The sequence below is a fragment of the Mus musculus genome, chromosome 11 (genome assembly GCF_000001635.26).
Source record: "Mus musculus strain C57BL/6J chromosome 11, GRCm38.p6 C57BL/6J".
Classification (NCBI taxonomy): Eukaryota; Metazoa; Chordata; class Mammalia; order Rodentia; family Muridae; genus Mus; species Mus musculus.
The window spans coordinates 48,575,707-48,647,795 of record NC_000077.6 but is presented as its reverse complement, the minus strand read 5'-3'; the positions used below and the strand labels follow the sequence as shown (position 1 = coordinate 48,647,795).

The 72,089-nt window shown below is 41.6% G+C and overlaps 1 pseudogene; it reads right to left on the bottom strand.

The window, feature by feature from the left end:
- Window positions 1-51,768: 51,768 nt before the first annotated feature.
- Gm12181 (predicted gene 12181) lies at window positions 51,769-52,632 on the bottom strand (annotated as a pseudogene).

The following is a 72,089-nucleotide window of genomic DNA, read 5'->3' as shown; positions in this document are numbered from 1 at the left end:
ATATTTATCTGACACTTATTTACACTAGGGTTCTATTACTTGAGGTTTTGCTTCTAAGCTGGGCACGTTGATCTGAAAAGAGTTCCCCCTTCATTTGATACACAGTGTCAATCAAGGATGCCTGGTCCCAAGGATGCCTGGTCCGGTGTTCTACACTCAGAATACGAGGGGAAGAGAGAAAGACTAAGAAAGACATTTGTCTTTTTTCTAACTGTTGAGAATAGAGTAGTAGCAAATATGCATGAGCAAGTATCCTGATGGTAAGAAGTGGAGTCCTTTTCAGAGAAGTGCAACCATCACCTTGGGAGTTGTGTTCACCAGAAACAACATCCTAAAACCAGACTGTCTGATCTCTTTATGCTATATTTCATAGATTTTTTTTTCTTTTTGGTTTTTTGAGACAGGCTTTCTCTGTATAGCCCTGGCTGTCCTGGAACTCACTTTGTAGACCAGGCTGGCCTTGATCTCAGAAATCCACCTACCTCTGCCTCCCGAGTGCTGGGATTAAAGGTGTGCGCCACCACACCCGACTTATATTTCATAGATTTAACACTAAGCAATAATCACCAACTAGATGTAGTAATATATGTAGATCTAGAAAGAGAGTTGAGTAAAGAATAAGTGCAGTGAGATCTAGATAAATTGCATTCTGTTTTGCAAATTAAAATGGCATGCAAAATTATGCATTCCACAAGCTCTCACACATATTTTGTAAAGATCTACACAAACCATCTTATACTGGTTACCTACTGGAAGAAAGTGAATAAGATCCATCTGTGCATGGAAAAAAACAAAAACCAAGAACAAAGAAGCAGATCTGAAGAAAAAGGGTCTAACTCACCTGGTAGTGAGTGTGTGCCATGAATTGACATACCGAAATGTTCACTGTTCTGCATTCAAAGAATTTTAAAAGAAGACTCTATGGTACAAAGTGAATGATATAGAAAATGTGCCACATGTGTATGTTATGGTTTAGTCTCCATAGACTTGTGCTTTAAACACTTAGTCCCCAGCCTTTGGTATTTTTTTTTTAAAAGAAAGATTTATTTTATTTTAAAGTATGTGTGTGTTCACATGATTGCATGTGCCCTTGAAGGCCAGAAGAGGGAGGTGGGTACCTGGAACTGGATTTACAAGTGGTTGTGAATCACCTGATGTGGGTGCTGGGACTGAACTCAAGTCCCGTGGAAGAGCAGTAACACTGAGCCATCCATCCCTCCAGTCTGTTTTGAAGGTGTTGTCCTTCTGCATTCTGCCTGTCTTGACTTTGCTTTGCATCTACTGGATGTGAGCAAGCTTCTACTCCACATTCCTGCTGCCATGTGCTCCGCCATGCCTTCCCAGCTATGATAGACTGAAACCTCTGTATTCAAGCCATGAAAATCAAAACCAAAACCAAACACAAACAAACAAAGCCCCACAAACAAAAAACAAAAACCTTTCTTCCCTTAAGTAGCTTCTGTCATGTGTTTTGGTCACAAGACAAGTTACTCATATAATATATAATGGTATCATCAAGCTATAAATGGAGCTCAAGTCTAACGTGATAACACATAGGGGATTCTTTTTGTTTGTTTTCTTTTTTGAGACAGGGTTTCTCTGTGTAGCCATGGCTATCTTGGAACTCGCTCTGTAGACCTGGCTGGCCTCAAACTAACAGAGATCCACCTGCCTCTGCCTCCCAAGTGCTTGGATTAAAGGCGTGCGCCACCACTGCCTGTCTTCACAGAGAAGTATTAAAGGAAGTATGTTAAGGGAAGCAACCTAGATACAAAAGAGCAACTTCTATATGATGCTATTCATGTGAGACATAGTCATTTGTTCCCTCCTTATCTTCAAGGGACACATTTCAGGAAGCCTCACTGGTGACTGGGGTGGGAGACAGTACTAAGCCCTATAAATAGTGTTTTACTTCCTGTAAATGCCTATAATAAAGTCCAATTTATAAATTAAACACAGTGAGAGATTAATAATTTCTAGCAATCAAACAAAACAATAATAATAATAATAATAATAATAATAATAATCTATAATACAAATTATAGGGAGGCAGCTGACTCTGATTTTCCAGACTAGCATGATTCCTTTTTGTACAGAGTCTGGTTGACTGTAGGTAAAAGAAACTACACAGGCAGTTAACCTGTGATGAGGACACTGGTGTCATGGGGATAGGAACATGCATAGGCATGGAAAGTTAGCCAGGGACCCAGGGGCTGAGAGGGCTGTGGGGCATTGACAACTGATGCTGAGAGGAATGTCTATTTATGGTAATAAAAAACATTTGGGAAATAGATGCTGGTGAGAGTTGTAAAGCATTTTAAATATAATTAATGCTACTTAATTGTTATGGGAAGCGGGTGTGGCCGCATGGGCCAAGATGGTGCCCTGGCCCATTGCCAGGCCCCGTGAAACCCACATGTTTACTGCCTTGCCCGAACATGCGCAGTGAAACTGCATGAGCAAGCTGCCTGCCAAGTTAGATCTGTCAGCCTATCTGTGACCGACCTGAGCTCGAGCCTGGAGCGTGTGTGATTCTGATTGGATGAGGTGGTGTGGAGCGAGATGAGGTCAGTTGCCGCTGTTGTATAAATATAGCCCTTGCCCTATGTGAAAAAAGCCCCAAGTAAAAAGAAGCTGCGAGTAAAGCAGAAGCTGCGGAATTGTCTCCGCTGGTTGGAGACTGCGGCAAATTGTGTACTTAAAATGGTTAAAAAGCCAAAATTTATGAGATTTATTTTTCAAAATTAGTATTATTTTAACATTCAAATTTTACACTAAAAATGATTTATTATTTATCTCATGTATACGAGTACACTGTAGCTGTCTTCAGACATACTAGAAGAGGGCATCAGATCCCATTTCAGGTGATTGTGAGCCACCATGTGGTTGCTGGGAATTAAACTCAGGACCTCTGGAAGAGCAGTCAGTGCTCCTAACCAGTGAGCCATCTTTCCAGCCCTCAACATTAATATTATTAATATACCAAGCTCCGTTTGGTTTTATATCTTCAATGGGGTGCTCTGCATGGTGTACCACATCGCAATCACAGTTTTAAAATTGTGCAAACACAGCAGGGTGTAGTGGTACATGCCTTCAATCTCAGCATCTGGGAGGCAGATCAGTTGGATCGCCATATGTTGAGGGCAGCCTGGTCTACTTAGTGAGTTCTAGTATAGCCAGGGCTACATAATAGAAAGACCCTGTCTCAGAATCTAAGGCAAAAAGAAAGAAAGAAAAAAAGAAAAGAAAAAGCACAAATATCCCTTTTTCCCTTTGCCTTTAAGTTTTTCTGGAGAAAAATCGACTTGAGAGGCAGGAAATATGACAGATGTCACTACTGCATCTCTGTCTAAAGCACTGTGGGTATTCAGGGTAAGGGTCTGTTCTGTGTTGGGCGCTTTGGGAATCTTGACATTTTTCTGCTAACACAGTGGTTCTCAACCTTCCTAAAGCCATGACCCTTTAGTATAGTTCTTCATGATGTAGTGATCCCCAACCATAAAGTTATTTTCATTGCTACTTCATAACTGTAATTTTGCTATTTTTTTAGTTGTAATGTAACTATCTGATATACAAGATATTTGATAGGTAGCCCCCCCCCCAAGGAGGGGCCATGGCCCACAGGTTGAGAACTATTGTGCTGATGTAATGCTCTGACAAGTTTTGGGAACTAGGAATTTGTCATAAAATTATAACTGTTTTAAAGTGATTGAAGTCGGTATCTACTTGACACAGGATGCCACCGATCATGTTGTTAGATGGAAGTGTGAGCAGGTCTGTTTGCCTTCAAGGTATGAAGATGATGCTGATATATGCAATGTTTGGGTTTCATATGCACTAGGGGCATTTAAAGATGCAATAGAAAAGGCATGGGTACTCCCTTTCCCCTCCACTTCCTAGGGACAATCCTGAAAGAAAGTCGAGAAGGTAAACACTGTTACTTTGTGTCAGACTCCTACTCTCCAGAGATAGGAAGGGAAGCTGGTAACTTAAAGAAACGTCCAAGTGAGTTCTTTCAGCCCTGAAAAGTAACTTTGTTTGTGTAGATTAAACTCTTTCATCCAGTACTCACAGATCTCACAGAGACTCATCTAGTGTGCAGTGTGAATTTGAGAACTGCCACTCCTCGTGATTGACAGAAGAAAGAACATTTGTCCTTTCGCCTGTCTCGGTGATGAACAAGTGGCCCAGCTACTACCGGTCATTTGCATGCATAGTGAACCATTTCATTAAGAATTTCATTAAGATGGTAATGTTTAATGTTTCCTGGGAAAAATGAGTTTTTGGCTTGTTCAATTATATAATTAAGGTTGGAGAATTAGGGGAGATTGCAAACTGCTTGCATAATGTAGGCAAGTGTAATGATAAAACTTGTAAATAAGTTCCATAGAGTACCATTCAGGCTAGATCTTGGTGCTGGATCAGATGGGGAGGATGGCGACATGGAAAATGTGGGCTAAGACCCGTGAAGTTGAACTCTGGGGTTTGAACTCATTGCTTGTAGTGTCTTCAAAAGAAGATGGGCAGCAGAACAGAGAATGCTGTGGACTGGCTGGCTGGTCAGGTTCTAGAAAGTTTCTGGAGCCCACTTAACTACTTAGTTTTCTGTATTATGTATGTATTCATATGTGTGCACACATGTATATATGTGCACACATGTATATGTGTACATATGTGTGTGCACACACGTGGGTCTCTCTTCTCACTGAGGCTGTAGCTCCTTATTTTGGTGAGGCTAGCTGGCTAGTGAGCTCCTGGGATCTGCTGTCTCTGCCCTCCTGGGTTTGGGGTTACAGGTGCATATTCCTGCTAGTCTCAGTTTTTGCAAGTGTCCTGGGGATGCAAACTCAGGTGCATTTGCATGTACAGCAAACGGTTTATCCAGAGCCACGACCTCAGCCTCCTTCTCACTTTCAGTATAAGCTGAGACTTTCCATATAGGAGTGAAAAACAATGGCCATAAGATTTCTTAACTGGTAGCCTTAGGCCTCACCTCAAAGAGTTTTGTCTTCCTTGCCTTTGAGGTGAGGCCATTCTTATATTTTTCTTGTCTTCCCCCCCCCCCCCCCCACACTACTCTATGGTTCAGGAAGTTCCACCATTTTGAAAGTATCAAGGAAACTGATCCTGCTTCCTCCCCATCTCACATCCCTACCACTTTATGTAAGCCTAATTTATATAAGAACTAGTTTGTCGCAAAATCCATTGCCCTGCTGTGCACTTTACATAGGTGTGTTACCCTCTTCCCAGGGCTCCATGACAACACAGGAAGGAACTGAGATTCACTAGGATGGAGCTCGTTTTCCTAAAGGATTAGGGAAGTAGACATGTTTAATATTACAGTGATGTTTGTGATTTATATCTTAATATTATACATCCCCATTCTTCAAAAGTATTCTTTAAGCCATGTAGCCACAGAGGCTCCAGACCTCCTGTTTACTTTCCCTCCATTAGTTTTCCAATGATATAAAGAATCTGTTTCACTTTATCCTGCATAACAATTAGGTCTTCTATACCTCATATTTCCTAGCTTGCTTCTAAAAAGAGTTCTATTTAAATGTAACCAAAGACTCAGTATCTTGTTTTTTGTTTTTTGTTTTTTGTTTGATTTAACAAAGCACCTGAGACTTAATAAACAGCAGAAGTTTATTTTTTTTTTTATAGTTCTGAAGGTTGCCAAGTCTAAAACAAGATGTCAGCAGTTTGATATCTGGTGAAGGCTGGCTTCTGCTTTTAAGATGGTGCCTTTTGGCTTTGTCCTTCAAAAGAGAGGAACACTGTGTCTTCCTGTGGTAGAAGGAATAGTAAAGTGTAGGTACCAAAGTTGTTCCCTAAAGTCGTTTTATAATGATGTTAATCACATCTGCAAAGACACTGACATCTTAGCCTAAGAAGCTCTTAAAGAGCCCATCTTTTAATTCTGTTTCATTGGATTCAGTTCTGACATGCACTCAACAGTTCTAGGACTAATATTTTACTAATTATAAAACCTCAAGGTACTGCAAGAACAAGCATTTCTTCATCTTGAAACTTTATTGACACATAGGAAGTACCATGGGGGCCAAAATGATGAGACACCAAAGCCTAGTTTAAAGAATTGTACATGTCATTACTTATTTAGGCTTCTTTGGTTCTTAGCTGAGCTTCATTTGAGTTCCTTCATGTGTTGTTATGGAGATAATCAACTGTTCCCACCTCCAAAGGCTCCTAGAAGGATGAAGTGGAAGAGTATCTGTTGTAAAGTTCATAGCAGAGCAACTGATGTAAGAACAAACTAGTTCTTACATAAACAAGACTTTCCCAAAGAGCTAAGACCATCTCGTCCCACTACAGCCTTTCCCCATGCTTTCTTGAACTCAACCTCCACTGACTAGAACATGAGGAGCATCTGACCATACCCTGGGACCCAAGGCTCCTGCAGAGGTTTTCATCTTGGATTTTTTTTTTTTTGAGCTATTGACCTTTATTTTGGTCTTGGCACTAAAGAACCTATTTATGTGAGCAGGAGTCTATATATTAAAGGATCAGACACATACAAAGTTGTGTAGATTTTATATAAGTTACAGGGAAAAAAGATGAGTGATAGCCTAAGACAAGGAGCAGAGATCTCTAGGAACATTAAAAAAGATGAGATATGAGAGAGTCTATGACTGTCCACTTGAAGTGCCTGACTCATCCAATGCTCCTTTAGGACATGCTTACAGAGTCCAGATGAGGGTGACATGGCAGACTCTCTGAAGCTGGCATTACAGGTGGTTTTAACTCAAGAGTATTGGTACCTGAACTCCTTTGAACCATCTCTCTAAGCTTCAATAGTTTGCATTCCAAAGTAAATATTTTATTAGGGGAAGTCATCAAGTCATTCCTAGCAGAGAAAAATCCTCACTGGGATTCTGCAGGCAACTGTACTTATAGGTGCACATAACCGCATATACAAAAATAAACAATAGAAGAAAATAAATCTTTAAATGCAAAATGTAATGTTCTAAGCACTAAACTAGTCTTAAAAATTTATTTTCTCAGTTGAGTCCCTATTCAAGTTCCATGTTCTGATTCTGTACTCTGATCCATGGGTTGTATCCCAAAACCCTAAGCAAACTTCTGAGAAAGCCAGTACTTTACAATACGACCTCCTTTCTTTCTCCTTATTTTCTTCCCTTCCTACCTTAAATCAGGTTAAAGCAGGGATTCTGATGTGTAATGTACCATTTTGTGAGACAAAGAAGGCCACCAGAGTGACTCTAAAATTATAGTGCCATCTTTGGCTCTTTGTGCTGCTAATGTAGTAAAATTGTGCAGTTAATGTTTGTAAAGAGTGCTGGGGAAGAAAAGCAGTATCCGAGCATTGGGTATGATTACCAGGGAAGGGAGAAGAAGAAGCATCCTTTCTGCACATGTCCTTAGCTGCCTATCCTCTGCCAGATATGGCATGGGATTTTTAGGATCCCTTTAATAACCCACAGTCAAATATGAAATTAAGAAAATGAGCCCACTGACTGCTCTTGCCTCTGCCATGCTGATGGTTTAGTTAGAATACAGGTAACATTCCTGTTCCCATGACAGAGACTTAAGCGTGTGGTGTGAGAATTTATTCAGTTCTGGTTATTCCATAGATATGTGTGGGTTCTGCTAATGAAGAGGACCAATGAATAAAATAGGTGTTAGTGAGCAACAAGAAATTTGGCAATGGTAAAAGGTTTACAAATGCGCAGCAGCAACAGCAGCAACAGCAGCAGCAGCAGCAGCAGCAGCAACAACAACAACAACAACAACAACAAAGTCCATTAAAACCCAAACACATGATGAACCCACAGTGTTGCAGGTGGCGCTTGCCCGTCTTGCCTCATGAGTCTTCACTGCAGCCTTGGTTCAGAGCACACACACATGCACACACAGCACAGCACATGGTGCCATACCACACCATGTGACACCAAAAGATGTTACCCCAAACACCTGGGCTTACATTCTAGACAATTGCAGATCATGAAATTTTCTTCTGTGTGTAGTTTCCTGCTCTTATATAGACATAATGGCTTAATTATTGAAGACAGATTTTGAGTATTTCCTACTATTAGTACTTAGCACATATCAAATCAGTCACTTTTGGATCATATTGCTAGAATGTTTGATTTTTCAACTTTTTTTATTTGAGAAGAGTCCAGATGAGAGAATGATCATAACTGAAGCCTCATCATGCCGCTTTGTAGGAGATCAGAAGACTCCAAGCAGGAAGAAAGGCTAACATTTGAAGCAAGCAAGGACAAAATAGGAGAAAATTTGGGAGGGGGGAAGTTTGAGATATCCAGGGCTTGAGACTGAATTTTTTTTGGTGTGTGTGTGTGGGGGGGGGCGAAGGGGGGGAGGCTACTGAATCAGGACTTCTATTTTGTTTTTTCTTCTACCACTGAGATTCTCTTCCATTTCTTGTATTCTGTTGGTGATGCTTGTATGTGTGACTACTGTTCTTTTTCCTAGGTTTTCCATCTTCAGGGCTCTCTCCATATGTGTTTTCTTTAGTGCTTTTATTTCCACTTTAGATCCTGGATGACTTTGTTCAATTCCTTCACCTGTTTGATTGTGTTCTACTGTATTTCTTTAAGGGGTTTATGTGTTTTCTCTCTAAAGGTTTCTACTTGTTTACTTGTGTTCTCCTGTATTTCTTTGAGGAAGTTTTTATGTCCTTAAAGTCCTCTATCATCTTCATGAAATTAGAATTTGGATCTGAATCTTGCTTTATGGGTATGTTGGGGTATCCAGGACTTGCTATGGTGGGAGAACTGGGTTCTGATGTTGCCAAGTCAAACAAATTGGTTTCTGTTGCTTAAGTTCTTGCCCTTGCCTCTTGCTATCTCACTATCTCTGGTGTTATCTGGCCTCCCTGTCTTTGACTGGAACCTGTCCTTCCTGTGAGCCTGTGATCTTGGATGTGTCAGAATACCTGGGGAGTCAAGCTGTAACTGGGGTGTAGGCTGTATGGGTTTGGATCCAGAGCCCAGGCTCTGCTCCTGGCACAGGTGGAAACCTGAAGGCACACGGGTCTCTAACTGGGCCCAGAATATATCTTTCCATATAGTTTTCAAGACTCCTTGTAACATAAATACACATATGGAAAAAGAGGTTAGCTAGTGTATTGTTTATTAAATTGAAAACACTCTTCTATATGTACACAAGGGAAATCAGAGGACAAGTTAAAAGGGTTGGTTCTTTCTTCCTATCATGTGGTTTCCAGGGACCAAATTTAGACGTAGGCTCCTTTATCCACTGAGCTTGGAAATTTGCTTTCCTCCTTCTATTGAAAGAGAAAAAAATACTTTATAAAAAACACTTTATAAAAAATGTTCTGAGATGATCGATATGCATCTAACTTATTCAGCTCTTCATAATAACTTTACAATCTATTATGATGTGTATGGGATTTACGATTTATGTAAGCAGTTTTCTATTAGCTGGTATTGTGGTTTTTCAAGGGTTAGTTTTATTGTTGTTTATTTTGCTTTTTTTTGCCCTACAGCGAATCAGCAAAGATGTTTTTATAATACACTTGTGCATATTCTGATGGTTTGATACCTATAGGGTATGTTCTGAAATATATCGCTCTTGGGTCTTAAATGCTGCAGTTACCTAGAACTATGCAATAAACCAAACTCAGTGGCTTAAAAAAATTACTGTTTGAGTTCCTGAGTTGAGTTTCTTTAAAAATAATATTCAGTGAATTCTGGCTTAGGATTAGTACAGAATTTCCAGCCATTTCTGAAATCATCCCCAAACATGTGTCAGCCCAATGCTGCTACATGTTGAGCAACATTCTTAGCAATGATGATTATAAAAACAAGGTATCAATAAAATATGAAAAATGTTGAAAATGCTTTGTATCCTGCAGTATCAAATATTCAACCAGTATCAAATATTCAATGAAATAAATTTAAAAATTTAATTCTTTATGTAAAAGTAAATACATACTTCTCATTAAAAGGAAAATTTTCTTTCTTCTTTAATCAATGGTAAAATGCCCATTCTTTCCCTCCTTTCTTCCTTTTTTCTCTCTTTTCCTTCATTCTTCTTTTGCTTCCATCTTCCTCTTCTGCTTATGTTGTGTGTCTGTCTATATTTCTCCCTCTCTCTCTCCCCTTCTCTTATTTTTTTGAAACAGAGCATGTTTCTGCAGTCCTGGCTAGAACTCAGGCTTACACTCCTCTACCTCAGTCTCCTGACTGCTGGGACTTTGAACATGTGCCACCACATTCAGACTCTGTAAGTAGTTTTGGGCCTGATACCTCCTACAACTTACGAAAGACAAGGGCAACAGTCAACTGTATTTTTTTAAAACTAGGGTTTAGAAATGATCAAGTTATTTCAAGCTCAAATTTTTATACCTTGGTAAACCAGACTGCTCATACCTTGATGTATAATCATAGAGGTATTTTGTCAACTGATCCCACAATCATTTTAATCACGTACAACACATTTGAATTCTGCCTTAAGAATTGTAATTACAACTGTGACTGTATTCTTTTATTGTCTTTATAAGCTTGGCTTTAAAGAATTTCCCATGGTCATCCCTGCAGGTGCTGGACTGTGCCAGGAAATGTTATAGGAGTTGGAAACATGGGATGAAACGTTTGAAGATATCTTACAAGACAGGTAGAGACAATTGAGAAAAGAGAAAAGAAACTGAAGTTCAGATTCTGGTCTTGTCACCTACGACCCAGGACTGGTATTTCTTTGATAACAACCAGAAATTATTGATGTATGGTGATGATATTTGAGACAGCAGGAATTCATTAGACAAAAAGTTTTTGGTTGCTGTCTGTGTGCAAAACTATATGATATAGTAGATATGATGACTACAACATATATGACCCAAACAGGCAGGGATAATATTTCCCAGTGAGGAAGTGTTGAGGTAGGAGGACCAGGGATGAGAAATTAAGAAGACAAAAGCAGCTGGGTGGTGGTGGTGCACACCTTTAATCCCAGCACTTGGGAGGCAGAGGCAGGTGGATTTCTGAGTTGGAGGCCAGCCTGGTCTACAAAGTGAGTTCCAGGACAGCCAGGGCTACACAGAGAAACCCTGTCTCGAAAAACCAAACCAAAAAAAAAAAAAAAAAAAAAAAAAAAAGACAAAAGCAATGGCTGGGAACAGGAGGTCTTACACAAGCTAATGACCTATGTCAAGCATGTTTAGTAAGGAATACTGCAGCATATATACTATTTGCAAGAAGAAAAATGGCCAACATCATCATAGCGTTAAGTCACATAATGTTGGCAAAAGAACACAGGGTACCTTGACACTTAGGACTGATAATCACAGCCAAGAGGAAGAATCAGTTCCCAGGAATTACAACCTTACCTTCTCTAAGATACTGGCTCCATCCCTAGACAGACCTTTAGAAAGAACTAAAGTTCTCTTTTCTCTATCCTTAGGACCTCTGAGGATAGTCTTGGGTTGGTCTGACTCCCCACAGAGATATAAAACAGTAATGTAAGTAGAACAAGATGGCATTTGAGTAAGACACTATGATAAACATCTCTGCATAGAAACACAAATTTGGACAGTTAGTCTTGCACAAAGTACTTTCTTAACAACTAAGGGAACCAAATTAGAGACTATACTACCTGGGTTTAGCATAAGAAGAAGAGATTTTGATGAGTTCATGAAGGAAACTGTTTCCAGCTATCTTCCTCCTCTAACTCCAATCAGTGTAAAGGAAAGAGATGTCTCTCATGTGGGGAGGAGAGAAACACATTCAGGCTGACATTACTCTGCTTTTCATTTTTTGTGACAAAATGCTTGAGGTATAAACTTGCAGGGAGGAAAGTCTTACCCAGGAAGCTCGTTTAGTTCACCTTACAGCAGACTTCACAGCAGAAAGCCAGATGATTTGGGATTGAATATTCAATGTGTATTGGCATAAATGCAAATATAATTTTTTTGCCTGCACATTTATTTTATAAAAATGACTTTATTATAATGAGCTCACAAAACAAAACAAAACAAAACAAAACAAAACAAAACAAAACAGTTTAGGTAGCTTGAAACTCTAAGCACCTTGCTGAATTTCCATACAGTTAGAAAGGTCATTCTGAAATCATGTAGCTTTGTTTCTGGTTTAATATTTGACTGTCTCTTATATTTCTATTCACTCATTGAACACTAACAACAACAAATATTATGACAATTGAAACTAGAAAAACAGCGTTATGTCCCTTTTGGGAACTCCTGTTCTTTTACCTACATTCCATTCCTCCTCATTTCCTGATATTACCCTTTCTTGATTTCTTTTCTAAATGTTATGCTATATGCCAAACAACATCTGTTTACACATATACATGTGTGCATTATAAGCTAGGATATACATATGAGGGAGAACATGCAATTTTTCTCCTGTTTTGTGATCACATTATAATTTATTGGGGTTTCAAGTTTTAAGTTTCTCTCTCTCTGTTTTATTTTTATTATTAATTTTTAAAGATTTATTTATTTTATATGAGTACTTTGTTGATGTCTTCAGACATACCAGAAGAGGGCATCAGACCCCATTACAGATGGTTGTGACCCACCATGTGGTTGTTGGGGATTAAACTCAGGACCTCTGGTAGAGCAGTGATTGCTCTTGACCACTAAACCATCTCTCCAGCCCCATGTGTGTGTTTCAAAGAGAAATAATTATTTATAAGTTTATATGGAAGGTGAGCATCTAGGTTTGCTACCAAAAGCTGTAGTTTTGGGTTGGAGAGATAGCTCAATTTTTAGAGGCTAGGTTCACAACCAGAAGCCAAAATAGTAATAGATTTAGCCTTCTTTGTCTGGACAGTTCCATGGAAATTGCATAGGTTTTTTTTTTTTCTTTCCTTTCTTTCTTTTCTTTTCTTTTTTTTTTAAAATAATTATTTACACCCCAAATGCTGCCTTCCCTCCTGGTTCCCCCTTTGCGAGTACCCTCCCTCATATCCTCCGCCCTTCTCTTCTGAGAGGATGGAACCCCCTATATATTCCCTACCCTGGCCCATCAAGTTTCTGTCAGATTAGGCATATCCTTTTCCACTGAGGCTGACAAGGCAGCCCTGTTGAGGACCAGGCACCACGGGCAGTCTACAGTTTTAGGGAGACCATCTGCTCCAGTTGTTGGGGAGACCACAGAGATACTGAGCTGCACATCTACTACATATGTGCTAGGGGCCTCATTCTAGCCCATGTAGGTTCTTTAGTTGTGGCTCAGTCTCTGAGAGCTCCCAGAGGTTCAGGTTAGTTGATTCTGTTGATCCTCCTGTGGGGTTTTCATCCCCTTCAGGGCCTTCAGTCCTTCCCCCAGCTTTTGCATAAAAGTCCTGGTCTTCCGTCCAATGTTTGGCTGTGGTTATCTGCATCAGTCAGTTGTTGGGTAGAGCCTCTCAAAGGACAGTTATGCTAGCCTTCTGTCTGTAAGCATTTTGAGTATCATTAATAATGTCAGGAATTGGTGCTTGCTCATGGGATGGGTTTCAAGTTGGGCCATTTATTGGGTAGTCATTTTTTCAGTCCCTGCTCCATCTTTATCCCTGTATTTCTTTTAGACAGGACAAATTTTGGGTTGAAAGTTTTGTGGGTAAGTTGGTGTCCTTATCCCTCCCCTAGTCTGCCTGGCTACAGGAAGTAGCCTGTTCAGGTTCCATGACCCCACAGTTAGGCATCTTGGCTAAGGTCATCTACATTGACTCCTGGGAGCCTTCCCCATCTCAGGTCTCTGGGACTTACTAAAGATTTTCCACAATCCCCACCCCCAGCAGCTTCAGATTTCCATTCACTCTCCTGGCCTTCTGCGACCCTCTCCTGTCTCTCTGCACACCTGTTTATGCCTCCCATTCCCCTCCTAATTCCCTTTCCCACCTACTTCCTTCCCTTTCTCTGCCTCTTATGACTATTTTGTTTCCCCTTCTGGGTGTGGTTCAAGCCTCCTCACTTGGGTCTGCCTTTTTGCTTAACTTCTTTGGGTCTATGGGGATGTATTATGGGTATTCTGTATTTTATGGCTAATATTCACTTATCAGTGAGTACATACCATGCATCTATTTTTGGATCTGACTTACCTCACTCAGGATGATATTTTCTAGTTCCATCCATTTGCCTGCAAAATTCAGGATGTCCTTGTTTTTCACAACTGAATTGTATTATATTGTGTAAATGAATCACATTCTTTAAATCCATTCTTTGGTTGAAGGGCATCTAGGTTGTTTCCAGTTTCTGGCTATTACAAATAAAGGTGGTATTGAACATAGTGGAGCTGTGTCCTTGTGGTATTTTATCGAAAGGACCCAGATGTAGCTGTCTCTTGTGAGACTATGCCGGGGCCTAGCAAACACAGAAGTGGATGCTCACAGTCAGCTAATGGATGGATCACAGGGCTTCCAATGGAGGAGCTAGAGAAAGTACCCAAGGAGCTAAAGGGATCTGCAACCCTATAGGTGGAACAACATTATGAACTAACCAGTACCCCGGAGCTCTTGACTCTAGCTGCATATGTATCAAAAGATGGCCTAGTCAGCCATCACTGTAAAGAGAGGCCCATTGGACACGCAAACTTTATATGCCCCAGTACAGGGGAACGCCAGGGCCAAAAAGTGGGAGTGGGTGGGTAGGGGAGTGGGGGTGGGTGGGTATGGGGGACTTTTGGTATAGCATTGGAAATGTAAATGAGCTAAATACCTAATAAAAATGGAAAAAAAAGAAAATATCTAGCAAAAAGAAAAAGGAAAGAAAAAGGAAAGGAAAGGGAAAGGAAAAAGGGAAAGGAAAAAGGAAAAGGAAAGGAAAAGGAAAAAGGAAAAAGGAAAACGGAAAAAGGAAAAAGGAAAAAGGAAAAGGAAAATGGAAAGGAAGAGGAGAGGAGAGGAGAGGAGAGGAGAGGAGAGGAGAGAAGAGGAGAGGAGAGGAGAGGAGAAGAGAAGAGAAGAGAAGAGAAGAGAAGAGAAGCCTCAAACAGACCAGCACTTTTTACTGTTATTGTATTAGGTGTAATAAGGGGTATTTCCCTACATAAAAAGATGGAGGGTCCCAAATTCAAAAATAACTGGAGGGGTTACTCTCCTAAGTAACATTGCAAGTCCATCTGTCTCTAGCCCACTGTGAATCTCTCTTTTCTACTCTAGGATTCCATACTCCCTTTGACCTATGTACCCTGTACTTAAAAAAATGAAGCGATAAACACCTTAAAGTAAGTTTTGTTTATACAAGTCTGTAAACTACCCAGTTAGCCTTCATCTTGGAAAATGTTGCCATAGCACTGTACTGCCCATAGATCTATGCTTTCAAATCTTGTGAATCTTTGCAACAGCCTTATGGCTTTTTTATTTACAAAACTATTTTTCTCCTCCCCAAATTAACATTGAAAAAAGCAAAATACAAAAAAGATAACAAACCAGAATATTAAAGTTTGTCCAATGTCACAAAACAAGTTCTAGCTAAACCAAGGCAAGACCCCAGTCCTAACCCTTTGTCCTTTGTATTGTTGAGCCCGGAATGATCACTATTCCTCCCTTTCCAACTGCAGGAGACATTATTTATCAATCACCAGCCTCCTTCCCAATGTACCTAGAGGCAACTTTATTTAGAAGCCCTTTCATCACTGTTCCAGGCAGTCAGAACCAATTGATCTCAGGTTTCAAGCTGAGAGCTGAAACCTATCTGCCTTGCTGCACTAACCAAGTTGCTTCTGTGAGTCAGGAGGCCTGGGTGCACTGCTTGCAGCAGAAGATGCACAGTAAAGAAACTCCAGGGGACTGGGCATTGACCACTGAGCAGTTCTGACCCTTCTCATTGATGCACCTCATTCTCCACTCATTCCACAACCATGTCAGACAAATACAATAAAGGCTGAGATGGAGAAATCCAATAAGTCGAAATTGAGGAAGGCAGAAACACAAGAGAAAAACACTCTGCCTTCAAAAGGAATGATTGGACAGGAGACACACGCTGGTGAATCGTAATGAGGCGGACACTGCCAATGTGCACTGTGCAGTCCACAAGCAATGCCTACTTCTTTACCTTTTTTTTTAACTGTTTAGCTTTGTAAGATACAGAGGTTGGATCAAGTTCAAGTGACTGTGCCGCCCCTTTCATGGCAAAGAATCAGAACTACAGAGCACAGAGGCCTCCCAGGACTCTCCTGCTCATCTGCTGGTCTGTCTAGTGGGGGAAGGAAAATAACTTGCCTGTTGGTGAAGGATAAAGCTGAGTAAGAGGAAATGAAATATAGAGTAAGACTCTAGATAGGCCAAGGCATCCTCCGGGCTGTAAATGCAGTTTAGTCACAGTGCCAGTTTGTTGTTCGAATGATTTTAATTATTGGAATGCACAAATTTTAAATAGCAAATTAAAAGTTTTTAATCAGAAGGAAGGATGGAATAAATGACAGAATGAATAACAGAAAGAGGGCAGATAAAGTGTCTATCAAGATAAAAAATGATTGCTGCCAAATCTGATGATCTTTGATGGATCCCTTGGACTTACATAGTGAAAGAAATGAACCAATTCCCCAAAGTTGTTATCACACTACAAATACACACACACACACACACACACACACACACAATCAATCAATCAGTCATTCAATATAATTAAATTTTAGGGGGGTGATTAAAACACAGAAAGTCATCTATTAGGACAATCCACTGGAATAATTTTGAATTTCCCATTTTACAGCTGCCCAAAAGTCACAGGCCTCAGTTAAATTGTATTGTAGTTGTAACAGGGGTAGGGATGAGTCATTGTCACAGTAATATTCCACTGTTACATGCAAAAAAAATGTTAATTACATCCTCTGCCTCCATTAAAGAGCTAAGTGATGGTTTGAACCTCCCCTGGGTGACCAGTGAGTGCACATCCCACCGTGAAAACACTTAAATGGTGCTATCTGCAATCAACCCAGCTTGAAGCAACAGCGCCAGAGTTCAGTACAAACTCTAACACCTTACATAAACTCAAATGGTCCTCAGTTGTAGAAAGCAAATGAGAGTGTGTCTTTTAGAATATTTCTGTCTTGCATATTTCATTCTCCAATTTAATTGGGTCAGGGGGGCTAAATGATAATAAAACTGATATCACACCTGAAACACTAGCAAATCATTTCCTCATAGAAAATTGTATCTTCCATACTCTACCCTCCCCCTTCAATAAACAGACATAAAGTAGATGCTTCTTCAATTGACACTTTAACAGGAATTGGCATCTAGTTAAAATCTTCTTGTTAACTTGTTACACAAATTTGAGTGTGTATGAGAATCAATGACCTTCCCAGGACTCCAACCCAAACAGAGGTTGTTGACAAAATATGTCTGAGAATTAGCCCCTTCTGACTCTGTAAAGAGATTCTGCTTAAAAAAAAAAATCACCTCTAAAACAGAGATGAACACTCTGCACTGTCTAATTGCTGTGCCTAAACTGAGCATATGGGGCTCTGGGGTGGGTCTGCCCCTTGAGATCTCCAAGCATTTGTCTGTTTAATTGTACTTTTAAAACAGATTGTTCTGCTCAGGCATCTGTGACCAGCAGCATTTGGGAATTTGCCCATGATGTTTGATGGAGGTTATCCAATCTGCAGGTCACCTGCTTCATATTTCATTGTGACCTCCTTACTCCAGGTTATCCTTGAAGATGGATATCTGGCACATCCTGGATATCAGCAGACCTTGAGCTTTGGTCCTTCTGGCCAAACCCTGATCTCATCTTCCTCTGGCTCAGCCATAATGGCTGATTTAGCCCTAGAAGACACTAGGCGGTCTCCTCGGAACTTTGTGGAGATTATCACCTAAGTACACTAAGCAAAAGGAGGATTCTAGGTTCATAACTCTTTCACCAATGAGGAAACTGAGGCATCAGGATTCAGTGATGCTTCTGCGTCACTCTTCTAGTAAAGAACAGAGCCCAGACTGCATGTAAAAATGTTCATGGTCAGCATCATTTCATGCCAACCCCAAGAGATGACAGTGACCCTGGTAGATTTTCCAGGTTCTCCATCCACCCATGTTGCTGTGTTAAACTAACAAAGCATTTTATAATCAGGGCCTAGAACACCAAGAAGATAATTCTCTTATCAGTATCAACCATGGCTTAAAATGTTTAAGTTGTGGTCTGTTTTTCTTTCAGCTACTCAGCATATGAAATCCTTCTCTATATATATTAAACAGTCTCCTCCCTAGGGAGTTCACAAAACTCCCTTTCCTGCTTTAGTGGCCTTGTTAGAAGCCAGGGCCTGAAAATGCAATGTTTGCTCTCCTTTCCAAATACTATTGGAAGTAGATCATGGGGACATGGCCTGGGGACATGGCCTAGAAAGAGCAGCTGGAAACCCAGGAAACAACAGGGGGTAGAATCTACTCTAGGACAGGTCTGAGAAAGTATAACCAGTGGTGAGCAGTAGCCAGTTGCTTGTGATTCCCGTAGCACAGCTCTGTGGTCAGAGTCTGGCCCCTATCCTAGCACTGGTCCTTCTTGTTTGCCCCCCCCCCCAGTCCTTGTGCTGAGACATCCAGCCTTCCTCCAACCCACAACCCCGTTGTGGGCTGCCCCATGGCCTTTCAACACATTTCTTCCCAGATTATAGTAGTCAGGTTTTAATGCTTCCCCTAAAGGGAATTAGAAGTCAGGATCACAAAAGCCTCCATTCTCCTTGATTCCCCTGATAATGACTTCACTAAAAGAAAGGCAGAGGGATGCTGTTTTATAATAAAAACCCAGAATCTCGAATTTCTGCATCCTAAGATAACACTATCTATCTAGGAGTAAAGGTCAATGCTAAAAAAATTTTCCATTTTTATCTACATGGCTATAACAGCTAAATTTACCAGGCTTGGAAATACCACTAACAGAAACATAGCTGATCTCATCAAGGTGGAAGAGGTTTGAGGAAATACAAAATATCCTGGGGAGGCAGATATCATGTCTTTAGATTGAAGAAAAATGTTTACTTAATACCAAAAAAAGGCAAGGAGATTTTTTTATTACATATTTTCCTCAATTACATTTCCAATGCTATCCCCAAAAGTCCCCCACACCCTCCCCCCCCCCCACTCCCCTACCCACCCATTCCCATTTTTTGGCTCTGGCATTTCCCTGTACTGGGGCATATAAACTTTGCCTGTCCAATGGGCCTCTCTTTCCAGTGATGGCCGACTAGGCCATCTTTTGATACATATGCAGCTAGAGTCAAGAGCTCCGGGGTACTGGTTAGTTCATAATGTTGCACCTACAGGGTTGCAGATCTCTTTAGCTCCTTGGATACTTTCTCCAGCTCCTCCATTGGGGGCCCTGTGTTCCATCCAATAGTTGACTAGATTTCTTTAGTGAATAAGGCTTTATGAAAGTAAACACTCTTTTCAAATTAAGTGAATATAAGCTTTGGTGCACAGGATGCATAGGCTCTGTGTTTTACTTCTTTTTTTCGAGACAGGGTTTCTCTGTGTAGCCCTGACTGTCCTGGAACTCACTCTGTAGACCAGGCTGGCCTCGAACTCAGAGATCCACCTGCCTCTGCCTCCCAAGTGCTGGGATTAAAGGCGTGCACCACCACACCCAGCTTGTTTTACTTCTAATTTGACATTCTTCAAGTATGCATGTCTTTGTGAACATGTTATAAAAGAATGTTTAAATGTTTCCTTTCCAGGATGATGTCCCAGATACCTATATTTGAATTTCTGGTAAAATACTTTCTCTAACCATCCAATGGCTTCTATGTGTTAAGTATTTCTACAACCCCTATAAACAGATGGATATTGACTAGATGTTGTAGTACCGGGAGGTGCTATATAGACTGATAAAGGGAAAGATCATCAAAATATTGCTTAACTGTGAACCTTAGGAGCTAAGAATGCTAGCCTGCCAATATATACCCATAGGATATATATATATACATATATATACATATATGATCATAAATATATATTTGATCATATATTATCAAAATACATTGTATATGAGCTATGCAAAATTTTCAAAAAAAATAATAAAATGCCTATTTTTTTTTACATTGGTAACACTGGCAAATACTGTAGATCTAAAAACTCCAGGCTATTGGGGAAGTGAGTTCCTGAGCATGCTCACAGTACAGTGTGGCAAGAGCTGGGGGAAGAGGAAAGAGCAGTGAGAACAATTAGGTGGGGAGCTTGCTGCACAGACCCAGAAAGGCAAGCAACATTTAGCTGGACCTCAAAGGATGAATGTTAGAAAGCTGATTCTTAGCTACTATGTCACCACCTTGTTTTACAAGCTAAAGATGCCTGTATCTATGTCTTCTGTCCCCCAGGACACTCTCCCATCTGTTTCTTCTGGAAAACTTAACCACCACACACATAATCAGAGGGGCTTAATGCCAGGTGCCATTAGAGTCTTGCTGTCCACACTCACAACAAATAGGCCTATACACAGCCATCCAGGCCTCCTTGTACTAGAGTCTCAAGCCTGGAACCAATGCTTCAGGGAAAGAAAGAACATCAGTTGCATATAGCAGATATCTAACCAATGTCTCACAGCCTTGAGGTTTTCCACAGTTCCTGCTTCCTAGTACCCTAACTTCCACTTGTTTGCTGCCTTTCCCAAAACCTAGTCCTGTGGGGAGCGGGTGTGGCGGCAGTCCCAAAGGCGCCAGGGACTGCAGCTAAGTCATATGACTTGCACCTGACTTCCTCATATAAGACACAAACATCTTGAGTGCTGCGCAGGTGTACCAGGATACAGGTGAATCCAGTTTGATGGAGATATGCCCCTGCTGCCCTGATTAGCTGAAGCTGTGTGCCTGGTGAGGTGGCGTGGCCTGCTGTGCGTGGATGGGAACTGAGAGTATATAAGAGTGAGAGGCCCGGGTTAGAGGGAGGATTATTATTCGAGAGAGGATTACTATTAGGGGGGAGATATAAAAACAAGGGAGATATAAACAGGGGAGATATAAACAAGAGATATATAAACAAGAGAGATATAAACAAGAAGAAACAGGACTGAATAAACGTGTGCAGAAGGATCCTGTAGCAGCGTCGTTCTTCCTGGCCTGTTGAGTGCGCGTAACAATTGGTGCCGAAACCCGGGACAAGAAACATCTTCAGGCATGAGCGAAGACCCCCTACTACAGGGAGGATTCAGAACTGCATCACGGGGAACTGTGGTAATGAAGTGTTCCCGTAAAACAGACTGCTGAGAAGGATCCGGTGTGGATTCAGAACTCTTCAGCTGGGGAACGGTACTGGTAAGTCTCCCAGATTGATCCCCGGGTTAAAGGGGGATATTTTTAAGAGAAAGAAGAGAGATGAAGACTGAAGTTTGCTGAATAAACTGCTGTTAGAAGGACTGGTGGTCGCATCGTTCTTGCTGGTCGAGAGCAGACGCGACAATTGGTGGCCCGTACGGGGAACCGACTCCCCCACCGAGTTCAGAACTTTCAGCAGTCAGTGGTTGCCAGCAGGGTAAGTTCACGGTGAGTGAAACTTGCGACCCCAGGACTTTGGGAAGGACCTCGGATAAAATAGAGGTGAGCATAAAGTTGCCAGGAAGTAGGCACAAAGTAACCCAGGAGTTTGGGAAGGACCTCGGATAAAATAGAGGCGAATATAAAGTTGCCAGGAAGCAGGCTTTGGGACAAGTTAAGGTTCCTGGTTTTGGGACAAGTTAAGGTTCCCGGTTTGGGGACAAGTTAAGGAACTATGATAACCTCAGTGTAGTGATCAATAGATCCTCACTGTGTAGTTATGCTTTTTTCTTCCATTGACCCTTTGTGGGTAGGTCTGATAGTTTTGGTCTTGTTTGTTCTGATATATGGACTCTGTTACTGTTTGAAACTGTGTGTAGAGGCAGTCAAGACAGGTCAGAAAATCCTTACAGAGCAACAAGAAAGTATGTCGGAAGAGGAGAAGGGCTTAAAAAGAAAAAGGAAAAAGAAAGGAGACACAGTGTTATCAGGTGGACAGAAAGGACGAAATAAAAGAGCCGAGGTGGAGGAGGAAGGCGAATTAGCTTTTGCGCCGCCTCCCTATGCCTCCTCAGCAGCCACCTGTAGGTGGACCTTCTGTCTGGAGATTTGGAGAGGATCGACCAGATCTGGTGTTGACGTGGGCGAGAGGGTCTGTTTGTGTGTTTCCACAGGACCAGACGGAACCTCTTTGGGTGCTGGAGAGATTGGTGAGACGCTGCAAGAATGAGCGTCCTGATCCAGTTGCCCCTGTGGATGTGGTGGATATTCCCACAAGCACAAACAATGGAGCCAAGATGGGAGATCCTTTCGGTGTTCCAGAAGCCGATACCAGCTCCACATGACATTCAAATTTTTCCATGCTTTTTGATCCCTGAATTTCCCTTAAAGAAATAGCCCCTCTGGCTATCTATCCCTTGCTTCAGGGAAGATGAGCGGGGATGAGAGCCCTGGGATGTATGCTTGTTATAGTGTGTGTGTGTTTTGTGTTTGGCACATGTGTTAGGTGCAGAGTGTGCGACCCGCACTTTCGCCATGGTAGCGTAGGCTTTTGCTGCAGTGGAGGCGGGACAATCTCCTCAGATTCGGTTTGCCACTCTAAAAGAAATTATGCTGCATTATGCCGTGGGGTGCGAGGCTAAGCACTGCACAGAGGATAGCTGCTGTTGGCATCCTGTGGAAGGCATGTCTGATTGCATGAAGGTTCAGTGTCCTAGTTCCCTTCCCTCAGGAAAAACGACACGGGAGCTGGCCAAGACCTCTCTGGGTGATGAGCCTAAGGGATGGTTTTGTGTAGGGCCCCTATGCTTGCACACTGGGGATCAGACCTCTACCTTCACCCATGAGGCTTGCTTGCAGCAATTAAGATCTGGCCATAGGTTCATTAACATCCTGGCCTTTTGATGCACCTGCCGCAAGCAAAACACAATCTCCCCAGGAGTGGCTTGGCATGATTGAGAGGTAGTCAGTGATAAGACTCCCTGGGCATGTCACCAACCTAAGACAGGGATCAAACCAATGCTGTTTGTCTCCCAAAGACAGGTAAGGGGCATGGTTGCGAGGGGCTATCTACAGACATTCTCTCTGCCAAAAAAGAAAAAAGGGGGAATTGTGGGGAGCGGGTGTGGCGGCAGTCCCAAAGGCGCCAGGGACTGCAGCTAAGTCATATGACTTGCACCTGACTTCCTCATATAAGACACAAACATCTTGAGTGCTGCGCAGGTGTACCAGGATACAGGTGAATCCAGTTTGATGGAGATATGCCCCTGCTGCCCTGATTAGCTGAAGCTGTGTGCCTGGTGAGGTGGCGTGGCCTGCTGTGCGTGGATGGGAACTGAGAGTATATAAGAGTGAGAGGCCCGGGTTAGAGGGAGGATTATTATTCGAGAGAGGATTACTATTAGGGGGGAGATATAAAAACAAGGGAGATATAAACAGGGGAGATATAAACAAGAGATATATAAACAAGAGAGATATAAACAAGAAGAAACAGGACTGAATAAACGTGTGCAGAAGGATCCTGTAGCAGCGTCGTTCTTCCTGGCCTGTTGAGTGCGCGTAACATAGTCCTCCAAGGCATCTTGTGCTCTAGGAACCTCTCATATCTCCTAAAGCCTCCCAAACACTTCAGTAGCAAAACTCTTTCCAAATAAATCACCTTATTTGATTCATTGCAGCTGGACACTCAGTAAATGTTTTAGAACCCACAGGAGCTCTCATATCAAGGTCAAATCCTCCTTGCCAAAGACCACCAATTCTTTTCCCAGCCATTCCCTTCTCGGCTTTTATCTTTCCCTTCAAGAATTCACTCCCTCATTTGAAAACATACAGTCTCAAACCCAAGGTATTTTGCATAGGAATTGGGAGCCCTATGTAGGCACTAGTTAATGGTGAGCCACACATCCACCCATCTAAGCCTTTGAAAATCATTAAATGTAATGTTTTCAGGTTAGCCACATATAGATTACTGAGCTGGAAAATGATGTTAGACCTTGAGTATTCTTGATTCAGTTTTATGGGCAATTAAACTGAAAGTATTGCTGTGGCTTGAGGAATCAATTAAACTAAATGTATAGAATAGAGCGTCCATCTTCAAAAGCTTATACAGTGGGGTGTTAGGGAATGTACTTGCCAGAACAAGTAGCTTCTAGAATTTCATGCTCAGACTCCATGCACAACATGAATGAGACAATGGTGAAAAGCTGTAACTGAGAATAACTCAGCTACAGCAACAACTATATATCAACTTCTCCACAAGAGCAGGACCAAATCCACTTTGTTCATTGCCAAATCCCCAAAGTCTGACACGGTAGAGCAAGTGCTGTGTATATATTTTTTTAAATCAATGGATGTCAGACCCAGGCTAAGCACTTTATCTACATCATTTCATTTAATTCTCTCAACAGCATGGCAGATATTCTCATTTATAGCCAATGTGACAATGGAGGCACTGAGTGGTTAAGCCAACAGAAGATAGGAAGTTAGGGCAACCTAAATACAAGCTCAGACAACTCTGAGGATTAGATTCTTAAGCTCTGGGCTATAGCTCATCCTATGCCATTGCCTAAGCCCCATCACTTAGGTGTTTACTTCTAGTGATGGGGGCAGATACAGATTGAATTATTATTGATGGACATCGAATAAACAAGTGAGACAGAGCTAAGGAGGTTACAAATAATGCGTGTTCAATGGGTTGACAAGTCATGCATAGCTGTCTCCCACCACCACCTCCTCTCCCATTTCCACTTTCCAAGTTTGCTCACCAGTATCCACCTACTGCTCTCCTAACAGTGGTACCTTACTACCACATTATTGAGTCCTGTCTTTTTCCTGTCTAAGGCCCATCATTGATCACGAGCAACATCACCTGGAAGACAGTTAGAAGTGCAGTCTCTGGCCCTACCCCAATATCATCCCCTCACATCCAGCCTCTCTGAGCACCCGACTGTTCCTTGCCTGTGTCATTCTATCCCTGCAATGTTTCCACACCTTTGTCCTGCTTCTTATTGCCCTGGCAACACTTTCTTAATCCCTTAGGCATCAGCACTTTCCAGTAACATTTTTTGCCCTTTCTTTGAGCTCCTAGTCCCAGATACACTAGTTCTTCTGTCATGTTCAGAGGCCACAGCAGTTAGGTGTTAAATTCTGTCTCACTCCATCAAAACAAGTGAGAATAAAATGTTGTGTCTGCCTTGCTCCTATCTTATCCCATTGCTTAAAGTGTAGACTTTAAATAAAACATTCTGGAATGAAGTATTTCATACAATCAACTACTTTATTACAAAGTAATGTTCAACACTGGTTTTTTCCAGTCCCTTGAATTAGGAAAAACAGATGCTTGCAATATACTCACACAGTGTTTCTCTTCCTGTTTACTGATTGAAAGAATCAGTCATCTAAGTGCATTGTATCTGATACCAAAGCACAAGCTTGTCCATGGTCACAATATAAAGTGACACCAATTATCCATTCAGCTAAAAAGAGAAGGGATTTATATACTCAAGTCAGAAGGCTGCCTAAGGGAGCATTAGCAAAGAAAGTAAGGCCACTGAATAAATGCTGAGTCATTTATTCCCACAGTGAAACTGTGGGAAGACCTACAGAGCTCCAAGTAAGGGCAGAGAGTGCAGGAAAGCACCCAGCAGACAATGGCAAGGAACAGGTGCAAGGGGGCATCCCTGAGGCCTTCTCATTCTAGTTGTTAACAACACAGACTCTGAGAAAGAAGTAAAAATGTCTCCTCTAATTCTGACAAACCCCATTGAAAAGGGAAGTTCCTTCACATCCATAATGACAACCTAAATCATCTCTGTTCCCAGTTCTAGTAGGACTGCATCTTTGCATCATTTGACCGTAATGTGTATGTAAACTAACATAAGGTTGCTAATGTATTCCCAGAACAGAAGAAAAGTAGACACATGCACATACACATACACATACACATACACATACACACACACACACACACACACACACACACACACACACACTGAGAAAAGATCACCAAAGTAGTGTAAACAGAGACTCTAACTAGTCTCAAAACTTATGGAGATTTTAATTTGGCAATTTTTAAGACACCAGCCCATCTTTAGATTGGAGCTCTGGTGTACACACACGCATACACACACATACTCTCTCTATCTCCAGGAGGGGTGGTGAGCACGCCACTGAATGCCATAAGTGCCCCTTCCTGGCACTCACAGATGCTGCCCCTAGTGACCTTATCATTTTTTGCCAAGACATGGCTTCCAATAGCTCATCCTCATAGTATCCCAAGTAGCCATTAACTGAGCAGAGCTGGCATTCAGAACGAGCCTTGCTTTTGCTGATTCGGATCACAGGACTGATGTCCTCCCTTCCTCCCATAGCTTGCTTGGCTCAGACTCGATGACCTACCAAGCAAAGATTCTGATTTGAATCAAAGTCCCTTTTCCATGACTATTTTGAGCACACAGGTCTTTCTTGAATCAGGGCCAATGTTAATCCACTTAATGCCTTTCTTCTTATAGTGCTTTTGGCTTTTTCAAAAGCACTGTAAATTACATTACTATTGCACACTCAGAAAATTCCTGAGAGCTAGGTTAAGCAAGTTGTATTATCACTGAGAGAACTGAGGCCTAGAGGGTTGAAATGAATCACAGAAAATAACCTAGTGAGTGATAAGCAAAAGTGGTTAGTATATCTTGGGGCCCCAACTTCCATACCTCCATACCATACTCTCTCCCTGACATCACACTGTTCATTAATATGTTATAGAGGGAGCACCACTTCCCCTTGAACTAAATACACACACACACACACAAATACACATACACACTACATACACATACAGACAGGAACACACACATGCATACTGAGAAACCTACACACAGGAAAAAGGTACCCACCAGAAAGGTGCAGGCTAATATATTGAAACAGAAAATCAAACATATCCTCAGAAAAACAAGATGTAGAGGGGCATACACTCAGGAAAAAAACACCCAGAGCCAGACATATCTGTAATCATAGCACTTATGAGGGTGAGGCAGGAGGATTGAGAATTCAAGACCAGACTAGGCTATATAATGAGACTCTATCTGAAAAGAAAAAAATTATAAAAATACCCCAAAACCACAAATACACAGAGACAGATACAGTAGCTCCATACAGATATAGGTAAATACAAAAAACATACAAACACATACATACAAAAATTAAAGACACAGAAGAATACAGATATGTTAAAAAATTTTATTTTATCAGTCCAGTGTAGAAAATCCTATTTTCTTCTATGGGACTCTATCAGTGGGAGCTCTGAAGAGCATTCTAGCCCTGACTTTGTTCTAAGAAGAACAATCTTCCCTGGATGAGCCCAGTGCTAAGTGCATGCTCGATGGGAGATTTTGGCTTGTAGCAAAACTGGCATGTGGTGATCTGTTCAGCACTTAGTAATCAATCATTCATAACCCAGTTTGGGTTGAGATGTTCTCAGAGGTTGTCATGCTCATCATGAGAAATCAATGATGCATTGTAGCTGTCCAGTTGGGTTCTGATGACCCCATCTGGGGTCTGAATCCCTATTGAAACTGTCACATTTGCTTTAAGAACATGTTATTTGTGCCATTACCTGATTTCCCAAGAATGAAAGCATCTGCTCTTGGTACTAAAGATGGTAATGGATCTTTGAAAAGAGGCAAGAAGAGAGAAGAACAAAAATGATAGAGAGAAGGAAAGTGGCTTTCTAGGCTCTTTAGACAACAGACACAAAGAAAGCCAACCTCAGCCTCTTTCTTTTTTTTTTTTTTTTGATTTATCTTGATGATAATTTTCTTTTTTCTTTTTTTTCCATTTTTATTAGGTATTTAGCTCATTTACATTTCCAATGCTATACCAAAAGTCCCCCATACCCACCTACCCCCACTCCCCTACCCACCCACTCCCCCTTTTTGGCCCTGGCGTTCCCCTGTACTGGGGCATATAAAGTTTGCAAGTCCAATGGGCCTCTCTTTCCAGTGATGGCCGACTATCAGCCTCTTTCTTTAACACTTCCTGATTAATCCAAACTCTCCTTACAGAGAATTTAGCCAAGCACACTTGGTCACCTACAGAAATCCAATCTCTTGGGACTTAACTATAGTACAGCCCCCATGTAAGAAAAACATTTGCCTATGCCATGAGACCTACTATCAAGGAAAGATTTCAACCCTTGACTCTAAGTAGGTGAATAATAGGCTAAGAAAATCAATGTTGATTTACTCTTTTTGCCAATGACTGAATTTAGAGAAATGCATATGACAATTCTAGACAATGGCATTTGAAGAACAGCCTATGGGTGGAGCTTTCTGGGAACATTTTCTTTTCAACCTCCAGACTAAATACACAGAATAGCTGCAGTCTCCTTTCCAGATTTCAGAGGCTCTAGTTCCTATTATCAGCATGGAGGAGAAAGAGCAGAGAGTAGTAAGGCTCTGTTTAAAACACAAAGATACACACAGAAACAAACATACAAAGAGATGCACACCATGACCCACATACAGAGCCATGCAAATTCTTATATACACACCCTTCGTTGAGTCCAAGAGTGCACCTGATCAAGTCAGCCAATAAGCATGGCAGCAGAGACATGATGTCTCAAGAAGTCTTAAGAAGCTCTTAAACATTCACTTCTGGCTTTGTTGACTGGAAAAAAAGACATTTACTTTGAAAGTCATCTGATTACCCTTAGACCACCATGCTTCAAAAGTCAAGTGTAAGTGTCCCAGATACAAAGTCTGCAAACTCAGCCCAAGATTTCAGAAATAGATTTTAAAACAATAAAATAAAACAAAACATCATTTTGAAAGTAGATCTTTCAGCCCTGGCTGTCTCAGTGTTCTGATGAAGGATCTGACCCATAGAATACAAAATGATAGCAAGTAGATTTAATATCTCTGAGCTTTGGCTTGTTTGTATAGACAATAAAAATAACAGGGACAGAATCACAGGGGAAAAGGTAAGCTAACAGAAGACCTGTTGCAAGATTTTTCCTGTCCAATTACAGCAGGAAGCCTGTGATTGGATGGGGAAAAGTGAGGCGGAGTTAAGAGGTGCAGAGACAGCACCTCAGAGGAAAGAAGAAGGAAGGCCAAGTGGGAGGCAGACATGAACCAGCATGGTTTTAACCAGCCACAGGTAGTTATGATATCATAAGGTTAGAATAATTGGGATAAAGCTTTTATCATCATCAATTGATTCTGAAATTATTGTATTGACATCTTGTAAATTGATAATTTATTGATACATAAATCTGGTTAATTAATTATAAGCTTTAAGAGTTTTGAATCTACTGGGTAAATGGGTGCTGTGATGCTTACTGTGGGGTGGACAGTCATTGCGTGGGCCTGGCAGGAGTGATCTGCGAAGGGACTTGGGAGCTCTGGCCAAGAGAGAAAACTGATTTGAGATCACCCGGCTGGAGCCATGTGGTTCACCAGTTGCCAGCGGTAGCGCAGGAAGCCTGCCAGTCTTTTTTAATATTTCCCACCACAAAGACCCTCACCACTCTCTCCTCCCCTACAACCCCAATCCCCCATCTCATCGCTAGCACTAACAGAACACCAGCTGCAATCTTCTTTCCCTACTGCCCACATCTCCTGTGGATCACCTTCTAATTTCCATCCCCCAACTCAGTTGCTATATGCTAGCCCTCAATTCCAACAGGTACCCCTGCTAAACCATACGCTCTGCCTGCCACTTAAACTAGGTAGACTGCCTGCAGACCTTCTCTTCTCCCTTCGTTCTCCCAGATGCATCCCCCTTACCCCCCCAGTCTCATCCCTGGCTCTACAGCAGAATACAATGGCCCCTTCCCCTTGCTCCAATTCCTTATGGATTCCACAGACCCTTCCCTTCTAATCTCCCTCCGATAACTTGTTGCATTTTTCCAGTCCCCAAATCCAACATGCACCCCTTGCTAACCCACAGGCCACACCTGCCAGAAAACCAGATAAGTTGCCCATACACCTCCTCTCTCTCATTCGCTTTCTCTATTTTTTTCCCCTCCAGATCCAATTTCCCAGTTGCATCTGCAACTCTGCAGCAGAAAACACTTGGCAGCCTCCCCTGCTCACCTTTTATCATTTCCTGTGGATCCCACAGATCCCCTTCTCATGATCTTCCCCCAACTTGTTGCTTTATCTCAGACCCCTACCCTAACAGCAACCCCTATAAACCAAGAGCTGCTTCTCCCAGGGTAACAAATAAGCTAAAGGTGGACACACACCTCTCCTACTGCTCCTGAGATCCAGTCCCCCTAATCTCATGTCAATTATGTAGCAGGAAACATGTTATAATCTCCCTTTCCTATCTGACCTCATTCCCAAGGGACCACAAAGACCTTCTTCTTCAATTTTCCTTCCCCCAACCCACCCCAGTATTGTAGCCTCCAATACTAGTAGGCACTCCCTGTGAACACAACAGATGAGCAGAACAGATAAACAGGCAACATACAACAATCACACTCTGAAAATCCAGAGAGGAAACAGAAATCAAGGAACCAAATACCTACCCAACCTAACAAATCCAAAAATAAACACATAGATCACCCCAAACCCAGATGTCTAGACACCAGCATAAAAAACACAATCAATAGCATCCAAGACAATATGTCCCCACTAAAGCCTGGATAACTTACCATAGCAGGTCCCAAATATACCAACATAGCTGAAGCGCAGAAAAGACCTTACAAGAAACTATATGAAGATGACAGAGGTCCTCAATGAGGAAATCCCTTTAAAATATCCAGGAAAAAAAAACAAACAGAAAATTGGAAGAAATGAATAAATCTGCAAAAGAAATCCAAGAAAACACAAACAAACAGTTGAAGGAAACAAAGAAAAGTCTTCAAAACCTAAAGATGGAAATAGAATCAATAAGTGAAGCACAAACTAAGGGAATTCTGGAAATGAAAGATTCAGGAATCCAAACAGGAGGTACAGGGGCAAGCTTTACCAACAGAATATAAAAGATGATGAGATACATTGATCAAAGAAACTGCTAAATCAAAAAAGCTCCTGACACAAAACATCTAAGAAATGTGGGACACTGTGAAAAGTTCAAGCCTAAGAATAATAAGAATACAGGAAAGAGAAAATTCCCAGCTCAAAGGTCCAGAAAATATTTCCAACAAAATCGTAGAAGAAATTTTTCCTAACCTAAAGAAAGAGATGCCTATCAAGGTACAAGAAGCTTACAAAAATAGATTGTACCAGAAAAGAAAGATTCCTTGGCACATAATAATCAAAATACTAAATATACAGAACAAAGAAAGAGTATTAAGAGCTGTAGAAAAAAATGTAACACATGATGACAGACCTATTAGATTTACGCCTGACTTCTCAACAGGGATTCTAAAAGCCAAAAGGGCCAGGACAGATATATTGCAGACTTTTAAAGACCACAGATGCCAGCCCAGACTATACCCAGCAAAATTTTCAATCACCATAGAGAAAATAAGATATTCTATGGTAAAGTCAAATTTAAACAATATCTACAAATCCAGTCCTACAAAGGAACATGAAGAAAAACTCCAACCTATGGAGCTTAACTACACCCAGGAAATAAATAATCTCACACCAGCAAAATCACACACCACCAGCAGCAGCACCACCACCACCACCAACAACAAAATAACAGGAATTAACAATCATTTGTCATGGGTATCTTTCAATATCAATAGTCTCAATTTCCCAAAAAGACACACAGAATGTATGTGGAAACAGGATCCATCCTTCTGCTACATCCAAGAAACACACTACAACATCAAGGATAGACATTACCTCAAGGTAAAGGATTGGAAAAAAGATTTTCCAAGCAAATGGATCTAAGAAGCTAGCTGGTGTAACTATTCTAATATTTAACAAAATAGACTTCAAACCAAAACTAATCAAGAGAGTGGGTAGGATACTGCATACCCCTCCAAAGAAAAATCCACCAAGATGACATTTCAATTCTTAACATCTATCCCCCAAACACAAGGACACCAGGTTTGTAAAAGAAACACTACTGTAGCTTAAATCACATAATGACCCTGACACACTGATAATGGAAAACTTCAATACTCCACACTTAACAATAAACCAGTCATCCAGACAAATCTAAACAGAAATACTGAAGCTAACAAGCTTTATAAGCCAAATGAACCAAACAGATATTTACAGAGCATTTCACTAAAACACAAAGAATATACTTTCTACTCTGCACCTCATAGACCTTTCTCTAAAAATGACGATATACTCAGTGACAAAGCAAGTCTCAATAGATACTAGAAAATTGAAATAACCCCTTGTATTCTAACAGACAACCATGGATTAAAGCTGGATAGTAACAACAATAGAAACAGCAGGAAGTCTATAAATTCATGAAAATTTAACAATGCTCAATTAAATGAAAAGTGGGTCAAGGAAGAAATAAGAAAAAAAAATTAAAGACTTCCTAGAATTCAGTGAAAATGAACACACAGTATACCCAAACTTATGGGATACCATGAAAATGGTGCTAAGATGCCTACATTAAAAATAAAATGGAGCAATCTCATACTAACAACTTAACAGCACACCTGAAAACTCTATGAACATAAAAGAAATCTAAGAAGAATAGATGGCCATAAATAGTCAAGACTGAGGCCTGAAATCAACAAAACAGAAACAAAGAAAACAATACAAAGAATCGATGAAACAAAGAGTTGGTTCTTTGAGAAAGTCAACAAGATAGACAAACTCTTATCCAAACTGACTAAAAGGCTGAGAGAGAATGTCTAAATTGACAAAATCAGAAACGAAAAGGGGGACATATCAACAGATAGCAAGGAAATTCAGAGAATCATAAGGAAATACTTTAATAACCTGTATTTCACCAAATTAGAAAATCTAAAAAAAAGAACAATATTCTCAATAGATTTCACTTACAAAAGTTAAATCAAAATCAGATAAGTAATATAAATAGACCTATATACCTGGGAGAAAGAGAAGCAGTCACTAAGAATCTCCCAAGCAAAACAAAGCCCAGGACCAGAAGGTGTTAGTGCAGACTCCTACCAGACTTTCAAAGAAGAGTTTACATCAATACTCTCCAAACTATTCTACAAAATAGAAAGAGAAGAAACATTGCCCGATTCATTTTATGAGGCCACAGTTACCTTGATGCCTAAACCACATAAAAACAACAACAATAACAAGACCAATTTCCCTTATAAGCATAAAGCCAAAAAAAATCAATAAAATATTTGCAAACTGAATCCAAGAACACATGTAAAAGAACATCCACCATGATCAGGTAGGCTTCATTGCAGAGATACAGGGATGGCTCAATATACAAAAATCAGTAAATGTAGTTCATCATATAAAAAATAGAACAAAAATAACCACATGATCATCTCATTAAATGCAGAAAAGGCCTTTGGCAAAATCCAACACCCCTTCACGATAAAAGTTGTGGAAAAATTAGAGATACAAGACCCATACCTAAGCAAAATAAAAGTAATTTACAGCAAGTCTATAGCCAACATCAAATTAAATGGAGAGAAATTCAAAACAATTCCTCTAAAATCAGGAACAAGACAAGGAAGGATTTCAACTCTCTCTATATTTACTCAATACTGTATTTGAAGTTTAAGCTATTTAATAAGACAACTGAAGGAGATCAAAGGGATTCAAATTTGAAAGTACTGTTGCTTGTAAATGGTATGATCGTATACATAAGGGATCCTAAAAATTCTAACAGGGAACACCTACAGCTGATAAAAACTTTCGGCAAAGTAGCTCGATACAAGATTACCTCAAAAAAATTATTACTTCAAAATAAATGTAAATGACAAATAAACTCAGAAAGAAATTACTGAGAAACTACCTTCACAATAGCCTCAATAATATAAAATATAGTGGGGAAACACGAACCAAACATGTGAAATACTTATAGGGTAAAAGCTTCAAGTCTTTAAAAAAAAGAAATTGAAGAAGGTATCAGATGATAACATCTCCTTGAGCAATCATGGATCAGCACATCACTCCCCACCCCAGCTCCACCTAACCCTCTGGGAGGCCTGCTCTAACTTGAGACACTCAGGTGAGACAACCACACCCCAACACCCCCCCAACACACACACACACACACACCACACACTAGAACCCCAACAAGCAAAGCAGCCATGAACTCTTCCCTATCAGAGCTCTATCTTCCTTCCAGCCCACATCTCCACCTGCAATGGAGGATCTGAACTGTATAACCCAACCACCACAGCTCTGCCTGCCTTGTGGGAGGCCTGCAGCTCTCTAGAACAATCAGTCCTAGAGGCTTACTACTCCCAAAGACTACAAGACCAGCCAACAGCAGGGACAACCTGATGGTGAAAGAAAAGCACAAGAACATAACCAACAGAAGCCAATACAATATGGCTCTCCTACTACAGCAAGCCCGGGATATCCTAACACACCTGAAGAGCAAGATGGTGACCTTAAGTGCCATCTCATGATAATCATAGAGGCCTTTTTAAAAATATTTTTATTAGGTATTTTCCTCAATTACATTTCCAATGCTATCCCAAAAATTCCTCATTACCCCCCCACTCCCACTTTTTGGCCCTGGCATTCCCCTGTACTGCGGCATATAAAGTTTGCATGTCCAGTGGGCCTCTCTTTCCAGTGATGGCCGACTAGGCCATCTTTTGATACATATGCAGCTAGAGTTAAGAGCTCCGGGGTACTGGTTAGTTCATAATGTTGTTGCACCTATAGGGTTGCAGATCCCTTTAGCTCCTTGGCTACTTTCTCTAGCTCCTCCATTGGGAGCCCTGTGATCCATCCATTAGCTGACTGTGAGCATCCACTTCTGTGTTTGCTAGGCCCCGGCATAGTCTCACAAGAGACAGCTACATCTGGGTCCTTTCGATAAAATCTTGCTAGTGTATGCAATGGTGTCAGCGTTTGGATGCTGATTATGGGGTGGATCCCTGGATATGGCAGTCTCTACATGGTCCATCCTTTCGTCACAGCTCCAAACTTTGTCTCTGTAACTCCTTCCATGGGTGTTTTGTTTCCACTTCTAAGGAGGGGCATAGTGTCCACACTTCAGTCTTCATTTTTCTTGAGTTTCATGTGTTTAGCAAATTGTATCGTATATCTTGGGTATCCTAGGTTTTGGGATAATATCCACTTATCAGTGAGTACATATTGTTAGAGTTCCTTTGTGATTGGGTTACCTCACTCAGGATGATGCCCTCCAGGTCCATCCATTTGCCTAGGAATTTCATAAATTCATTCTTTTTAATAGCTGAGTAGTACTCCATTGTGTAGATGTACCACATTTTCTGTATCCATTCCTCTGTTGAGGGGCATCTGGGTTCTTTCCAGCTTCTGGCTATTATAAATAAGGCTGCTATGAACATAGTGGAGCATGTGTCCTTCTTACCAGTTGGGGCATCTTCTGGATATATGCCCAGGAGAGGTATTGCTGGATCCTCCAGTAGTACTATGTCCAATTTTCTGAGGAACCGCCAGACTGATTTCCAGAGTGGTTGTACAAGCCTGCAATCCCACCAACAATGGAGGAGTGTTCCTCTTTCTCCACATCCTCGCCAGCATCTGCTGTCACCTGAATTTTTGATCTTAGCCATTCTGACTGGTGTGAGGTGGAATCTCAGGGTTGTTTTGATTTGCATTTCCCTGATGATTAAGGATGTTGAACATTTTTTCAGGTGCTTCTCTGCCATTCGGTGATATTTTCTTTATTTCCATTTCAAATGTTATCCCCTTCCCTGGCTTCCCCTCTGAAAACCCCCTATTCATTCCCCCTCCCCCTGCTCACCAACCCATCCACTCCCACTTCCTGGCTCTGGCATTCCCCTATACTTGGGCATAGAGCCTTCATAGGACCAAGGGCCTCTCCTCCCATTGATGACCGACTAGGCCATCCTCTGCTACATATGTAGCTGGAGCCATGAGTCCCACCATTGGTTGGTGGTTAAGTCCCTAGGAGCTCTGGGGGTACTGGTTAGTTTATATTGTTGTTCCTCCTATGGGGCTGCAAACCCCTTCAGCTCCTTCAGTTCTTTCTCCAGTGCCTTCATTGGGGACCCTGTGCTCAGTCCAATGGTAGGTTTCAAGCATTCTCCTCTGTATTTGTAAGGCACTGGTGGAACCTCTCAGGAGACAGCTATAACAGGCTTCTGTCAGCAAGTACTTGTTGGCATCCACAAAAGTGTCTCAGTTTGGTGAGTGTATATAGGATGGATCCCCAGGTGGAGAAGTCTCTGGGTGGTCATTCCTTCAGTCTCTGCTCCACACTTCGTCTTTGTAACACCTTCCATGGGTATTTTGTTCCTTCTTCTAAGAAGGATTGAAGTATCCACACTTTGGTCTTCCTTCTTCTTGAGTTTCATGTGGTTTGTGAATTGTATCTTGGGTATCCACAGCTTTTGGGATGGCTACTTAATTCTTAACATGCTTCCCAGATTTTTGTATTAAACGAGTACCATTAATTCCAACTGAATTAAATCAACTGCCTTAGACATCACCAAGAAAAAGTGTTGAGATCTTCTTAGCCTGTTAACTTCCTCAGTTTTTACAGTGATCTCTTGGGCATCGCCCTCTAGTGCTTGCTGCCAAATTTCCCTCATAGTGGCTGAAAAGGAAAAGATTTGACTGAGATGCATGGATGTGTGTGCATGTGGGTGTGTGGGTGTGTGAATGTGTGTGTGTGTGTGCGCACACACTTGCATGTGCTTGTGTGTGCTTGTGTGTATGCGTATGGTTTACCTGTGTAAACATTAAGATAGGGGCATGAAACATGAGTAGATGCAGCTCTAAAACCCTTAAGTGGAGGGAATGTCTTTGGCTCACTGCTCTCATCATAAAGCACTGCATGCAACCAATATTGGTCTCACATCTCTTGGGAACAAGGCACTGTATTTAGCTCATATGACACGACACGGGGAAAACTGATGTTTTAAAAAAAGCTGTATATCTTTTTGGGAGAAAAGAATTGAACAAACATAAAAAATGACTTCAGACTGTAAATATGTGGAATGAAAGTAATTTGTTTGCATACAAGGGACCAGAGAGTGGAGCATTTATCAATAGTGTTCTGTTGACAGAACACTATTGTTCAATGAGTCAATGAAGGTCTATTATTGGCCTCCAGTGGTTCCATACCACACATTGCTGATAGATGTCTGTAGCAATGCAATGAGCCAAATTATATCTATAGAGTTCCCGTGGGGTAAAACAGAAATTCATTTGCCTGATTGAGTGGGAGTCTGGCTCAGAAAATTGTGGATAGAGCTTTTTATTTACTTATATTTCTGATGACATTTTTATACATGCAGCGATGTCATGAAAGAGACTTGCTGTTCATGGTTAGGGATCACAGAGGAGCAGTATGGGCGGGGGGGATTTGCAGTGACTTGAGAAGGGGCAGCAGAGTAGCCAACCTAAAACAAAATACCTTTCATAAATTTTGTTGACTAAAGGAAGGGAAAGCATTTTTACGAACCTGGGAAACAAAGTAGAAAAAGCAGGGCTCAGGGCTGGGGAAAATTTGCGGTAGATGACAAATATGGATTGAACCTAGAAAGAGAAAGTCTTAGGGAGACCTTGCAGAGCAGAAGTGAGGACTCAAAATTGGTGTCGTGTCTTCTGTGACTCTTCCTTCTTCCTTATCGGAATAAAAGTGAGTATAGAACACCACAATGTGAACTCTAACTAAAAAATTACATTTCCCAAAAAGAACCAATGATCTGTGATGGTTAATTTTTATGTGCGAACTTGACTGGGCCACATCAAGTATTGTCTGGATATGTTGGCCAAGGGTGTTTTTTTAGATAAGACTAGCATTTGAATTGGTGAATTCAGAGAATTAGACCACCCTTCCCAGCATGGATGGGAATCATTCATTCCACTAAGTGCTAAATATAATACAAAGTTGAAGGAAGGATTCACCTCTTCCTGCTTGACTGCTTTGGCCAGACATTGGTTTTGCTCTACCCTTGCACTGCGATTAGCATCATTGCTCCTGTAACCTTCAGACTTAAACTAAATAACATCTCTCCACTTCTTGGCTCTTTAGCTTGTGGCCAGCAGATCACTAGATTTCTGAACTTCTACGAGCCAATTTTCCATGATCATATATATATATGTTTATGATGAGGTTATGTGTTCAAAAACTTCATAAATTGAAAATACTGTAAATAAAAATGTTTATATACATGCAATCTATATGGACTACTTTTCTCATTGCTGTGCACCGACAGTTGACACAAAGCAACTTAAGGGAGGAAAGGTGTATTTTGGCTCCTGGTTCAGGTGTACAGGACAGCACAGTTAGGAAGTCATGGTAGGAGGACCAGCTCCCATCTGTGGTGGCCAGAGGCTGCTTGCTCATTTTATTAGATCAGAAGCCAGAGACAAAGGCACATTGGTGCTTTAATTGCTTTCCCTTTTTTGCCTTGTTTATTTGGTTTGAGACCTGGCTTGTTGGATGGTACCTTCCATATCCAGCATGTCTTTCCCATTAGTTAATTCTCTTTGGTATAGTCTTCACTTTTCTGCCCAAATATGTGCTTTTCTAATGCCATAGGCATTTCTTAATACAACCAAGCTAACAAAATTCACCATCACATAATGTATGATACAGCTTCTTTCAAACTGAGGTATAATTATTTCATCACGATTATTACTATTATTATACATGTGTGTGTTTGCATGGCTGTGAGTGCCATAGCATGTGTGTGTGTGTGCATATGTGTGCATGTCCTCATGAATAGGTCAGAGGACAGTGTTTGTGAGCCAGTTCTCTCCTTCCACTATGGGTTTCAGTGACCAACTCAGGTTTTCAGGCATGCATGAGAAGCACTTACCCCCTGAGTCATCTTTACATCTCCAATGCAACCTCTAAAAATGATTAAATTGTGGGTTATGACCCCATGTCAATCTTGTAAATGAATGTGGGGGTTGTAAAAAGTTTGGCATGAGTAAAAGGTTTCTGAATGTACAACCACCGAAAATTAAATAAAAAATCAAATGTGTAACTAATCTGGGCTGTTTCTGGGAGTGCTTGTCTATGCTGTATCCTGTGAGTTCACTACAGCCTCCATTCTGAATACAGCATGTACATTTTGCATTGCACATGGCATCATGCCACACAATGCCAAAAAGTGTTGCCCAAAATACCTCAGTACAGATTTGAGGCTACTGTATGTTACAAATCGTTTTTACTGTGCATACAGTGTTGCCTGCTGTACTATGGAAAGCAAAGTTTTAAACGATGGATTTTCCACTGTCATTTCTCAGCATATAAATATCAAAGTAATATATCTTTAGATTGTATTGTGTTAGAAGGTTTGACTTCAAAAAGTTATTTGAGTTGAGTTTTACAATATACACAAATCACTGCAGATGTGATGATTTTGAACTCTGGCTTGAGATTAGAACAGAAAATGTCTACAATTTCTGAAATGGTGATAAATATACCTCTATGATTTTGTACCATGTATTTATGGGAAATAGTGTTTTCAGCATTATTATAAAATTAAATTATTGAACAGACCTGAAAAATGCTGACAATGGTCTGTGTCTATTAACCAACTATTTAGCCAAGAGTTAAATTTTTGTGTAAAAATATACAAGCACCTTCATCCCATTGGTAAGAACATTTACTTTCATTATTAATAGATGATAAAGTTAATGTATGTTAAAGAATTGCTTTAAAATAAATTAATGCTTTGTTTAGTGTTTGATTTATAATATATATGGAAAATAATAGCAAGTGGGACATTTAAGTAGCCCTGATCCAAGGACTATGCTGTTTTATTAACAGAGAACATGGTAGAGTCGTGGTCCTTTATCCTCACTGTTTTGTGATTGACAGAGAGCAGCTCAATGCTGCCCACCATCCTGAGAGCATTGTAACAGTGCTTATTTCTAGTTTAGGCAAACACCAAAATTCAAGTATGCTTTCTATGTATGCGTGCCACTTTTATAGCATGATAAAGCTGAAAAATTGTCATTTGACCCTTTATAAGCTGAGGGACCATTGGCTCTATAAGTTTTCTTGGGAAACACTGAAAAGTAAGAAAGAGAATGAGATGCCTTTAATAAGAGACATTTTCATTAGTGTTCAGAAAAATCATTTCATAATGTCAACAGTGACAGTATAATAGGGTTCTGAAGTCTCTTGTCTTTTTTCCTTAGGCCTGCCATCGCCTTCTGACAGCTCTAGGTAGAAGCTTCTATTGAAAGAGCAAGTCCAAAGACAAGCAAGTTCTTTTTCTCTTGGGGTGAGTCCAGTGAGTTGTGAAATTCCTAGCCCTCTGGCTTCCTTATTCCTGGCTGTATAGTGAGGTCATCCAGCAGGTGAGTGTGTAGAGCCTGCCTTCTGGGTTCACTGGTCCCCCTACAGTTTAATAGTTAATCTTATCACATTTCAATGCTAACTCTGTGGGACTCCAGGAGGTGAGAAACCCCAAGAACCTAGGGCATGGGCATTTAGATTTACCTTCCTGCTCCTCATATCATAGTTTGAGCTCTAGCACCCACATGCCAGCTCACAACCATTTGCAACTCCAGTTCCAGGGGATGGGACACCCTCTTCTGGCCTCTTTGGGCACTGAGCATGCATGGGGTGGACACACATACACTTATACATTCGGGCAAACCACCCACAAGTAAAATGAAAAAAAAAAGCTGGTATTGGGGGATGCTCTTGTAATCCCAATGCTGAGAGATAAGAGACAGGCTGATCCTTGGGCTTCACTGGTTAGCAGACCAAGGCAAACTGGTGAGTTCCCACTAAAAGTGAGAGCAAGGTGAAGGATAACTGAGGGAGACACTTAAGACAGACTTCTAGATTTCTGCCTTCCTGTCTGTTCTCTTTGTCTCTCTGTCTCTGTCTCATATATATATATTTATAACAGGCTATCCATGAGGGCCAAGTTAGCCAATGATGTTTTAAAGAAAGGCACAAAGAGAGTTGTCTACAGCTGTAAGTTGGCATGTGTGTTATGTGTGCTGTGGAGTGGAAAGATGTCAAGGCATCCCTTTTATTTTCTGCTTATTTTTGCTCTTCAGACACAAATACTTGTCGGCTTCTAATCAATGCTGCCTTTTTTGAAGGGGTTTCAACAGAGACAAGCTTTCCTCTCTGCTCCTGTCAAGGCAATGGGCCCCTATTGAGGCACTCATTCTAATTTACCTAACCGAGGGCATTTTCCTTCCGCAAGCTTATTGTTTTGATGTGTGCTGCAGATTTGTCATGATTAAGGTATCCTCTCTGTTTTTAAGATAAAGACTGACCTTGTCTTTCTTGAGGTGAATGACTGATGGAAGCAATGTACATCTTTTTAACCACCCAGTCGGGTTAATTGGATGCTTTCTATTCAGGGACCTACATGTTCTGATTTAACATCAAAATCTCTGTAAAAGGCTTGATGCTGGAAAGATTAAATCTCGGACTAACCAGTGGACACAAGAGACGGGGAGATAGATTTTTTAAATTGACTCATTATAATATAGAGTGGTGTGATAGTGAGAAACAGGAGTGGGATGGGCCTCTCACACTAGAGATGTTCATACAGTGTAGGAGGATCTCTGAGAAGTTATAGGGTTGATTTATTCATCTCAAGACCTTGGGACATATGAGGAACATTTGCATTATTTTCTGGGAATATTTCTATTATTTTAAGCTCACTTTGTTCCAAGGGTCAGGGTATATAAGTATATGATATGTGTGGTCAGACAAAGATTCCTGAGAAATCTCATCCTCTATATTAAAAGTGCTCTCCACCCTGCATTTGTGTATATAGATATGAGTGTGTGAATGTAATACACACACACACACACACACACACACACACATCTCTATCTCTATCTCTATCTCTATCTCTATCTCTATCTCTATCTCTATCTCTATCTCTATCTCTATCTCTATCTCTATCTATCTATCTATCTATCTATCTATCTATCTATCTATCTATCTATCTATCTGAACACTTGGTTTCCAACTGGAGTTGCTTGAATAGGTCATGGGAACTTGAGGAGGTAGAGCCCCTTCCTATGGGAAGTGTGTCACTTGGAGTAGACTTTTAAGATTAATAGTCTGCCATCCACTTCCTATTCTGTTTTTCTGCTTTCTGTGTGTAGCTAGAAATGCTATCAGCCAGCTTCCCACCCTGGCAGCCATGTTCTGCCTTCCCCATCACAAGGAGGTGAACTCTATCCCTCTGGAACCATAAGCCAAAATAAACGCTTTATTTTTTACATTGCATTTGTCAGGATATTTTATATAGCAACAGAAAAGTAACACATCTGGCTTGTCTAAACCCTCCCTGAGCACACATTGTTCCCAAGAAACTACTTGGAAAGTTCCCAAGGCAGAAGGCAATCAAACTCAAGCAATAACCTTCAGGGAGTAGGTAGGAAGTGTGATGTTTGCTTTCCTTGGCAGTCATTTCTCCCATGTCTGAGAAGGGAAGAGCCCAGGGCTACATTTTCTAAGTGGTCTCAGAAGGGCCTGAGGCTCGCAGCCAAGTAGCTGGTTGTCACTGAAGGCCAAACATTTGGTTTCGAGTTCAGCTCCCGTTTGGAATTCCTTTCCCAGACTTCAAAGTGTGAGACTTCGCTGTTGTGGTTTACTTATTTTCCCTTTATTCTTAGCTGTGTTAGCTTTCTGGCAGGGAGTCAAGGTGTTCTGTGAAGGCTACAGCAGCCCTTAGGTATTTGTAAGACGAGGAAAATGCCAGGAACAAGGTGTGAAGGTGATGTACAGAAATTGGACAGCGGGGAATTTAGTGAGCTTTGTCGTGCTTTCCTTGTCCTTTCTCTTTAGGAACAGAGAAAGTCAGAAGTAATACAATCCATAAATGTTCCTTCCTTCCTTGTTCTCCTCTTCCATCTCTTCTCCTTCTATTTTTCCCATACATCCGTTATCTATCCATCTGTTCATCCATGTACCCACTCATCCAACCATCCATCATCCATGCATGCAATATTTATTACTATATATATATAAAAACCAACCAGGCATCTCTTGTGCTACCAAGATAGATGTTTAGTCCCTGGCTTCTGGAAATGTGTAACTGAGGGAAGAAGACAGCACTGTCATCATCACCACTGAACTTTATGTACTTGGTCCAAACAACCAGGTAAAGAAGGGCTGTTACCTTTGAACAGCATGGGGCTGATGGTCAGGAGAAGGTCCTCAGAGCAGGGTTCCCAAATATATCCTGAAGAGTTAGGAATCACAGAGGGAGGGATGAGATCCAAGGTCACATGAAGGGGGGTTTTGAACATAGACAGAAAAGGATGAACTAAAGATGTACCATTACATAAATGGCTTTGAAAAACATGTAAGACTTTGCAGCTTCTGGAAGCTTCTGCTGACATGTACCAGGTTGTCAGGACCCAGTGTGATTGGTGGTGGACTGTGCAGGGGACTGTCATGTCACTGATATTAAAAAAAATGTCCCCTTTTGCATTTACTTCAGACCAATCCTAGTATTGAGCGCTTTGAGGACCTGACCTCACTGAACCACGTGTGACTATGGCGTATGTGCAATGAGAGAATGTTCTCAGTGATGCCCAGTCACAGCTCTGAATAACGCTGAATCCCAACGTTACCTTTTTATTTCTTTTTCTGCTTACTTCAAGGAGAAAGTTTCAGTTTGAAGCCTGGGTATTTTTAACTTTATTTTTTTTTATATCTTTGCTAATTTTAATATTAATACAGAGAAGGCAGCCTGAGGCCCAGAACCCCCAGTTGCAAAAGGTACTTTATCAGAGTTTAACTGATTTTTAGTTTCATTGACTAAGATGAAAATTTCATACGACTCTTCCTGCTATTGTTATGGTTGCTATCAATCTACGGCTTTCATTTGTGGCAGCAATATAATGCTTCCTGCTAAGTGAAACCATGGATTGATTTAAAGGAAAAATATATTACCTAATTCATAGTTCATGCAGATCTGGCAAGCCTCAGGAAGGACTATGCCTGGAATTATCTCATTCCTTGTAACAACTGTGTGAGTTGAGAATACCCCTTTAATCTAAAGTTTACATTTTAAGAAATCAAGGTGCCTGGGAGTGTGGGGATTTAGGGCAGTTGGTAGACTGCCTGCCTGGTATATGTGAGGTCCTGGATTTGATCCCCAGTGTTGCATAAAACTGGATGTGATAGCCTGCTCCTATAGTCACAGCACCTGGGAAGTGGCAAAGGAAGATGAGAAATTCAGGATTATTTTTTTTAGTTACACAGTGATCATGAGGCCAGACTGAGCTGCAATGTGACCATCTCTCAAAAACCCAAACTCAAATCAAAATAGGTAGATTATAGAGATTTATAACTTGCCTTGCCTATTGTTATTTAGCTAGCAAGCTTCAGAACTTGGCTTTGAACCCAGGACTTTCTGGCCCTATGCCTTTAACCTCGAGGATACACACTTTCATAGATATCAGGTACCTGATAGCTGGTGAAGGTGGGATTCTAGATGACGGAGTTGGAATGGTCTGGTGAAGCCATGCAGGCCAGTATTACACAGTTCAGTCTCCACTCTCTTTTGAATGCATTAAGGATTAATCCTGTTTAGAACATGTGTTACAAATCCACAGTGACAAACTATGGAGCATCTTCGTGGACTGTGGTTCTGAGGTTCTAAATGTCCAATGTTCTAAATGTTCTGTGGGTCCTAGGTTCTAAATGTTCAATCTAGGATACCCACCTGCTTACTGAGACACAGGTGAGTGGTAGGTGAGAAGTTGAGTTCCCCAAAAGACAGAAGTTCCCTTTCTACCCTCCTATTTGGTGGACTCCACTACTACCCACTACAATTGTTAGAATGTTGGCATCTTTGTTGTTTCACATTCCTGCCCCCAGCTGTCTCTCACTTGGTGTCTCCGTCTTTTAAGCTCTCATTCAAATCTCATCTCTGCTATGGTTGTGAGATAATTGCTGTGACTTTTCTTCTAGGATAACGCCGTGGGTTTCTCACCATGTTAGACCGCTTTCCTGTACTATAACAGTGACATGCAGCCATCGATTTATAAAGAAGAAAGGTTTCTTTTGGCTCTTAGTTATGGAGATTGTAGTCAATAATTGCTTGACCTCATTGCTTTGAACCCTGGGCTGAGGGGGCTTGGGTACCAATCCACTAACATCTGAGCCTTTGAGAGACACTGAGGTTTTAATGATGGCGCTCTCCAGATCTGTGACTCACCACCCTGCACCCGTCATCCCTCTTTGACTCTGCTTTCCTCTTCTGGGCCCATCATTTAAATTTCCCCACTGCTCTGGCAATGCTGACCTACCATCATGATTCTCTTACATTTAAGCCTTTGCACAGACTGTTCCTTCTTATTTCTTAAAAAAAAAAAATCAGTCATTCCTTTGATGCAGTCACGAGTCACAAGGCTCTTTGTTTATTTAATATACTCATCTCAGAGTTCTACACGGAGGGGATTGTGATTCCCACTCACTGTGTTAGACCACGGGGCACAGAGAATGGGTAACTCTCTCATGGTCATGCTGTTGGCAAACCACACACAGGGTTCAAAGCTGCAAAGCAGCCGCCGTCACCTTCCATGGCTTGTGACCTTGTGTTTGCATGGGTGATTTTTGCACAGCACATTTGTTAGGTCTCATCTTTAATATTGATTCCTCTTAGAAGTCTTTCTCAGTGCCTCTGGGCTGAGTTAGGATTCTCTTTGTAGCACGTTCCTACAGTATCACCTGCTTCTTCAAGTTAGATATAATTTCTTCCTTGTCTACAGTATCTCTTGCACAGTGAGTGACAGGATGCCATTTCTCCAGTTATAACCTTGACATCAGAGCACATAGTGAACATACTACATGACTGTTGAGTTTGTGCAGCAAGTCTATTTTTCCCTCTCTCTCAGTTTCTGTTCTGACATTTACCTCTGCAATGTCCTCCCTCCCTCCCTTCCCTACACACACTCCCATATCCTTGAGTTTATTTTTTTTTCCTTTGTATGATCTCCTGTATGACTGGCCATATTTTCAAGCATTTCTGCCACTATGGTAAATAGCTGAAACAATCAGTTGTAAAGAGAATTGATTTCTTTTGGCTCACAGTTTTGAAGGTCTCAGTGCACAGCCCGGTGTTCCCCTTGAGTGCACCTGAGCTGAGGCTGTACATCATGTCAGGGTACATGACCAAGAAAAGGTGGACACTCTGCTGAGCTACAGAACAATACAATTAATTTTGAACTAAAATTTGGTCCTTTTTCATAGCTGTTGCTCATCTGGCTCCAGGCAGTCTTTGGATCTGGGAGTGAAGGGTCTTTGTTGGGCTGCTTTAACTTCATAGGATACCTGAGACCAACCCAGTTGGAAGAAGAGTGGTCTCAGATTAGAATAAGTGGTTGTCTTTTGATGCAAGGTCTTCTCTAGATGAATGATTCTGAACTTTGATCCCTGGCTTCTTCTGGAAAGTTATATAGGCTCTGTTGTTTGGAAGTTTGACATATTTTCAGCTGACCCCAAACAAGTCTCAGTTCTGCAAATATTTTGGTTCTGAGAGCAGAATATCCACAACCCAACCACAAGGAATGTGCTAAAAACCACTCCAAGTTTCAACATAAGCCTTCCATCCCTGGGGACCTGGTCCAAACACAGCTGCAAGTTTTGTTACTAGTTTTTATTTTTTTTTTATTTTTATTTTTCCAGTGGTCACGCTTTTTTTTCCCATTTTTTATTAGGTATTTAGCTCATTTACATTTCCAATGCTATACCAAAAGTCCCCCATACCCACCCACCCCCACTCCCCTACCCACCCACTCCCCCTTTTTGGCCCTGGCGTTCCCCTGTCCTGGGGCATATAAAGTTTGCCTGTCCAATGGGCCTGTACTAGTTTTTATTGTGAGCACATCTTCACCTTCACTATCCCAGACTCATTTGGTTCTGCCTTCTCACACAATCCTCATTCCCCCCCCCCCAGAAGAAACCAGAAGTTCTTGGCTTTGGTTTTACAATCAAGTGTTTGGGATATCACAGTGAACACAAAGTAGACAGGAGGGGGCTGTGCAATGGTGACCTCTAGTTTTGGTTATGGTTCTCAAGACAGCAGAACAATCTCACACTCATCTTTTCTCTCTGAACTAAAGGTACACGGTTCTCATGGGGGGCTGTGCTTATGCCAGATGGCTTCCTGGGACCAATCAGAGGTGGCCAGAGGGTGGGATCAGGTGGGTAGAAGATAATCAGCTACACTTAGCATGGCAGGGAACAGATTTCCCCAGGGGAACATGGAGGCAGGTGAGTGAAGAGGCTTGAGATTAAACTAACTAATGAGCAATTAGGAACTTGGGATATTTAAAGAAATGAAGATTTAGGAGAAGCCAAAAGCTTCCTTAATTGTTCAAAAGGGTTTCACCCAAAGATACAGAATGCCTTCCCTGTTTCCTGCCTATCTCTAGGGAAGAGAACAGACCTAGTAAGTACAAGCTAAAGTGAGTTGGCAGGTATCTTACCAAAGCAAACCAATCTCCAAAGTAACGACAAAAACCAGACTGCTTCTTGAAGTTGAGTTTTCTTCATGGAAAGTGAACTGAATTTGAATGAGCTTTTTGGTAGGGCCTTCCTGTCTTTGGAAAGATGCAAATCAGATGATATTGAAACATTATTTCCAATCTTTAGAGTTGCAAAGGCTTAGTTTATAAGGTTCTTAAACCATACTCACAAAGCATCGAGGCAGACACATGTGCACCTCTATGTTCGACACCTGGCACATGGCATTATATAATTGAGTGTTTCCTGATTTGTGCCTCCCAATTTGACTGCAATACCATCAGGCTACTTAGCCATCTGGCTGCTGCTTCCTCCCCTCTCCTGGAGTGCTCATTGCTTTCAGCTAGGTTTGGGTAGCCCTGGGCTCATTTCACTTCTAAGCAATTATAGTACAGGAAGCCTGCTCAAGGCAGATGACAAACTCACAAACCCACCCTGTTCTTAGTGAGAACACAAGAAAGCCCGATTGCCTGGAAAGACTCGACCAGTGATTTTGAATCACCAAACTCATTGCTAACTAACATTGTAATTAGAGTTAAGCCACAGAAGCCAAGTTTCAGGGACCATCTGGTCTACTGTTTGCAGAAAGGGAGAAAACGTTCCAACCTTGGAGAATGGAGTTGCTGGGGCTCAGGAAAATGACCTTGTACTTTTCTGTTCCAGTCTCCTCGGTGATGGATGGCAAATGCTGAGCTGAAAAAACACAGATGTTGTTCAAGACCTTGACGGAGTGGGTTGCCTCCATTTTTTTGGCTTGGATCCAGCCTATTGAATGAAAGATACTGCGCTAGACTTTGTATTTGTACAGGGAAACCACCTTAAAGATATCTAACAGAGGGATAGAAGAGTTGAAGGGTTGAAATGACAAATCCTAAGAGGTCAAAGCAGAGATACTAGGCTGATGAATACCTGGAAGGGTATTTGTGGTTTCCAGTGATCTCTGTATATTTGTTGCAAAGATGTTAGTCCAGCTTTACAGACTTACATGGGTCAAAGTGCATTCAAGAGAATTCAATCTGTTATGTGCAAGCCAGCTTCCTGAAAGCCAAGACCCACTTGGGAGGCCATGAATCCATCAATTTGAGATCAGTCTTACAGGGTGTTGGATTTAGTATTCAGGAAACTAAGAATTTCTGATTCCATTATGTATTCTCAGCTCTAGTGTCCAACACTCTTTTGTGAACTTGGAAAGCAGCCTGTCAAAGACAGATTTGTTACTGTCTTTGATCTTGAGTTACAAACAATGTGCATTGCTTATGATAATTTACTGGCATGTGCCTTTTTTATTGAGCCAAGAAGCTGCCTTTCTCTAACACCCGCCTATAAGGTTTACCTTTGACCTTGAGAGCTACATGGAAGAAATCTCATTCTGATATTTGTTCTTCTTCGAAATTTTGTCTCTTATTTGTTAGCTATCTTGTATATTTGCCTGTTTGTCCCAATATCATTATTTTGGGTATCTTCCTTCTTTTCCTCTTCTTTCATTTAAAAAGTTTTACATGTAAGAATGTTTTACCTGTATGCAGCAGTGCACCAATGCATGCTTGGTGCCCTGAAGAGACTAGAACAGGGTGTCAGACGCCCCTGGGACTGAAGTTACAGGTGATTGGGATCTGCTATAGAGGTGCTGGGAAATGAATTCAGTTCTCTTGGCAGAGCAGTCAGTGCTCTTAACCTTTAAGCAATCTCTTCAGCCCTGGGTAGCTTCCTCTTAAAGCTTTTCTATATAATAATATTGTTCAGTTTTATACCATGAGACAAAATGATTGGGCTTTATAAATGGCTTACCCTTGGAAGTAGCCATCAACAAGTTCAATTGCTTGTCTTAGGAGGGATTCTAAGCCTCTTGGTATTTTGGTCAGCAATCCTCTTTGGGGTGTTGACTATAGAGCCATAAAGAAAGCATATGTATTGAAGAGGACATTGAAGAAGTAGTGCCCTGTTTCCTATATCTGTTTTTTTTTCATGTCTAGACTGACTGCTATGAGAGTAGTCCACATATGTAGATAGCACTATATTCTTCAGTTGTCAAAGCATGAAGACCCTCTGAGTAATTCAGGTAACTTGTAGGCTTAGATATTTTAAAACATACTTTTAATAAGGGTTCTCAAATTCTTCAACCCCCCCTTCTAACCCATTATACAAAGGTAGGGGAGAAAAGATGGTAAATAGGACAATGGGATGTGGACCTGTTTAGAAGTAAGTAGTTCTTTGGGGGTGATTCCAATCTCCATTTGTCAGGAGACCAGCAGTTCAATTCAGTAGTATTGGGATACCAAACACAAATAAGCTGCAGTGACATGGTCCAGCAGAAGCAGCTAGGCCTCTCCTGAATCAGCACAAGTCAGTGGGAGTGACCAGAACCAGCCTGGATGCCAAGAGAAGTTCTCTGCTGTGCCTCTCTCAACGAAGTGAAGGTCAGTGAAGACTTGAGACAGACTAAGAGCTGCATAGCTAACTGTCCATTGAGTTCATTTTATACTTTCTACAAACATCACGTCTTCCTATGGGTCTTGCCTCAGCAAAACATCACTTGAGTCTGTACCACATAACACAACCAGAAACTTCCACTTTAGTAACCTTCACTGTTTTATTAACTTTTGGATGGAAGGAGGCAATGATTCAGCAAATGAATCATTTCTTCCTTTGCTCATGCCTTGAACGTGTTAGACTCAGATTGCAGACGTAGCTCAAAGTATAGTCTGTCATCAAGATTATAGGCTTGATGGAGAAAGGTTCCTACATTATTGGTTTGTGCTTTGGTGGTGTTAATGCAAAAATGATCATTTATAGTAGGTCCATTATAGTAGGTCCATAAAGCAAAGGGTGATAGGGTTGCCAGCACTGAGGAAGGCTGTGGGACTTCAGCAGCAGTGGGTCAGAATGACTAGGTTCATACTGCTAGCAGGTAGGGACAGTGCTTTGTTTATCTGTTTTAGCCCCTGTCCTTCCATAGTGCCTAGTACACTGTAAATGTTTGACAAACATGCACAGAATAAACAGTGATCTGTCATCTTCTATTTGATCTAGAACCCCTGTCTGGAGTTATTCTCCAAACAAAAGACTGAAGAGGAAGAATTCAAGCAAGAAACCCCTGACTGTTAGAGTTTTGTTAAGACAGCCCAGAGAGAATTCAGCAAGTTGAGTTCCTTAGCATAAATGTGTCAAGCACTTCATGTTTAAAACTGAACCATTCTTATCCCCGCTGAGAAAGGGGTAAAAATGCTTGGGTTCTGGAGGCTGGTCTCAAGGGAAAGTAGAGGCATGCCTGTTACTGTGAGGTACTTCCTATTTCTCTCTACATCTAAACTTTGTTCCAGGATTCCCAGTGGCTTCCACCTTTCATCTCTCTGCATAGTCATAACTCTTAATAAGCCACAAGGTAGATAGGAGCCCAAACTACAGAATGGTTCCACATAATGGTTGCAAAGCACCCTACACATTGCTTGTGTCCCTTCTGCAGACACCAAGAATTGAAACTGAAATGTGTAAAATAAATTGTACATGGGCTGGAGAGATGACTCAGTGGGTAAGAACACTCGGTATGAATGAGGACCTGGGTTTAGATCCTCAGTATTCATGATGTGGTTAGATGTGGTTGTGTGTGCACCTGCAACCTCAGTGTGAGGGTGAAGTGGAAACAAAAGGGTAGCTGGAACTTATTGACTGTCAAACTGTTCAAGAAAGTGAGAGACCCCAACTCTTGGCAGTAAGGCAAAAAGCAACAGAGTTAGCCACCTGATGTCCTTCTCTGACCTTTGTGCATATATACACATGAACACACATGTCTTATGTGTATATTACTCTACAAATGCCTTAAGAGTCTAAGGGGAAAGATCTGCCATCTTATTTCATAAGATTAAGCTTTTGCTAAGAATTGAAAGCTGGGCAGGTAATTCAGTCATTAAGTGTCTGCCTCAGAAGCAATAGGAACTGAGTTTGATTCCTAGAACTCACATAAAAGTGTCCTTGTAAGCCCAGTGTTGGAGGCAGGAGGAACCCTGGGGTCAGTGCCAGTGGCCTAGCCTAATTGGTGAGCTCTAAACCATTGAGAGACTTTCTTAAAGGAGAAGGAGGATGGTGCTCCTGAAGATGACACCCCCGGTGGTCCTTTGACCCTCATACACATCTACACAGATACAAATATATCTATACCTATAGGTAAAAAAATAAAAATAAAAGAGTTGAGACTTGAGCCCAGAACTGTTTGTTTATTTATTTATTAAATGGAAAAAAGCTCTAAATTCCAAAATAGATCTCATGGTGACTGAACCACAAATCATTTGAGTTGTTAGAGAATTACATACATGTAAGACCTGTTACTTGGCTTCAGGATACAGGGCCGTTGAAGAGGAAAACTCTTTGGTTGATAAAGCCACGGTCAGAGCCCCCAACAGATCGGGTAGGACGCAGAGCCCGGCAGGTGGCTCCTGCAGGCACTTGTAGGTCCATGTGTTGGTGTGTGACTGCAGGATTGCCACTTTTCCAAGATTTACATAAGGACATTTCTGGCACCTGAGTCAGATCAGGAGCCTCTCAATAGAAGGAGAGGCTGGATTTGCCTCCTGGTGGGTTCAGGACTTTGTTGTGGGAGCGAGGTCGTAGCCCCAGTCTGGGCTCATGAGTGTCAACTGTAGGTGTGGGCTCTGGTATCTTTGCATGCTCTACTTCTTTTGAGCTTCCTTTGTCGCCCGGCTCTCCTCTGGGTGTGGAGTCTGTTGCAGCTTTCAGGTCAGACTTAGAGTCTTCACCTTCACACAGCCAAACATGATCCTTGGGCTTGTTTGGGTGTGCCAGAGGCACAGTGGCAGTGACTGGGGACCCAAATATGTTACTGGTCTTCCCACCGGGTGGATTCAAACGTTGTCGAGTTTGCACAGGATTTGATTCAACGAAGATCCCACTTCCTTTTCCTCCTAAAGAATTTGTCCTCCTGGGTATGTTTTTAGGTTCTTCAGTTGGTCCGAAAATAACAGATGCCATCCTATTAGGCATGCTTGAAGAAATACCTTCTTCTGGACTTCCAAAAAGATCGCTCGGTTCTCCTCCCAGGGGCTTCATGGACCGCATCTGTAGGGTCTCCCACCCGGCACGTGGCTGCGGCTATGCGCCCACTCGGGCCCCAGCAACGGTCTGCACAACTGGAACCCGACTCGCCAGCTTGGCTGTCCTGGAACATGTCTGAGCCCAGAACTTTTACAATTATTATTTTTAAACTAACTCCACTGAAAGTTAGCTATATTCACTCCAGGAATACCGAATTAATGAAAAAATAAAAAGAGCTAATTGCTCTTCACATCTTGGATTTCCTTCTGGTCCTTTGGGTCTCTGTGTCCATAAATAATCATATACACATTTTATTGATATTAAAGACATGTTGCATATATGATTTCAGAACCTCTCCGGTTTATTAAAGTACTCTGTGTTTCTCCCCATAGTTTTACAGCACAGTTTTTACACACCAGGTGGGATTTGTATAGTCAGCTGGCAGTGAGTGGATAATCCCAGTAAGAAATGCAGAGCCACAGATGAGGATCAGTTACAAGACGGGAAAAAGAAGGTGATGCCAGCCACAGAAGACGGAGACCTGGTTTTGACTGAGAGGTTAGGGAAGGGCTTTCTGTGAGAAGTGTCACTTGTAACGGAATCCTCCAGGATGAAGAGGCTTTAGTCAGCGAGAAGAGTAGGGGGTGGGGTTAGAGAAAGCATCCAATCAGAGTGCTACCATGAAATCCTAGGACCAAAAAGAGCTTTCCCAGCTGAGGAGCTAAAAGAAGGGCCCTGTGGCTGACTGGAAGAGGGCCAGGGAGAGGAGCCTGGGAGTGGCAAAGCTGGTGAGGGGAAAAAAAGTCCAGATTCTCCAGGACCATAAAGGTCTAGGCTCCGTGGTCCTAACAGTGCCAGAAGGTACTGAGGGGTTTTAAACAAGGATTGACACAATCATTTAACAAAGATCACACTGACTGAATTGAGGGCTCAGGATGAGGCAGATGGATGCCGAGTTTATCATTAAATATGCAGTCATACAATATGTAGTGGCAACACAGTACTTGAGCTTATCAGCAAGCTGTAATGGTTAGAATCGTTGGGTTAGCATTGTTTTGTTATAATTCTTAAGTTAAGGAGTATCCCTATAGGTGAGTTTACTGTGTGTGTCTGTGATGACGACTGCTGACAGAAGTCCATGGAAGTAGAATCATTGTTGGTCCAGTTGACATATGCAAGTATAAGAACCTTTTCACATACTCCTAAATCGCCCCTAAAAAGGTTATTTAAACTTCAAGTCTCTGAGGAAGGGAAGAAATATATTGATTTCCATACACACTGGCCAATTCTCAACATGATTTTACAAAATTATGTGCTATATTAAGCTAAAAATGAGATCTTATATTTTAATTCTTATTTATTTGATTTACAGTTTACTTTTAACCATTCTGGTCATTTGTAGTTCTTGCATAGCACTTGATTCTATGTGTCTATAATTTTGGACCATTCCTCCACTCTCCTTGAGCTCATAGCTCTTAAAAAAAGAGATTTATTTATATTTTAGATAGTGTGTGTGTGTGTGTGTGTGTGTGTGTGTGTGTGTGTGTGCACTGTTATGCAGATACCCATGAAGGCATTGGGTCTCCTGGAACTAGAGTTATAAGTAGTTGTAAACCTTCTGATATTGACTCTGGAAATCAACTGGCTCCTCTGAAAGAGCAGCAGTGACTCTGAACTAGTGAGCCATGTCCCCAGCCCTAGCTCATAACTCTTGAATATCTTGTCCAGCAAAGGTTTCCTGGCCAGGCTGCCTGTAGTCATGAGGAGGTTGTCCTCAACATTCTGAGATTAAAGTCAGTATCCTAGTAGCAGAAACTTAGATAGAAAAGACAAGAAAATAAAAGGAAAGATCTTAGAGATGGTCTTTCTTCTGCTAATATGCAGCCATCCATCAGTATCTGAAGGGAGTTGATGCTAGATCTTCTGAGTATGCTCAAACCTTTTGTATAAAATGCTGTCATGTTTGCACATAAACTCTGAATATCATTTATGCTTGAATCATCTCTAGCTTACTTACAATGCCTAATACAAAGCAAATGCTATGCAAATAGTTGCTACATTGCATTGCTTAGGCAACAGGAAGACAAAACTTATACGTGTTTTGTACCATCTTTTGAAGTATGATTGAGTTCATGTATGCATAACTTTGATTGCACAGGGGTTGGTTGCATAAGATAACTCTGTATTTTCTGTGTTAAATTGTTCACATTAGTACCACCTGATGAAAGTACAATATATTTAATCCATGTTGGCAATTTTAACCTTTCTAGTAGCACAGTGAAAAATATAGACATTGATGAAAGAATTTTAATAGTTTTTAATTTTTAAAAAGGTTTTAAATGGACAGTTGTAGATCTGTGTTCTGTGTACCACTCTGCCTGCCTCCTAGGAAGACTACTCTAACCCAAGACACACAAGGGAGACCACCACACCAATCTTCTAGACTGCTGGGACCCCAGAAAGCCCAGTAGTTATGGGCTCTGCCCTGCCCTGTTGGAGCATCATCTTCCTTCCAGTCTGCTTAACTATCCTCAACCCACAGCTTTGCCTGCCTGCCAGGAGGCCTGCTCAAACCTGGAACACACAGAGAAACAATGAAACGAACAGATGTTATGAACTAAGTGGATTTGATAGATATCTACAGAACTTTTAACTCCAAAACAAAAGAATATATATATTTTTCTCAGAACTCCATTGAACTTTCTTCACATTTGACACAAAGCCTCAGTAGATACAAGAATATTGTGATAACCACATGCGTTCTATTAGATCACCATGGATTAAGGCTGGACTTCAACAACAACAAAAACAATAGGAAGCCCACATACTCAAGGAAACTGAACAGCTCAATACTCAATTATCACTTGGTCAGGGAAGACATAAAGAAAGATATTAAAGACTTTCTAGAGTTGAATGAAAGTGAAAGCATAACATACCCAAACTTATGGAACACAATGAAAGTAGTGCTGAGAAACATTCATAGCTATAAGTACCTTCATAAAGAAATTGGAGAAATCTCATACTAGCAACTTAATAGCACACCTGAAAGCTCTAGTACAAAAAGATGCAAGCACAACCCAGAGAAGTAGGTGGTAGGAAATAGTGAAGTTCAGGGCAGAAATCGATCAATCAGAAACAAAGAGAACAATACAAAGAATAAACAAAAGTAAGGAGCTGGTTCTTTGAGAAAATGGGCAAGATAGACTAACTCTTAGCCAAACTAACTAAACGACACAGAAACAGTATCCAAATTAATAAAATCAGAAATGAAAAGGGAGACATAACAAAAACTGAGGAATTTAAAAACAATTATTAGGTCTTTTTTCAAAAGCAAGTACTTCACAACACTGCAAAATATAAATGAAATGGATAATTTTCTAGACAGATACCACTTACCAAAATTAAACCAAGATCAGGTAAACTATCTAAAAAGTCCCATAACCCCTAAGGAAATAGAAGCAATCATTAAGAGTCTCTCCCCCCTACCCCCCCCCGAAAAAAGCTCAGGGCATGATGGTTTTAGTGCAGAATTCTACCAGACTTTCAAAGAAGAACTAATACTAATACTCCTCAAACTATTCCACAAAATAGAAACAGAAGGAACACTACCTAATTTATTCTATGAGGCCACAGTTACCTGATAGCTAGACCACACAAAGGCTCAGCAAAGAAAGAGAACTTCAGATCAATTTTACTTATGGACATTGATGCAAAAATACTCATTAAATTTCTCTCAAACTGAATCCAAGAACATACCAAAAATATCATTCACCACAAGTAGGCTTCATCCCATGATGCAGGGATGATTCAATACATGGAAATCCATCAACATAGTCCAATATAAAAAACAAACTGAAAGAAAATATCCACATGATTATTAGATGCTGAAGAATCCTTTAACAAAATCAAACATCCTTTCATGTTAAAAATAAAAGAAATATACAGCAAGCCAATAGCCAACATCAAATTAAATGAAGAGAAAGGAAGCAATCTCACTAAAATTGGAGACAAGGCTGCCTACTCTCTCCCTATCTACGCAATTTAGTACATGAAGTTCTAGATAGAGTAACAAGACAACAAAAGGAGATCAAGAAGGATACAGATTGGAAAGGAAGAAGTCATGGTATCACATATTGATATGATAGTATACACCACTGATCTCCAAAATTCTACCAGATAATTCCCACAGCTGATAAACAATGTCAGCAAAATGGCTAAATATTGAATCACACCTAGAATGGGGAACACAATAGTCATAGGAGGCAGAGGGAGGGAGTGAATTGGGTGGGAGGAGTATATGGGAGGGAAGGATTAGATGTTTGGAGAGACAGGAGAGTTGTCCAGAGGGCCAGGAGAATGAATGGAAATCTTCAGCTGCCAGGGGTTGGGGCGTTGGAGTGATTTTCTAGGAAGTCCCAGAGACCTGGAACGTGGGAGGCTCCCAGGACTCAGTGTGGGTGACCTTAGCCAAGATGCCTAACAGGACATGGAACCTGAAGGGGTCACCTTCTATAGCCAAACATGACCCCCAGTGGAGTGATAAGGACTTCAACCCATCCACAAAACTTTTGACTCGAAATTTGTCCTGTCTAAAAGAAACAAAAGGACAAAGATGGAGCAGAGACAGAAGGATTTGCCAACCAAACTGGCCCAACCTGAGACCTACCCCATGGGCAAGCACCAATCCCTGACATTATTAATGATACTCTGTTACGCTCATAGCTAGGAGACTAGCATAACTGTCTTCCGAGAGGTTCTACCCAGCAGCTGACTGCAACAGATGTAGATACCTACTGACAAACATTGGATGGAGGTCAGGCACTTTTATGGAAGAGTTAGAGGAAGGATTGCAGGACCTGAAGAAGATAGAAGCCTTACAGGAAGATCATCAGGGTCTTCTAACCTGGACCCCAGGGAGCTCTCAGATAATGAGATACAGACCAAAGAACATACACAGGCTGGACTGAGGCACTGGACACGTATGTACAGCTGAGTATCCATGTGTGTCCTACAACAACAGGAGTGGAGTTTCTTCCTAAAGCTGTAGCCTGACTGTGGTATCTGTTCCAGAACAGGGCTTCCTTATCTGGCCTCAGCTGGGGAGGATGTGCCTAATTTGGCAGAGATTTGATGCACCAGAGGGGCCCACACTCTCAGATGAGAGAGGAGGGAGGGGTGGGAAGAGGGACTCCGTGAGGTAGGACCAGAAGGAGGGGATTGGAGGGCAGTGTTTGGGATCTAAATAAATAAGTAATAAGTAATAAAGATTTCAAATGTTTACTTGTATGTATTGTATGTATGTATGTGTGTGTTTTTGTGTCCTACATGAGTGCAGGTGCCCATGGAAGTCAGAGGGGAGTATGAAATCTCTCTCTCTCTCTCTCTCCCTCCCTCTCTTAATAAAATCGCTTGAAATTTATGAAATCTCTCTCTCTCTCTCTCTCTCTCTCTCTCTCTCTCTCTCCCTCTCTCTCTCCCCCTCTTAATGAAATCTCTTGAAATTAGATTCACAGACAGTGTTGAGTTTCATGATGTGGGTACTGGAAATTGAACTCAGGTCCTCTACAAGAGCAGGAAGTGCTCATAACTCCTGAGCCATCTTTTGGGCTGAATAGCATGTCAGTTATTTCAATATATTCACATCTAAACATAATCAATATGAAACTAATAATGATACTTCATAGATGGTTTTTACACTTAATTTTTAAAATCTAATGTGCATTTCACAATTTAAGCATGTCTCAGAGTGGGCTAGCCTCACATCAGGGAGTCAGTGGTCATCTTGGGGACAGTGAGACTGCTGGCCTCCATGACAGTCAGCACGTTGGCATGGTGAAGTGGAAGGTTTGTTATACAACGCATCATTTCTGTGCTGGAGTGTAGCTACGAGAGATCATGCTGAGGGGGTTCCCCTTGTTAGAGCCACATGATTTTTAAAGGGGTGTATGACTGACACAGGACTCTGTCTCCTTTAGTACTGCTCAGTTTAGCTCAGATTGTTCTGAGATAATGATGGATATATGGTATAACAATCTCTCAAAAGACAGAGACGCCAGAGTCAGAGTTGCTTGTTTTACACTGCAGTGATGCAACGGGAAATGATTGACCCCTCCTCCCAGGAAGCAGGGGTAGTTCCCTGGCAACTGTTTCCTGCTATGACGTCTGTCTGTGCGTTAAGGATTTTTTATTCTTTAAGGCAAAACATCCTGTCTCATCTTCAGGAACTTTAATCTTAGTATTCAAGTGGATGGTTGGCACAGTGAGTGGCCAGCAGGTGGAGCCAGAGACAGTCAGTAATCAGGGGCAGCCCTAAGGGGCCGGGATTGAAGCCCAGCATTTGGGACTCAGGTGTTCACATGCTGGAGACTGAATGTGGGAATCTGGTGCATGGTTTTAATCGCTAAAATACCAGTAGAATATTTTCTGCTTTGATATTGTCAAAAGGCATTTTCAGAAAAACAAAAAGACTAAAACCAAGAAAATCTTTGTGAGGTAACTTTGAGGCTTATTGCCAGTAAAGTATATAGAGCATTTCAGTGACAAAAGTTATACTGATTGCATGCTGAACTGTTTTTTTCTTCTTTTAAATTGTCACCCTTCTTTCTCTCTCTCTCTCTTAATTAGATATTTTCTTTATTTACATTTCAAATGTTATCCCCTTTCCTGGTTTCCCCTCTGAAAACTCTCCTTTCCCTCCTCCCTCCCCCTGCTCACCAACCCACCCACTCCTGCTTCCTGGCCCTGGCATTCCCCTATACTGGGGCATAGAACCTTCGCAGGACCAAGGGCCTCTCCTCCCATTGATGACCGACCAGGCCGTCCTCTGCTACATATTCAGCTAGAGCCATGTGTCCCACCATGTGTTTTCTTTGTTTGGTGGTTTAGTCCCAGGGAGCTTTGTGGGTACTGGTTAGTTTATATTGTTGTTCCTCCTATGGGGCTGCAAACCCCTTCAGCTCCTTGGGTCCTTTCTCTAGCTCCTTCATTAGGGACCCTGTGCTCTGTCCAATGGATGTCTGTGAGCATCCACTTCTGTATTTGTCAGGCACTGGCAGAGCCTCTCAGGAGACAGCTATATCAGGCTCCTGTCAGCAAGTACTTGTTGGCATTCACAATGGTGTCTGGGTTTGGTGGTTGTATATGGGATGGATCTCCAGGTGGGGCAGTCTCTGGATGGTCATTCGTTCAGTCTCTGCTCCACACTCTGTAACTCCTTCCATGGATATTTTGTTCCCCCTTCTAAGATGGATAGAAGTATCCACACTTTGGTCTTCCTTTCTCTTGAGTTTCATGTGTTCTGCCAGTTGTATCTTGGGTATTCTGAGCTTCTGGGCTAATAGCCACTTATTGAGTGTTTTAAAAGATTTCTTTTCTTTTCTTTTCTTTTCTTTTCTTTTCTTTTCTTTTCTTTTCTTTTTCTTTCTTTCTTTCTTTCTTTCTTTCTTTCTTTCTTTCTTTCTTTCTTTCTTCCTTCCTTCCTTCCTTCCTTCCTTCCTTTCTTTTTTTTGAATTAATTTTTTTATTAGGTATTTTCCTCATTTACATTTGCAATGCTATCCAAAAAGTCCCCAATACACTCCCCCCCCCCACTCCCCTACCCACCCACTCCCACTTTTTGGCCCTGGCATTCCCCTGTACTGGGGCATATAAAATTTGCAAGTCCAATGGGCCTCTCTTTCCAGTGATGGTCGACTAGGCCATCTTTTGATAAATATGCAGCTAGAGTCAAGAGCTCTGGTGTACTGGTTAGTTCATAATGTTGTTCCACCTATAGGGTTGCAGATCCCTTTAGCTCTTTGGGTACTTTCTCTAGCTCCTCCATTGGGGGCCCTGTGATCCATCCAATAGCTGACTGTGAGCATCCACTTCTGTGTTTGCTAGGCCCCGGCATAGTCTCACAAGAGACAGCTATATCTGGGTCCTTTCAGCAAAATCTTGCTAGTGTATGCAATGGTGTCAGCGTTTGGAAGCTGATTATGGGATGGATCCCTGGATATGGCAGTCTTTAGATGGTCCATCCTTTCGTCACAGCTCCAAACTTTATCTCTGTAACTCTTTCCATGGGTGTTTTGTTCCCAATTCTAAGAAGGGGCACAGTGTCCACACTTTGGTCTTCGTTCTTCTTGAGTTTCATGCGTTTAACAAATTGTATCTTATATCTTGGGTATCCTAAGTTTTTGGGCTAATATCCACTTATCAGTGAGTACATATTGTGTGAGTTCCTTTGTGATTGTGTTACCTCACTCAGGATGATGCCCTCCAGATCCATCCATTTGCCTAGGAATTTCATAAATTCATTCCTTTTAATAGCTGAGTAGTACTCCATTGTGTAAATGTACCACATTTTCTGTATCCATTCCTCTGTTGAGGGTTATCTGGGTTCTTTCCAGCTTCTGGCTATTATAAATAAGGCTGCTTTCTTTCTTTCCTTCTTTCTTTCTTTCTTTCTTTCTTTCTTTCTTTCTTTCTTCCTTCCTTCCTTCCTTCCTTCCTTCCTTCCTTTCTTTCTTTCTTTCTTTCTTTCTTTCTTTCCCCTTCTTGCTCTGGCCCTGCTTACTCTGGCCCAAAGATTTATTTATTTATTATATGCAAGTACACTGTCGCTGTCTTCAGACACACCACAGAGGGCATCAGATCTCATTACGGATGGTTGTGAGCCACCATGTGGTTGCTGGGATTTGAACTCAGGACCTTCAGAAGAGTAACTGCTGAGCTGTCTCTCCAGCACATGCTGAACTGTTAATTCCCAGAGAGGCAGGCAATGAGGGAGGTAATGGCAAAGTGGCAGAGTGGTGCCTTGCAGAGGCTCAACAGCAAAGGAGAGCAGTTAAGCATGGGCAGCTTCAAGGTGAAGGTGCGCCCTTCTGGTTGGGGATGAGAAGGACTTTAGTAAATGATAGGAAAGTGGGAGGGAGATGCTCAGGTTGAACTGAAAGGGCCAACCTCAGGCTAAGGTGCAGATTCTACTTCTTGTCTTTGATGTTTGAAGCCCCTTTTCAGAATTCATGAGTAAGGGTGTTTGTCTCTGAGTGTGTGATGGGTGAGGGCGTATGGGTGTACCTAAGAAAATCCAGTCCCGGCTTGGGGTGTAGCTCATTTGGCATGTTGCTTGCCTAGCATGCATGACGCCTTTGGTTTGATCTCTAGCACCACATAAACCTAGGGGTGGTGGTGGTGCACGCCTGCTACTTTCCCGGTGGTAAGGCCAGGAAGATTAGAATTCAAGGTCATTCTTCATTACATATCAAGTAGGAGGCTAGCCTGAGCTACAGTGAAGCTCTACTGAAAAACAATCAAATGCGACACAAGAACACCCGATTTAGTAGCTTTGAGAACTCATACTATATCAACAAGCTCTCTGTTCTCTAGGCTGAGTCAAAACCACCCCGATGTCTCATGTTAGCAACCGCCACGAGGTCTTAATGCTGTCAGTATGTAAACACCTGTGTTTTTCACTGATGTTTTTCTGACTAGAGACCAGTAGCGGCTACCCTGTTTGGTCAGGACAAATATCCCTATGCTTGCCTGGCATTGATACAGACTTGTTTTTCAGCTTTCCAGAGAACAAATGCAAAAACTCAGGACATGAGTTATGTTAGATGAGATAAAAGGAGAAGTCATCACTTTCTTAAAAAAATGCATGGTACCAAAAGAAAGTAAAACACAATGAAGCTCCCAGCAGGGACTCTGGATTGGAAGCGGGAGAGTGGAGTCTGAGGCCACCCCATGGAAGATTTAATCAGAACCGAGATAGATTTCAGATGCTATAGGATATAGGGAAGGCTGAAAGAGAGGCAAAGAAGACCAAGGCAGAGAAGTCTGAGAATGTGAGTGTCAATTATGAATAGTAATTCTTAAGAAAGATATAGAGCAGATCATAGAGAAAGATCCAAAGGACATCAAAGGAGCCATTCTACAACAACAGGAGAAGAGAAGCTACAAGCTTCCAGGGTGAATGGTTGGTCAGCTTCATGCACTGGAAATTTAATCCCCAAGGCAGCGGTGGGGAGAGCTGAGTCCTTGCAGAGGTGACCAGAGAGAGTGTTTGGGGTGCAGCTCAGCTGCTAGAGTGCTTGCCTAGCTCTGGGTTTGGTCTCTGGCAGAACCTGAACTGGGTCGCCAGTTCTAGTGGCACATGCCTGCAATCCCAGTACATGAGAGGCTGAAGCAGGAGAATCGTAAATTCAAGGTCATTCTGAATTGTATAATGAGGGTGAGTCCAGCCTGGGCTACATGAGATACTGTCTAAAGTTAGGTCACAAGTGAGTAACTCATGAAAGAGTTTTTTTCTTCCCCTTACCCCTTTTCTTTTTCCTGATCCTCAGTAGAATGACATAGTGACAAGTCCTTTGCCAGATGTAGTATCTCTGGTTTCAGACTTTTTAGCTTTCAGATCCATAAGCCAGATGCACTTCTGCAGCTAACAAATTACCCAGCTTGTGGTATTCTGTCATAGCAACACAGACAGAGATTAAGACAGATGGAAAGTAAGTGTTTGCCCAAGTTTTTCAGGCTGACTTAAAATAAGATCTATGCCAAGACCATCCTGGTAAAGATTTTACATTTCAAAAGAAATAGAGAGCTTCCAAACAGAGACTGAGAGAAAACAAAATAGGTGCTTTAAGAGGACAGGAATCGAATTCATCTCGGTCGTCTTGTTTTAGAGATTCATTACTTTCTCTAAGGATGCTTTCATTAATATTCCCGGCTGTTTCTTTTAGGGTTAGGGTGAGGGAAAAGGAAAGAAAGACAGGCAGGAAGAAGCAAACTCTAATAAATTTGTCCTTGAGCTTCTTTTTGAGTTAGTTCTTGAATTCTTTTATTAATGAGACCAAGAATCCCAAACTAAGACTAGAATGTACCCTGTATCAAAAGGTTAGGGAGCTAAGGAAATAGAAACTCAGTAACAAGCCTGCTCCTGGCAGAGAACTGGCTGAGCCTTTTGCTGCCTGGGGACGGGAAACTGAGCCATGCAAGTGCAGATGCTTCATTGTATTTGGAGATGCCCGACATTGTGTTTACAGAGACTTGGAGTATCCTTCTAATGTCAAGTCTAGCTCCAGCCCTCCAGCAATGACTGGTGGGTGGTTTTTCCATCAAGAGGCTGGCCTAGCAAACACAGAAGTGAATGCTCACAGTCAGCTAATGGATGGATCACAGGGCTCCCAATGGAGGAGCTAGAGAAAGTAGCCAAGGAGCTAAAGGGATCTGCAACCCTATAGGTGGAACAACATTATGAACTAACCAGTACCCCGGAGCTCTTGACTCTAGCTGCATATGTATCAAAAGATGGCCTAGTCGGCCATCACTGGAAAGAGAGGCCCATTGGACTTGCAAACTTTATATGCCCCAGTACAGGGGAACGCCAGGGCCAAAAAGGGAGAGTGGGTGGGTAGGGGAGTGGGGGTGGGTGGGTATGGGGGACTTTTGGTATAGCATTGGAAATGTAAATGAGCTAAATACCTAATAAAAATGGAAAAAAAAAAGAAGGGGGAAAAAAAAGAGGCTGAACAGCAAAATCCACAGTAAGGAGAAAGAAGGACTGACTCCAGGGCTTATCCACCACAGCCACTGCTCCAGAGATTCTCCTACACATTCTGACCTGCAGGAATTGCTTGTCACAACACTGTAGATCCAGTTTACAAAGAAGGTAGGGTCAGCCATCTTGGCCAAATTAGATAGGGATTATGAACAGTCAGTTTCAAAGGTTTATTTATTTAAAAATCTTTATTGGGTCTGGAAGATAGCTCAGAGGTTAAGAGCACTGGCTGCTCTTCCAGAGGACCTGGTTCTATTCCCAGCTTCCATGTGGTAGTTCATCTTTAACTCTGCTCCAGGGAATCCAATGCCCTCTTCTGGCTTCAGAAGGCTGTGATGCCAACTGAAGGGAGAACTGTATGGAACAAACAACTTGAACTGTGTTCAGTGTTTGATAAAGTAAGTGTTTCCATTGGGCAGGGAACTGAAGGCTCCAACCTTGGAGCCTTCTGCAGGTACCATGATACACTAAATATTTTAAGTGTGAATGCTACCCAGCTCAATGGTTTTTCTGTTCCCCTTTAGATTCATGCACATTGCCTGCACCTGTCTCTTTTACCTTTGAGTTTATGAGACTTTAATCATTCCTAGGAGTATCCAGATCTTCCCCTCCTCACCTCTGTGTGTGTGTGTTGTGTGTGTGTGCCCATGCACGTGTGCACATGCCTGTGTGTGTATCTTCAGAGGCCAGAGTTTGGCACAGGGTGCCTTCCATTGCTCTTCATCTTACTTTTTAAAAAAGGATTTCCAAACCTGGGACTCACACTGACCAGTAATCCCCACTAATTTTTCTGCATCCTCCATCTGCCAAGGCTGGGTTATTGGTCATGAATAGTCAGAACAGCTTTTATGTGGGCACTGTGGACCCAAACTCAGGCGCTCAGGCTTAAGTAGCAGGCACTTTACTCACTGAGACATCTCTCCAGCCCAAATGACTTGCTCAATACAGTTATCCCTTTTGTGGTGATAACACAGCCCTCAGATCTTGAGCTGGCACTGGATCCCCTAGAACTGGAGCTAAAGATGGTTGTGAGCTACCACGTAGGTGCTTGGATTCAAACCCAATTCTTTGGAAGAGCAGCCATGCCTGTAGGGTCTGTGAGTGGTGATTTTATTAGCTAGCTCTATTTCTAGAAGCTTCCTCTCTAGGAAGGAATGTATCTTTGTGGTTAAGAGCTGGGTTCTGATGTCAGGCTACTGGTCTCATATCCTTTCCCCACCCTTGAGTAGTTTAATGACTTTGGTTTTAAGTGTTATCTGTCTTACATATTTGTTAAAGGGCTTCAGGGAGATGATGCAGGGAAACATACAGCCTTTGTGAAGAAAATGGATGTGACCTGGGTTTAGTATTGCTGTTGCTGCTAGTGCTACTTTGTTTCTGATCCTGCCACTGATCCTCATACTGTAGTAGTCAGAGGTTTAAGATTCTGTAGGTTTTGATGAGAGTTAGGAAACTGAGTGTCTCTGATACAGGTGGCTGTCCAATGACATCTTGAGGAAAATTCCATTGTTTTTAGGATCTGAAAGTTCCCTGGCCCCAGGACCGCTCCCAGCCGAAGGATGAGCATCATCCAACCAGTTTGTGAACGGTGTTCATTCAGCAAACAACACTGGAGACTTTGTTTCTCCTAATTCATTGTTCTGGACATTGCGATAGAGAAATGGGGCCACTGGCTGCACATAGAACATCTAATGTCCCTTGGAAAAGGAAGCTGGTTAGTCAGGTGCTACCAGCAGTACCTAAGAGTTAGTTACATGAATGGACATGTAAACATGCTAAGAAATTTTAACATGTGTTTTGTCATGGGATACTGGTTTTCCATGACCACATAAAACAGTGATTTTATATACTCTATATATTAATAATATAAGTATGTTGTGGGTATGGGGGTGAACAGGAAGAAGTGGGGAGGGAAAAAGTCCACATCCTTCCAGAGTTCCTGTGTTCTGGGCAGGTGGACAAGGGAGGTGGACAAGAGATACTTTCCACTTGGCCCCGGGTGGGTATCTAAAGCACTGACCTCACTCGATGGGGAGTGAACAAGGGGCAGCCCCTGATACCAGGGGCCCCGGGATGATACCCTCAACCCCAGAGTTACAGGAGAGAGGGCAGAGGGAGAGAGGTTCCCATGCAGGCGAGAGTCCTGGTCTGGTCCGTGGCTGGAGCACAGGAAGGCCTTCTGACAGGAGATTAGAAATGGCTCATTAGAGGAAAGTCGATCCCATCGTCCATGCACAGCAGGCCTTGATGAACAGAGACAGTCTATGGTTTTAAAGCTTTATTATAGAAAGACAGGGGGAAAGGAGAGAAGGTGGAAAGAGAGAGAGAGACCATCCATGGCCAAGAGGAGAGAAGGGGGAAAAGGAGAGAGAGAAGAAAGGCTAGAGTAAGAGGGAGAGAGTAAGAGAGATTGAGGAGAGCATGAGGAGAGTGAAAGGAGAGAGTGAGGTGGGGCCAAACAGCCCCTCTTATGGTGGGATTGTTATCTTACTGTTGTTAGGTAACTGGGTGGAGTTCTGAAGGTCAGAAGCTTGGGACATTGTCTACGTGACTACTAGCCACACGCTTCTCCTATGGGGGCTTTGGGGGCGGTAACTTCTACAGGAACCAGGGTTCCAGGAGACATGAGGAACACCTACTGTCCCATGTAGGTGAATTATCACCACTGGGCCTCGGGGTTCCACACCTCAGCTCGACTGGAGACCAAACTGTCTGTGTATAGCCCAGTGCCCCACAGTGTGTATTGAAGAGAAAAACTATTCACTTTAGTTGATGAATTGATCTATATAAGTTTTGAAGTTAGGAAAAATGGGAGACACAGTGGAATTCTTGAAAGTGTTGCAGCAATGATCGAAGCTTAGGAAAGGTTGCAGATTGAGCACATGGATAGCAAGGTTCTTTCATTCAATGTACTTCAATAAATAATAGAGGGCTCCACCTGGGAAGGTGGACAAACCTCACAGGGGAGGCTGTGGGCTTTGTTCCTATTTTCTTTCTATTCAGGCTATGAGAATCATAGAGGAAGAGCACTTGCTGGAGGGGGAGGCCCTCTCCTTAATGCTTCACACAGTTTATCTTCTGTAACTGCCATATGATCCTGTGGGATGGGGTGGATGCTGTCCCATTACTGTAGATGAAGAAATCAAGCTCTCTAGCTACTCTGAGGAGGAAAGATCAGACCCAGGCAGCTCTGTTTTGAGTTCTTTCAGAGTATCCCTGTATCTTGACCTGGCAGGGAGTAAAAAAAAAAGGAAGTAGAATAGCTTGTAGAACTGACTGTATTGTTTATTGTATTTATTGAAACCTAAAAAACCTGGGGACTCTAGGACAAAAGTGTGTATTAACAATTTAAGTTTGGTAACAGCTCAGCATCAAGCCAAAGGTGGGTCCCTCCCTGTCTCATGGATCTTGGAGACAGCTGTGTGATCATGGAGTCAGTAGTTAGACTAGGGTAAGATGGAGATGACTAAAAAAGAGACCCCAAGTTCCTGCTCTTTCTTTTTAAAGCTGTGAATAATCTGAGATGTTGTTTTTCTTAGTTAGGGTCTTACTGATTTGAACAGACACCATGACTAAGATAACTCTTATAAGGACAACATTTAATTGGGGCTGGCTTATAGGTTCAGAGGTTCAGTCCAATATCATCAAGGTGGAAACATGGCAGCATCCAGGCAAGGCATGATGCAGGAGAAGCTGAGAGTTCTACATCTTCACCTGAAAGCAGCTAGGAGAAGACTGGCTTCCAGGCAGGTAGGATGAGAATCTTAAAGCCTATGCCCATAGCGATTCCAACAAGGCCACACCTCCTTGGACCAAGCATAGTCAAACCAACGCATTGCTGTTATGAAGGGTTGCATGCCTTTTGAGAAGAAAACTACTTCTGCTCACTTAGCCAGACAAGGAAGATTCCAGGGCTCCATGATGATACCAGAGGCCTTAATGCAGCTCCAAATGTCAACACCTGCAACAGGCTTGGCAAATAAGAATACTGGGGAAATTACATTTTTAATAAAACACAGTTTGCAGATTGCTAGTGGAATGGACTTCCTGGGCTGGAAATACAACCTTTGTAGCCTGGCAACCTCATCTTTTTCTTTAGCTTCCCCTCCCCCCATGCTGTTCCTCTACAAATACTTTTTTTATTTGTAAAAGAGGTATTCTCCGACTTAAACCTTCTGATTCTCTAAGTTCCTGCCAGTTTACTGGATGAAAGGAGCAAATGTCACACTAATATCCATCTATTACTTCTTGCTCATAATATGTCTGTTAAATGAAATAAAATAGAGGCTCATCCCATTGTTTAGTGTGTTGGCAGTTGCAGGCTATGATGTTAAATATTTTTAAATAGGGAAGGTGTGCTTTACATGGAGTTCCCTCAGAAAATGCAGTTACTTTGTCTTGTCAAACAATTTTGAGACCTGGAAGTCTAGACCCGGAAAAAAAATTTCAGAAATGATTAACCTTTTAGGGATTGAAGAATACACTATTAGGAATTGATGAGTCTCTAGAACCCTTTTTCCCTTCCCTAGTCTGAAAAATTTGGATTATAGTCTATGAATCCAGAATACATGGTTTTAATTTTTGTTGATGATGGTGGTGGTAATGATGATATACATGCCATTTCTTGAACATATATTGTTGTGGACTCTGCACATGCCATTTAATTTAATCCTCAGAATAATTAAAAGTTAGGTATTACCATACCTATTTTTTTGTTTGTTTTTTGTTTTTTGAGATAGGGTTTCTCTGTATAGCCCTGGCTGTCCTGGAACTCACTCTGTAGACCAGGCTGGCCTCGAACTCAGAAATCCACCTGCTTCTGCCTCCCGAGTGCTGGGATTAAAGGCATGTGCCACCACGCCTGGCTACCATACCTATTTTTATATGTGGGGAAATGCAGAGAGAGGTGGAGTAGCTTCTTAAAGGCCACACAGCTCCAGGGATTGGCTTGAACCCAGGTCTGTTTTGCTTCCAGAGTCCACATTTTCCTCTAACCGTATCATCTCTATGCCATGCTTTAAAGCCTTCAGTACCTGGAGCAGGATCAGAAAAGAAGCTCTTGCATTTCATAGATCTGTTCCTGGCTCCGTGGTAGACTGCCAACTTCAGATAACACAATGAAAGAAATGCTAATCAGAGTGCTTCAAAAGACCTATATCATTGTAACTCTAATGATGGGGGTCAGAGGACTGTAAGCGTATTGCAAATTGATCAAATGGACTAGGGCTTCCTGTAGACTACTTAGGTAATCAGAGTGAGATGTGCCAGTGTAGTAGAAAAACACCACAATTTTGCAACCATCAACTTGATTTTGAGTCATACGTGAATCACTTAACTGTAAGACCTTGGTCAAGTCATTTCTTGACTTTAAACTTGCTCCATTATTTAATAGATGTGAAAGGGGAAGATCCAGGACAAAGTCAGGTGGATAAATGAATGGACTCCAAGTGTCTAGAACCATGGGTACAGCTTTATGATATTTACCTACTATTGTAGCTGTAATAATAAACAAGATCTTATTTAGAATGTTTTCTAGACTTGTGCCTGATAACTTACACTCCTGTTTTTCTTTGCAGTTTTTGTTTTTCTTTTACCTTATAGATGTTTTACAAGCGATTTTATTTGTTTTTTTCTTGTGATATTTCTTTGACTGACTTGATGGAAAACAGTGATTTCCCCTTTGTAATCCGAACCAATGTGATTGGCTACATTATATTAAATTGGAAAATTACATCCAGCATTCGGATTGTAAAAGTCATGTGAACTGAACAGGTTAGAAGGGATGTTCAATAACAGTTAATGTGGAAAAGTGTTCAGGTAGTCTGAGAGATGGTTCAGTAGTTAAGAGTGTGTATTGCTCTTCCAGATATCCCCAGTTCTCTTCTCAGCGTCCATGCTAGGTGGCTTACACCTTCCTATAATTCCAGCTCCAGGGGATCCAGTGCCCTCTTTAGGCTTCCATAAGCACATACAGCCACATACACATACACAGGCACACATAGGCACATAATTACAAATAAAATCAAATCTTCTTACAAAAGCATTTGGAATGCCAGCTGACGGCAAGCTTGGTAAGAGCCACGACAAAGTCAACTGGATGAATGAATGACTCCAAGTATCTAGAACCACGGGCTTCATCTAGAGCTGGTCATCCCACCCCACATTCAACATGCAGTTTGTTGATCTTTTGTGAAGGGATGAGTTTTCACATTTGTGCCAGTCTTCTGGGTCATGAATCTTTTAAACTATGCCTAATTTCAGTGGGTGAGAAGTAAGACCTTTCTATGGTTTTAATTTCCTAAAAATTAACTAGACACCTACTTCCAAGAACTCATTTATTCTACTTCTGGGTATTTTTCCAAGAGAAATGAAACACACACACCCAAACAAAAACTTGTAAAATGGTGTTTATACCAACTATTCAGAATGACTCCAAATGGAAATAGTTAAATGTTGATGAGCTGGAGAAGTAAGAGAACTAAATTCTGATATAGCCTTATATTTCAGGAATATAAATAAATAAGTAAATAGACAAAGGGATAGAAAGGTAAAGCTCTTTTGCAACTTATAGTAACATAGATGATGCTAAGAAGTCAGTTAAAATAGAAAGAAAGCTCAAAATTACTGTGTGAGTATAGGAAAGAAATTAAGTCTATGGTGATAGAAAGGGACCAGGGATTATTCTACAACAGAGGACTCCAGGGAACTCTCTGAAGTGATATGGGTCATCCATATTTCTAAGAGGTGTGGGTTTTATGCACTTGAGCTGACACCTTTAAACTGTGCTTTTTTTTTTTAAAACTGTGGGTTGGTTACACTTCAATAGAGTTGATGTATAAAACCTAAAAATCTACAGAGTTCATGAAATGAGAGCTTTTGAGATTTTGGGTGTGGGGAGGCTTTGGAGACCTCCGAAATCTTTCCAAGAAGAATCTTAAAACTTACTTATGAGTGGAGACATGAATGCTGGCATACCACCTCTATCCTCAGCCTGCTAAGGCCTTCCTATGAAGAAATAGGATGCTAGGGAAACAGAGTTTGATATCCATGGAAAGAAGAGAATTAGAGATATTGTAGGATGTACTGGGATGCCTTGAGTGACTATGCGCTCCTTGTCACTCAGTGTGTCTGAGTAACTGCCTATGGAGTAGATCGTGGGAGAAACCCACATTATGGTGGGAGAAATTTCATAGAAGACCCCTACTTCTCCAGATTAGATTCTGCAATTAGGGGTTATCCAGGATAAGAGGTTATGTATGAGCTTTGGAGTCAGCTTATTCAGACCTAAATTTTGGGCTGTTTAGCCTGTCACTAATGAGACAAATGCTTAGACAAGCTGAATTCTCTAAGTCCCAATCTTTTTTATAGTAGAAATGGCATCTCATGTGAGTATGGGTATGTGCCATGCCTGTGTATTTAATTCATGTTTATTTCCTTCCAATCTGTGACCCACTCCAAAAACTTCATATCCTCAGACAGTTGTACCTGAGGTAGGTTATGTGAAGAATGTAGCCAAAATCTGTGCGCATGCACCAAGTGCATGATGTGTGCTCAATGAATTTTAGCTGTTACTAGTTTTGGTTATTTTATTTATTCACATTTAAAATTTTATTCCTCCTCCCAGTTTCCCCTCCACAAGCCCCCTATCCCTTCCTTTACCCACCCACCCACCCACTCCTGCCTCAGTGACCTAGTGTTCCCCTTTCCTGGGTCATCAAGCCTCCATTGGACCAAGGGGCTTTTCCCCCAGTGATGCCAGATAAGGCAATCCTCTGCTACGTATCCAGCTGGAGTCATGGGCACTCTTTGGTTGGTGATTTAGTCTCTGAGAGCTTTGGGGAGGGGGTCTGGTTGGTTGATATTGTTGTTCTTTCTATGAGGTTGCAAACTCTTTCAGCTCATTCAACTCTTACAGTCCTTGCTGTAACTTCCCCATTGGAGTCCCTGCATTCAGTCCAATGTTTGGCTGTGTACAACCTCATCTGTATTGGTCAGGATCTGGAGCCTCTCAGGAGACAGCTCTATCAGGCTTCTGTTAGCAAGCACTTTTTGAC